The sequence below is a fragment of the Lycium barbarum genome, chromosome 1 (assembly GCF_019175385.1).
Source record: "Lycium barbarum isolate Lr01 chromosome 1, ASM1917538v2, whole genome shotgun sequence".
Taxonomy (NCBI): domain Eukaryota; kingdom Viridiplantae; phylum Streptophyta; class Magnoliopsida; order Solanales; family Solanaceae; genus Lycium; species Lycium barbarum.
Window position 1 is genome coordinate 37,090,670 of NC_083337.1, and position 72,089 is coordinate 37,162,758.

Consider the following 72,089-nt stretch of genomic DNA (forward strand, 5'->3'; position numbering starts at 1 on the left):
CAGTTGAATAAGGTGAGGTGACGATAAAGAATAAATATCCTCTTTCGAGAATTGATGATTTGTTTGATCAATTACAGGGTGCCAAGTGGTTTTCCAAAATAGAATTAAGGTCAGGTTATCATCAAGTGAGAGTTAAAGAAGAAGATATTCCCAAAATAGCTTTCAGAATGAGATATGGCCATTATGAATTTTGGGTGATGTCATTTGGGTTAATTAATGCCCTGGCAGTGTTCATGAATTTGATGAATAATACATCCAGGCCTCTCTTAGATCTGTTCGTGATAGTGTTTATCAATCATATTCTGGTATATTCTCGGACAGAATCAGAACATGCAGATCATTTACGTATTGTTCTTAGAATTCTTTGAACTCGAGAATTGTATGCAAAATTTTCAAAGTGCGAGTTTTGGCTGAATTATGTGACATTTTTGGGTCATGTTATTTCAGATGATGGTATTCGAGTTGATACTCAAAAAATTGAAGCTGTGAAGACTTGGCCAAGGTCAACAACGCCTACCGATGTCCGTAGTTTTCTGGGGTTAGCAGGTTATTATAGGAGATTTGTGGAAGGGTTTTCATCTATTTCAGCCCCATTGACGACGCTAACCCAGAAGTCAGCTAAATTTCAGTGGAATGATGCTTGTGAATGTAGTTTTCAAGAATTGAAAGATAGGTTAACTTTAGCCCAGTCTTGACACTCCCTGAAGGGCCAGATGGTTATGTTGTATATTGTGATGCTTCAGGCGTTGGATTAGGATGTGTATTGATGCAACACGGTAAAGTCATTGCTTATGCTTTGAGACAGCTGCGGAAACATGAAAAGAATTACCCAACTCATGATCTCAAATTGGCTGTAGTTATTCATGCATTAAATTTGTGGAAACATTACTTGTATGGTGTTCATGTTGATATCTATATAGATCACAAGAGTCTTCAATACATTTTCAAACAGAAGGAGTTAAATCTGCGGCAGAGGCGGTGATTAGAATTATTGAAAGATTATGATGTGAGTATTTTATACCACCCCGGGAAGGCAAATGTAGTAGCTGATGCGCTTAGCCGCAGATCAATGGGCAGCCTATGTGAAGTTCCCCCGGAGAAGAAGGAATTAATTCGTGAGTTCCACCAGCTAGCTAATCTTGGAGTTCCTCTTATTGAATCAAACAGTACAGGAATTGATATTAATAATCCCACTGTTTCATCCTTTGACAAAGAGGTGAAAGAGCGTCAATATGAAGATCCTCAGTTGAGCCACTATAGAGATACATTTCATGAAAAAGAGAAGTCTCCATTTGAAACTTCTATAGATGGGGTTCTTAGATACCGAGGCAGGCTATGTGTTCCAAATGTTGCAGAATTACGTCGTCAATGAATGGAGTGATGAGATTTGGTAAAAAAGGGAAGTTAAGTCCTCGATACATTGGACCTTACAAAATTGTCTACAAGGTGGGTCAAGTAGCTTATGAATTGGACTTACCCTCGGAGCTCGAATCAGGCTATCCAATTTTCCATGTCTCAATGCTCTGTAAGTGTATTGGAGATCCTACGACGATTGTCCCGATAGATGATGTTCAAGTGACAGAAAAGTTGGCTTATGAAGAAGTACCCGTTTCCATACTAGATAAGCAAGTACGGAGACTTAGAAATAAAGAAGTAGCCTCAGTTAAGGTCTTAGGGAGGAATAACAACCGAGAATAAATGACTTGGGAAGCGGAAGAGAGTATGAAATCCAAGTACCCGCACTTATTTCAACTTCCGGAAGAGATCCAACATGAAACAACAAGATTATGAGGTATGTATGTTTTCTTTTTATGCTTTTAGGTCATGTGTGGCCAAACTGTGTTGCTATTATGTTGTGGCCCTGTGAGACATTGTTATTATGGGTCGTTCTGACAGAATGGTAGTGCCATATTACAAGGGAAACTCTGGCAAAATTTTCGTAGAATTCCCGAGTGCTTAACATTCGAGGACGAATGTTCCAAAAGGGGGGAAGAATGTTACACCTTGGAAATATTTTCGTTCATGCACAGTGAATAGACTAACGAAGGGCACGACGTATATGATGTTTCGATAAGTAAGAAATAATATTTGACGATCCTAATTGAGATTTCAAAGACATTCGAAGTAAGAGAAGAATGTTTGCCAAGAAAGGCAAGGTATACGCTATGTATTGGGAAGGATGTACGAGTGACGAGTTAGTGACGACTTAATGATGTCTTAGAGAAGCGTTATAACGTTTCTTCGATTGATAATGAGGTGTTAAACAAGTGTTGAGAAGGTTCCATAAGGATTGGAGATCAAACGAGTCGACGAGAACGAATTCCGGAAAGTTGGGCAACATACGGACCGTATAAAACATACTGGCCATATGTTAGGCCATATGTTCTGCCCAGAATGGGGACCTTCACCGGACCAAACATACGGTCAGACATACGGTCCATATAAAAGATATGGACCGTACGTTAGTCCTAATGTTCATGTCGAGACAGATTTTAAAATTTGATATAAGGACCCAATCTCATTTAATTCATTTCATTCTTTCTCTCCACACTTCAGAACTCTCTAGAAAGCTCTCCACACTTCTTCCACAAGAACTCAAGAGAGATTTGTGATCAACTTCATCAAACCAAGGAAATCAAGTGTAAGAAACTCATTAGAGTTCATCCCAGTCAAGAAATTCCATTGGAAGTGAACTAGGGTTCTGGCTCAAGCGAAGTCTTTCCACTCAAACATTCCCACACTATCAAAGGTAAGTTTTATGATCATTCCATGTTGTTTAAGATATTGAGAGGTTGAGAGACTTAGATTATGAAAGGAGATAGAGAATGGGTTAAAAAGATGAGAATAATGAGATTTTGAGTAGTAGCTTGGGATGAGTCATGATTCGTGATATATTGTGATTATGATTATGTTATAAATAATATTAAGGACATGGGATGAGCACTATATTGTGAGTAAATGTAATAGTATATTATGACCATGATTATGGATGAATTGAAGTGAAATTGTGAAATATGGGTAATGTATATGAATGAATATTGTTGGTTATAATGTTGTGAATGTTATTATAGACGTTTGGGAGTTGATATATGATATGAGGAAAGTTGTATAAACAAAGGAAATACTGCCCAATTTTCTCTAGCTTTAATAAGCACGTTCATATAATCGATTAGCTAATGTTAATACGAACTCACTTAAAGGTAGAAACGTGAGCATTGAAGGTAAACGATCAAGCGATAGAATAGCTAAACGAAAAGGTAGGTAAGGCTAGTCCCTTCTTTCTAAGGCATGACTCCCATGTCATGATTTTCCCTTGCTCTCCATGACCCTCTTACATTCCAAAAGTTATGAGTCTATGTTCATGAAGAGCCATATGAGATAAAGATAAGAGATACGTTATGAGAATGATAATGATGATTGTGATAATGATGATGCTTATTGTATACACCCACCTTATATGCTAATTCCTTCAAGGTGAGGCAGAATGCTTATGAATGCTCTATAATGGAATCGGGGGTTCACAACCTTTTGTCACCCCGATAAAGTATAGTTTCTTTGAGTTCCTATGCATGCATTATGATAATATTATGAAAAGATTATGATAAGCCTATGAGATATACATGATGATGATATTAAACGCGCCTATATGGCTGGGCAGACACCGCTAAAGCGGGCAGCGTATACACCATGTATAGATGGCATGGGTCGACACCACTAGTGGGCGGCATGAGATGGTTACCCTGGAAGCGGGAGGCCTGGACGCGGGCTAATGATGATCACACTATATGGTCGGACAGCTTATATAGATATGCATACATGATATGATGATGTTTATGAAGTGAGTTAGCATGTTTTATTTCTATCAAATTTGACAGTCAGTTACAGGTTGTTCTTCATTTGATATCTCCTTATTTCATTGATGTATTATCATTGTTTATGCCTTACGTACTCAGTACAATGCTCGTACTGACGTCCTTTTCTTTGGACGCTGTGTTCATGCCCACAGGTAGACAGAGAGGTGATCCAGATTCATAGGAGCTATCAGCAGACTTGAGAGCTCTCCATTGTTCCGGAGGTGCCATTGCTTATGATTTTGTGTATATATATATTTTGGGAACGACGGGGTACTGTCCCGTCCATATGTCTAGTACTCCAGTAGAGGCTCGTAGATATGTATGTATGGGTAGTATGGTCTCACGATTTCCTCATTGTATATATATTATTTTGATAGCCGAAGGGCTTATGTATAGAAAGGTAAATATTTTTCAAAATGGAAATGGTTTTCCTATGATTTTGAGTATGAGAATAATGAATGAACGCAGGATGAGTATGATGGGTAATAGTATGAGTGGTGCTCGGTGGTTAGCCCCGGGTACCCGTCATGGCCCCTAGTTGGGTCGTGACACAAGCTTGCCAACAACACAAGCTACAACCTAATCTTAGCTACCCTCGGGTTTTACGGGGTTAATCCGTGCTTAAACATTGACACAAGATTAAAAGGTGTTAAAGGGAGTTTAGGGTTTTTAGGATCTGTTAGGATCAGAAAAATGAGGGGTTAAAACGAAACAGATCAATAGATAACAATTGGAACAACCTGTCCACCGCCTCACTATTGACGGACTGTCGCTGTACAATGATGGAACCGTCGAACTTCGACCGTCCATATTTCTCACCGTATTTCTCCAAATTGTATTCTGCTAGTTGCATTGGAAAGAAGACTCGCTGAATTCGGTTTACATAGGTTTTGGATTCTGTAACTCCTTGTATGCTAGGAGATATGCCCCTCACAAATTGACCCAAAAATTCTGTCCGGAATTTTGCCAAATTTTTCCAAAGTTTCAACAAACTTAATTTCTTCGATTCGCTTAACATCCAACCTTCCCAATACTTGCTAAACATGATACCACGCTCTCATGTACGAAGAATGAGCATTTATAATCCCTTATGACCTTGACGACAACCTCGCCTTTTAAATTTATGTCAATTAACTCACGACGAAACTTTACGTATAAAAATACGGGGTGTAATAGTTTCTTGGTTCACTAACAAAATCAAGCTAAGTTCTATCAAAATGTTTCCATGCTTCTCCATCCGATGGATGACACATAACACCAGGTGCGTCCTTCTATTGTCGTTGTGCCATCTCATGTGAGGAGCAGAACTCGGCGATGCAAACAACCTCTTTAACCTAGGTATAATAGGTAAATAATGCATTGCCTTAATTGGAACCATCTTCCCACTAGGTGTCCGCCTATAAAGCGCATGTCCACACAATTTACATTCAGTATCTTGCTTATAGAACAATGTACAACTGTTTGGACAACAATGAATTCTATCATATGATAATCCTAACTTGGAAACCAATCTGTTTGCTTGATAGGAACTCTTAGGCATGTCGAATTCCGAACTAACTAGTTCCCCCAAAAGCTTATTCATTGAGTCCATAGTAGCTTCAAAAACAGTCCAATCTGATTTGATATTAATTATTCTAACTGCAACAAATAACTTAGAATGCTGACTCATTACCCAAAGTGGATGACTAGCCTCTTCTAATTCTTGATAGAAGTGCATTGCTTCTTCATTAGTAGGTTGCTCAAAATTTTGCTCTGGTTCAAACAAAGAATGTACCTCAAAAGTATCATTAACTATATCATTAACTCTATCATATTGGACATGACTATATTCCTGTGACCTACGACTTTCCCCAACAGCCATATTATAAAACATACCATTGACCCCATCAGTCTCTCCATGATCAGTGCAAACATAATATCTCTCCTTAAACCCACGACTATATAAATGAAGCTTAACCATTTCCGGTTTCAAATACTTCTTAAACTTGCAATGCAAAAAAGGACACCTAATTACCCCTCATTTTGAAAAGGGTGAAATGACATTGCATGTGTGATAAACCCGTTAACACCTTCACAAATTCATCATGTACACCCACACGATCACTATTATTCATATTATACATCCACATACGATCCATCTACAAAAATATACCTACAAATTATTGAGGTTATAGAAATATATTATAACTTAAGAATTATAACTTAAAATATAACTTAAGAAAGCACAATCTCAATCAATTCTAACATTGAATTCTCAATAACAATTCTAACTTTAATTACTTATGGATTCTAACTTTAATATAACTTTGAAAAGTAATTCTAACATTGAACTCTCAATAACAATTCTAACTTTAATAACTTATGGATTCTAACTTTAATATAACTTTGAAAAGCATAATCCCAACCAATTCTAAAAGTTGAAAAGTAAACCTAGTCAAATAAAGTTACATTTTAGTTTTGAGCTTATAGAAATATTATAACTTAACAATTCTAACTTTGAAAAGTACAATCTCAACCAATTATAACTTTGAATGCTCAATAACAATTCTAACTTTAATAACTTATGGATCTAACAAAAAGCACAATCCCAACCAATTCTAAAAATCAAAAAATAAAACTAGTCAAATAAAGTATACAATTTTTGCACAAATTCAACATCAATAATATTACAAATGATGTTAACTAAGCTAACACAAATACATTGACAATGAACATAAAATATAGCACAATCTCAAGAAAAAAAAAAGAAAAAAAAAGTAAACTAATCAAATAAAGTTTACATCTTTTCATAAAGTCAACATCAATAACATTACAAATGATATTTAACAAAGCTAAAAAGACTAACATTAAGCCTAAATTCTACAAATAAAACTAACATTGAAAGAAATTTAAAAAACCTAATTTGAGTACTAACCTTAATTGTTTTGTTAAAAATGGTGGTGGGTCGTCGGGATGGGTGGTGGGGAATTTGGCGCTAGTGGTGAGGAAAGCGGCCTAGGAGGTGGGTTGTCGGGATGGGTGGAGGTTTTTTTTAGTTTTTGGGAAATGGGGGAAAGAGGGAAATGACTATTGCACCCATTTTGGGTCTAATTGAATTAGAAAAACCGACAGACAAAACCGACGCAGTAATACACAAAACCGACGGACTGCGTCAGTTTGTTAAAGCGACGCAGTCCGTCGGTTTTTGTGCCATTGATTTTTGGCAGTTTTTTAGTAGTGCTATTTGCAGAAGAATGAGAGGGCGTTGAATGATGTGAAGTTGCATGCTTGTATTCTAATTATTGCTACCAACCAACAGTCATATACATCCCATGTTGTAGTTGTTGAGTCTTGTGTGAGTTTTGGTCATGTGTTGTTTGCTTGAGGACAAGCAAAAGGTTAAGTTGGGGGTGTTGATAAGTCATGGATTTGAGGAATATTAGTATCCACTCATACTTTTTCGGAGTCTTTTGAGTATTTTTCCCTGTATTTGTTATGTTTTCTCTTGTTTTTAGGATATCGAGTATCTAAGGAGAAAAAAAGGAACAAAGTAGCAGAAAAAGGCCAGAAATCAACAGATGTGGAGGAAAATACGGCACCACAAAAGTCCGAATGTGGTCGTAAGTTGACCGCATGTGCTGAACAGAAAGAGTAACAAAATTAGTTGGAAAGTGAGACAAATGCGATGCTGCAAACTATCAAATGCGATCGTAAATTCACAGCTTGAGCAACCAGTGAGCTTGACATAATGGGCAGAATTGCAACGCATATGCGGCCGCATGCTTTAAGCTTGAGCAAAACAGTGAAGAGCTACAAATCGTCGTAAATGTAGCATGTCCTGGAGGATGGGGTCGCTCGCATGCGACACCACTACCAAGGCCAAATAAATCACGGGCGAGTTTATTCAAGATTTAGGGCTTCAGAATGCGACTGCATACTCCTGATGCGACTGCATTCTGGTCGGCAAAACTTGTCATTTAAGGCACTTTTGTCTTTTCCCTATAAACACCTTGTCCAGATTTTTGACCTCATCATTGGAGATTCCTTACTCTGAGAACCACTTTTAGTTTTTAGCATTGAAGAAGAAATATTTGGTGAAGTTTACAAGATATTCCTTTGTTTTCTTCTCCAATCAATTGTAAGCACATGAATGCTTTGATTGTTATTGTTCTTACTTTATTTTATATGAGTAGCTAATTTCTTTAGCTAGGGTTGTGGGGCCTAATGGATGTAGTTATGTGATTGAGTATTATAATCTTATTTTATTGGGTTGCCATGAATGTTTTGTAATAACTCTTCATACTGTATTGTCAATTAATGGTGGCCAACATTAATAGTGCATAAACCCTTGTCTTGCTTGGACAAGAAGACAAGGAAAAGGAAAAGAGTTTTAGCTAGGATTTGGGGCTTTAACCCCATCTATTAGTGTCACGACCCAATTTTACTAAGTTGTACGGGCACCTACCTTTCTCAACTTGGTAAGCAAACCCTTAACTCAACATTCACATTTATAGAAAATAGCAGAAGAAAGAAAAACAACGTAAGTCTCACAAATGTAATATAAATAAGTGTGGAAGTAAAAGAAATCCGCCCCAGTCGCTAGTCTGGTCATACAAGAGCATCTAAACTAATTACTACAAGTCTGAATAATAATACATAATAGTCTCAAAATCATGTCTCAGAATGGAAAGAAAGACATAATAATAGGAAGAGTATTTAGGTAACGAACGTCCTCATGCTTACCCTGAAGAGACTCCAATCAGCAATCCTCGAATATCAACCACGAGGGGTAGAAGTAGATCTATTCTGGTACTCTACATTCATAAAAGAATGTAGCAACTGCAGTTCAGTACAAACAACAAGTACTGGTAGGTATCATAGGTCGTCCTCAGTTAGCTAACATATATACAGAAAGTAAATGAAAGATAGGCATGCTCACAATTAAGTACCAGTAAAATCCAGTGTCATCAATACATATCAAGTGCTCAAGTATCAACAATTCATATCTGTATTCAAACCATCAGCTACCAACAAGGTTCCATAACCGATCAAGTCTATAGTGAAGTATCTAAACCCGAGTATTCGGAGTCTCATCATATCGGATCAAGCCTATTGTTAAAGCATCTAATCTCAAGTGTTCCAAGTACTCATCATAGCCGGTAAAATATTCAATCAAGTATCCACAACACAATAACAATCCAATCATAATGATGATAACAAGTGCAATGCAATGCAATGATATAGATGACGTGCATGCAATGGCCATATATAAATACCGTGTACACACATGCCTAGAGCGAAACATCACGTCTCGAAGGTCAGGAACCATGGGGGACCCAAAAAGTCTATGGACCATGTCGCTCCGTAACACACAGCCTAGAGATAACGTTTCCACCCTTCACCCCTACCGACCATTCCGTATCACACAGCGTAGAATGGTCGCGCAATCAATATAGTACCACCCAAGTGTTTCCAAGAAACAACATAGGCCACATCATCATCCCCGGTCAAATGTGGGCTATGTTGTTTTTGGAAAACTTGGGAGGTTTTATACTAATTACGCGACCATTCTATGTTGTGTGATACGCGATGGTCGGCAGGCGTGAAGGGTGGAAAGGTCATCTCTAGGCTGTGTGTTACGGAGCGACATATTACATGGACTTCTTGGGTCCCCCATGGGTTATGCTACCGAGATGTGATGTTCTATCATCGGAGTACATGTGTACACGCATTGCATTGCATTCACACTTCATACATTATTCCATTGCATTGCACTATAGCTTCTATAGTGATATTCTTGTGATGTATTTGTGATATACGAATTCGGATTCGATGTATTGAGGCTTGACACAGTGCGGCTTAGTTGCTATAATCATAGGCCATGATCTTGAATTACTTTTGTTGGCTTACGTTGGCTCAGTAGCATACTTTGGCTTCCTAAATTTAGGCGATTAATAAATATCAGAGTGACGAGTTGACTGGTGATACTTTAGTGAAATTTTCTATTGTATGTTAGATGAGATAGAAGCGAGTATAATGTAAATTAGGCAAGCGGGTCACTAGTGAAGAGTTGGAGAGAATAAGAATCTTTGTTGTTGCGATGAGCGGTAGGTAATGCGTACCGTTGACCTAGTTTTACCTACCATACTTATTTGTGAACTCTTTTACTGATATGTTCTTCTAACCATTGTCGGCTTGTGATGCTTACCAGTACTAGTGTTGTACTGATACTACTCTTGCTACATCCCTTTCGGGGTGTAGAGTTTTTCAGGAAATTGATTGTTGGTGCTTTCCGGAAGATGCACGGTGCCTATCTTGAAGGCCTCCATCCTTTGCATTCTGAGATGGAGGTTGAGTTTTAAGTTTATTATTGTATTCCATTCACCATTAGTCGCTCTTGTACTAGTCTAGACCAGGTCTTGGGGAAAACTGAGTCAGTTTATTTATTAATTTGTTGTAAATACTTCCGCTAATCTAATTGAATTTATTAGTTTGATTTCCGCTATTGGTTATAATATTCTTAAAGGATAATGAATCTCGTTCTTTACTTGAAAATGTTTGCTTTGGTTGAGGGTTCGCCTACCGAGGTGGGAATGGTAGGTGCCCGGGCGATCCTAAATTAGGTTGTGACATCACTAATCACCAATATCCAATATCCAATATCTCAACGTGGCAACGAGCCAATAGGTAAATAGAACAAGATAAGTCAATAATGCAACGGGCTGGCTAACCCCAATCACACAACAAGGCCCAACCTAAGGCAATATCTAACCCGGCTTCATACCCGAAGATCCAAATGTTTTCTCCAACACAAACTAACTATACATATGCTTCGCTAACCGAAGTCTAACTAGAAGGTAAGCCGTAACCTAACTGGAAGGACGAACATCAAACTCGAAGTGTCAATCGTGCGCCTTGCCCTTTCAATGCGCCTCAAAGTAATGAAAGTCTAGCCATATCCGAATATGGAATTAGAATCAAGAAGAAACATCATTCAATCCTTACTTCTATTCAAGACCCAAATCCCAACTTAGGGAATGGGTTTTATGAACTAGAAAGATGAAATTAGGAATCTATAGGTCTCAACATGAAATCAATGTTCTAAGTGATTAATTCCCATCAATTATAAGCTAGAAGAACTAACAAATCACTTAAATTCGAATTCTAGGCAAGACCCCCAAATTTGGGTATAAACCCTAGCTTTTCAATTCAAGAATTAACCTCTAATAATGGATGATACATGCTTAACAACATTTAATACATCAGATTCCATGATTATCTTAGCTAATTTCATCAACATGAGCAACTTAGAAAGTCTAAACCCTTTTTAAGAAACTTTCATGAAAACCCAATTAATCGCTCTTTGATTCTATAGATTTCTAGCATTAGATCATGATTAGGAATAGTAACTTGTGGAATCTAAGACTAAGAGAATTACCTTGATGAAGAATCTGCCCCAAAACCCTTTAATTCGCCTCCAAAGCTTAAGGTTATGAGAATAGAATAATGACATAAGGGTTGGGGTTTATTAAGTCATTAAATAAAGAAACTGCCCGTCAATCGCTTCTGCAATCATGGGACTGTTATAACGGTCTCGCTTCAGTGCTCACCCCAATGCCACAAGGGTTACCCAAAAATGCACTTAACCGCTTTTACGGCGTGGCCACCGCTATTGTGGTACACCAGAAGGCAGAAATAATTCAAGTTCAACAAACGCATTCTGAAATTCGCCTATCACCCGAGGTCCTATACACACAAACTAGATATGCAGATATACCTAAGAATATGCTACAAACTCACCCGTAAGGTCGGATTTCCCAATGGCGGTCTCGTTGACCAAGTCAACCCCCAAAAAACCAAAACCAACTTTCCAACACCAGTCCAAAAAACACACCCGATGTCACGACCCAACTAAGGGCCATGACGAGTACCCGATACTTGTACCAAGCACCCCTTACCTATCATTTTACTTTTTCCTCTTAGCAGGCTGTATGAACTGTGCCATATTTTTTTTTTTAACATTAATGAACATTAACATTAGCAGCGTCATTATGAACATAGACTAGTAAACTTCGTTATCACTTTATACAACAACCATGCCAAAACACCATATATTTAACTGTACCTGACTGACTGCACATATCTGCCTACGAGCCTCTAGACATAGTACACTTATACACAGAAAGGGCCGAGTACTATCGTGCCCGAGATTATATATACACAAAATAGTACCACTGAAATAAGGCTCCGGAACGACTGGAGCGCTGTAGAGTACTGCTGGCAGAGCTCCTAAGGATCAAGTCCACCTGTCTGCTGACCTGCACGGCATGGAACGCAGCGTCCACAAGAAGGGACGTCAGTACGAATAGTGTACCGAGTATGTAAGGCATAGAAAATAATACAAGCAATAGCATAGAGTACGATTAATAATATCATGGAGTCACAGGGCATATAACGAGGCGAGAAAGTAACCTGTGCATAGGAAGGCCCCTTTTCAGGCCGGCTGTCATGTAGGCTTGTCCTTTCGTCTTTGAAACGTTTCTTTTCATAAGCATAGGAATTAACATTTACATATTACTTATTCTCGTGTACAAAAAACAGTACATTTCAGTAACGGTACCTTTTGCTCACATTTACAGACGCCGAATACAATCGGCTCTCCCAAGCCCCCTCCCCAACGGTGTCCCAACACATTACATCATATATAGGTAGCATACATTATATATATATACAGACGCCGCGTACGGCTCTCCCATATCCCGCGTCCGGGCATCCCGCGTCCAGGATGGAATCCAGCTGAATCAGGTGGTGATATAACAGTGACCCCTCCCCTTTCCCCATACACATATACATATACATTTTCTTATCCTTTATACATATACACGTCTCATATACACTTACTTATCTTACTTATATATACATATCCATACACATATACCTGTTTTATATACATATATCATATAAGCACACAAGAGCCAAGGAAAATCATGTATCCATCGGAGTGACGTAAGGTCGGTGACCTCCGATTACATTACGGAATGCTAGTTATAGCTTTGTCTCACCTTGAAGGAACAAGTATTTTAAGGCGAGACTACCAACGGAGAATAGTATTACAGTAACCGTAGAATGAAATCGTGGGCATCATAGATGACCGTCATAGGCTTTGGAGTCAGAGAAAATAAAGATATAGCTAGGAAATATAAATACGATTCAAAAATTAGTGTATCACTTTCATGTTTACATAAGATACTTAGCTTAGTCATAGAGTCGTTTCGGTCGTACTTATCAAAGGTACATTCTCTTGTCTAGCATTGTAATTATCATTATCCTCATAGAAACATTCTCGTTAGAGTAGTCATAGTACTTATCATTCGGTAACGAGATTGGGATCAAAAGTCCCCTTTGGATTTACTTCAAGTAAGTCAACCACGACTATAGGAAAATCCGAGGGTAACGGGCCCACCTCGGGCCGGATGAGGTAGCGTATACGGTTTACGTATGTTACGTGTCATAGCGTTACTTGTGAGGGTCTTAGGGTAATCGGGTCCCATTTATACAAGTTCTAAGGGTGTAGGAGGTTTTTCCAACAATTGGCACACTTTCTAGTTCAATTCTATTGAACAAAAAGTGGAAAACTTTAGGTGCGGATTCCGGCGAACCGAGTTGTCCCCGAGGCTCGTACCAAACTTATTACAACTAAGACATGCCATAGAAAGAAGGGTGAAGCCTTACATACCTCTTTCCGCTCCTTTGGCTATCTGAATTCAACTCGCAAATCCGCCAAAATCTACAAATTGGTCAAGTTTACCAAACATGATTAGTGCCTTTAGAATTGAATTCTTAAAATGATACTTGGCTACCGAAATTTCGGCAGCACTTCCTCTGTAAATATACCATCCTCAACATTCAACTTAGTCAAATTCCAATCAATCACAATCCGGGAATTCAAACCCGGCCAAACTATCAACATGAATTCAACAATCACACTAGCGATCCATACATTCAATTCAAGATACATGATATCAATTTACTACTTTCTTCAAAACCTTCCAACTCCAATAAAACAATGCAATTTTCTAATATATATATATTCCAACGACCCCATACCAATATCATTGTCTTTCATACGCGTAAGAACATCACATTCAATATTCATGATTTCTAAAATAAGTCTCCAACTTCCACAACTCAACTAAGGTTCCTAGACATTCATTAGCAGCATAGGATTCACAATATAACAACAACCAAAACACTACATAAAATTAAATCATTCACTTCCATACTATACTACAACCTCACGGCCACACACACACAATACTCACGGCCACACACACACAATACTCACGGCCACACTTCATGCATGCACAACTACATTCTCTCCAAATTCTTTCAACTTCCATCTTCCACATATCATTCACAACCATAACAACCAAACACTAAACAAAATAATTGAAATATGATTCTTATTCATATATGAACATGCACGGCCACATACTAATTTCCCCTCCTTCATGAATTTCATCCATTATAGCATACTACAACACATATAAACCATATATAACACATAAAACAAGATTAGAATTTACCTTTCTTCTTCAACTTCTCACTTGCCTAACTCTTGGCAACTTGTATGATTTTGAACCTTTCTTGTTCCAACAACAACTCTAGCTTGTTTTTCACCCCCTACTTGGTAGGAAATGATTTTTAGAGAAATTTTATCAATTTTTCTTGTTGATTTCTCTCTTGGCCGAAAGGCCCTAGAACTTTCTCCTCCCTTCTCTTATTTTTGCTCTCTTGAAATTTCTAGAGAATTATGGAGCAAAGATGACCTAGTCATATTTTATATTTCATAAATTAAATCCCCCATGGGCTTGGCCCAAGTCCATGGCCGGTTGGGCCCACTTATTTCCTTAAAAATTTCCAAGCCCAACTATTTTTTTGTTCTACAATTCATGAAAAATTAATTTCCAAATTTGCCCTTCGTCTTCCTTCATATTTCCACGAGTCATATTGCGAATTCCCCTTTATGCCCTTGACCTTTCTTAATATTCCCACTTCAAATTTTTTATAAACAACTTATACACCAAACAAGATCAAAATTATAGTCTTGCTCTTAATCTCCCGCAATTACCTCAAATTATCCGAATGCGAAAAATGCGGGATATAACACCTGAGTACATTGGGAACCGAATCAAACACACCAATTAGTCACAAATGATCATCCGGACCTCTCGGAATCAATGGACTTTCGAAAAAGGTCCACTTACCTAAAAGTTAACCATGAGTCAAATGGTTTTCACTTAAAAGCTAATTTTTTTACCAAAAGTCACGTCAAGACTCACCCAAATGCCAAGCGAACCATGGCAACTGTCCCCGCGGGTTAAAATAGTACTAATAGGGCTCGGGGATGGGTCAACGGTGGCAAAATGATAAAAAATGTAATAACGACCGAATAGGTCGTTACATCATATACCAATTAAACATTCGCTCATCCTCGAACGACAAGGAAGAGAACGGGGAAAGATACTTGGGCCCCCAACAACTGGGGATATCTCGAACATATATTAGGCTCCTCCTAATAGGAAGGATTCTCATCGCGCAGAACTGAATCCCAAAGAATGATACATGAACTATCAGAATGGTACTTTTTCAACCTAGAAACATGGAAAACAGGATAAACACCTAACAAGCCTAGTGAAAAATAACTCATAAAACACAGGATCAATACAACAGATAGTCTCAAACAGGCCAATACACCTCGGGCTCACTTGTCCTCCTACCCACATCGCATGTCACCCTTGTTGGGTGTAACATTCAGAAAAACCCGATCGCTCACTTTACCAGTCACAACTCTCTAATACTTAGCTGAAGCTCCAATTCTCATATCTCCGTATTCGAATTTCCCTCGCAACTGATCCTCGAGTAACGAATTGGTTTGCCTGAATTCTCCGATTTGATAAAACCGTAACTCTGAACGCGATCAATGGGCCCACAAACACTTTCCCAAACCAGCACAATCCTATGAAACATGGCCACAAACCATAGCCCATTATGAATCAGGAAGATATTCTAATTTCGCTAACCTCTCTTTTGCACTTGCTAAAGCAGTTTTTCGAACAGCGATTTCTTAGAAACACATGATCACACACACCAAAAACCTGAAACCAGGACTTACTCTCGCCAGAAAGAATCCTTGATCAATCTGAGATCTCTACGCAATTCCATCGAAACTGATCTTACTGACAGCCAACTTGGCTAGTTCTTGTTACACCTCAGAAAAGTCCCCGTACGTGTACAATGAATAGACCAACGAAGGTTATGAGTGTGCGACGTTTTACTAAGTAGGGAATGACGATTCATGAATTTTTGGAAATAAGAAAGTGGTAGAATTTCAGTTCAGCCAGTGGTTGTAAAACAGAATACGGCCCGTAAAGTGATTTACGGACCGTATACTGCCATCGTCCTCCAACGTTCCAAAAATTTCAACTTTCTGTCCTAAATTTAAATGGTAAAATACGACCCAGTTTACGGACCGTAAACTGAAATATGGCCCGTAAACTGCAGCCATAAACCATCATGACCTCCAGCAAACCTTTCTGTTTTTTATATGCTTAAATACGACCAGGTTATACGGCCCGTAAACTAGTATACGGTCCGTAAACTGTGGTTTACGACCACTGTAAACCCCGATGACTGTTCATTAAAAATCAGATTTTGTGATTATTATAAGTGACTTTCTCATTCATTTTCATTCATATTTCATCTACAACCTTCAAGAACCCTCTAAAACTTATCCAAACATTTCATCCACAAAATTTAAGAGAATCAAAGGGAGATCAAGATCAACAACACCAAATCCGGTATAAAAAACTTCAACAAGAATAGTAATGAAGCTTACAAACTCTCTCTCTGAGGATTCGGCCTAACGTGCGCCACTCCATGGGAAAGAAAACCAAGCTTGCGAATCGGCCAGAAAACACGACTAGAAAGGATAATGGAAGGGGAGTGAACACATCTGATGATAGAAACACACCAATTAGCAACACTGGACCAGTCATGGCGAATTTGAAAACTCGTGCCCTAAGTGAAGTTGAACAATTGGGGCCAATTGCAGTAGTAGGAACTAATGAAGTGCCAATCGGAAGTATGACGAGCAAGCACCCCACTGAAGGAACGCTGATTGCAAAGGTGTGTACGGAGAAAAACAAAACAAACAAAGCGAAGGAACAAATTGGGGAATGGGAGAAGGCTACTGCAACACCACTTCACAGAGGTGGGCAATCCTGGGTAGATGAAGCAGACGATATGGAAATCCAATCAGCAGTGGGTAAGACAACTGAAACTAGGGCATCGATATGGGACAATTTTGATATCACTAAAGTAACTAATGTTGGGTTCAAACTAGAATACGTTAACCCGGAAACTATTGGTGACCAATTAATAGTGGAGATTGAGGAGGAGGATTATAAGTCTGAAATTGACTACTGGAAGTATGTTGTTATATGCTATGTGCTAGGTGCGCATCCACCATTCACAGTACTGAATGGATATATTCAAAGGATGTGGGGAAAGTATGGAATAAACAAAGTAGCTATGTTGCAGAATGGTATTGTGTTGGTTCGGCTTGATAGTGCAGATGGGAGAAATGAGGTAATCCAAGGGGGAATTTATCATTTCGATAATAAACCATTGATTGTGAAAGCGTGGAATCCTGATATGGTGTTTAATAGGGATGAATTGTATTCAGTGCCTATATGGATTAAGTTACCGGGGTTAGATTTCAAGTACTGGAGTGCAAAAGGACTGAGTAAATTGGGTAGCTTGATTGGGAAACCTTTAATGGTGGATAGGAACACGGAGAGAAAAGTGGGATTGAATTTTGCGAGACTATTAATAGAGGTACAAATTGATTCACCACTGCCAGATGTGATTCGGTTTAGAAATGAGAGGGGCAACATCATTGAACAACGCGTTACATATGGTTGGAGGCCGTCTCTATGTAAAATATGCAAAATATATGGTCATGTAGAGGATATCTGCCGCCAGAACAAGAAGAATGCACCAGTGCATAATGCAAAAATACAAGAGAGTATGCAAGAGAATGGGAAGAAACAACAAGGTGAGGGAAATGCACAGCAAGAGGATACTGCCAATAGTTCTGGTGTGGTAAAGCAGGTCCAAAACCAATTCACGCATAGTGGAAGGGGTGGAGGATGGAGAAGACAACATCAAGGAAATAAGTGGCAAGCTCAGAAGCAACAGGGGATACCAACTGCTAGCACAATAGCAATAGGACCTGGTACAAGTTCGAGCCAAAATGGAGGAACAGGGGAGATAAATGTCAATGTTAATAATGCTTTTCAAATTCTTGGCGAGAATCAGGGTGTGACTAGCACAGAAATTGCTAAAGAGGGGGTGGGAACTCAACTGTCTCCTACCGGGGATGGTTAAACTCATGAGCTGGAATGTTAGAGGCCTAAATGGCCTCAATAAGCAGAAGGAGGTTAAACTCCTCTGCAATGAATTGGACCTTGGATTAATGTGTTTTTTGGAAACTAGAATAAAGGTGAATAAAGTAGGAAATATTATAAACAGTATGTTTGGAGGATGGGAATATAGGACCAATCATGCTGCCCATTATAATGGAAGGCTAGTAATGGTATGGAGGCAGGACCGGTTTGAGGTGGAATTTCATAGTGAAACTGCCCAAACAATGACCTGTTTCGTTACAAATATTGTGTTACAGCTAAAGTTTGCGGTCACTTTTGTGTATGCTTATAATTTGAAGGAAGATAGAAAAGATCTATGGAATTATTTCTCCCAGTTGAACATGGGAGCATGCCCATGGATAGTTTTAGGAGACTTTAATGTTGTGTTAGGAGCTACAAATAGACTTGGGGGTAATCCAGTTACTTTGGCTGAAGTAGAAGATTTTCAGAAATGTTTGGATGTATGTGGACTCATGGAATTGCCGAATAGTGGCTATAAGTATACATGGAATGATAACCAAGCTGCTCGGGTGTTTTCTAAAATAGACTGGGCCTTTGTGAATGGGGAATGGTTAGATGCCATGCCAGAATGCGACGCTAAGATACTACCAGAAAGAGTTAGCGACCACTGCCCAATTGTGATTAAAATGAGGAGACAGGAAAAGAAGAAGGGGAAGGTGTTTAAATTTTGTAAGATATGGAAGACTCATCCAGAGTTTCAAGGAATTATTACTGAAGGGTGGAGAATACCTGTTATAGGATATAAAATGTTCCAAATTGTGAGGAAGTTGAAAATGTTGAAACATAGGCTGAAGACACTCCACAAGGTAAATTTTAGTAATATTGTACGAGAAGCACAGGAAGACAGAATTGCTATGACTAAAAGCCAAAGGGAACTACAGCAGGATCCTTTGGATGTTCATCTACAACAAGAAGATAAAAGGCTAAGGTTAAAATATGGGAAGTCCTCAAGACTAGCAGAGGAGTTCCTAATGCAAAGAAGTAAGGCGACATGGATAAAAATGGGAGACGACAATACTAAGTATTTCTTTTCCATCATTAAACAAAGGAAATTGGTACAAGCAATCTGCCAGATCAATGATGAACACAACCAGGTCCAGCAGCAACCACATCAAATAGCAGAAGTATTTGTGAAGTACTACACACAGCTGTTGGGACAGAAAGGGGAGAGAAGAGGCAAAGCTTATGAAGGATTTTTCTCCCAGGGACCAAGGCTGACGGTTGAGCAGCAGTGTTCCTTAATGCGAGAGTGTACTGTACAGGAAATCAAGGAAGCAATGTTTAGCATTAATGAGAACAAAAGCCCTGGACCGGATGGATATGGAAGTGGGTTCTATAAGGCAGCCTGGAATGTTATTGGAAATGATGTATGTGCTGCTGTGTTGGAATTCATGCGTACAGGTAAACTGCTGAAGCAAGTCAATGCAACTTTAATATCATTAATACCAAAGGTGGAGAAGCCAACACATGCTAGCCAATTTAGGCCCATCTCATGTTGTAATGTGCTTTACAAATGTATTTCTAAATTGTTATGTGCAAGATTAGCAATTGTACTACCTACGTTAATTGATGGTTCGCAGGCTGCATTCGTTAAGGATAGGGCAATGATACACAATGTGTTAGTATGTCATGACTTACTTAGGCACTACAACAGGAAGAATGTCTCTGCTAGATGCCTCATGAAAATAGATTTAAAAAAGGCCTATGACATGGTAAGTTGGAAGTTTGTCCAGGAAATGTTAGTTGGATATGGTTTTCCCCCTAAGTTCATACAACTGGTTATGGTGTGTATTACAACTACCACTTTTTCAATTAAAGTAAATGGTGATAACTGTGGCTATTTTGAAGGAAAGAGGGGATTGAGGCAAGGTGACCCTATCTCCCCGTTACTATTTGTACTTGTAATTGAGTATCTTACCAGAGTGCTCAAGCAGATGAGTCAACTACCTGACTTCAGATTTCATCCAATGTGTAAAGAAGTGGGATTAACACACTTGACTTTTGCCGACGACCTGATGATATTCTGTAAAGGTAATGAAGCGTCTGTCCAGCGAATTATGGAAACACTGAATCATTTTTCAAATGTAACAGGGCTGGTGGCTAATAGGGAGAAGTCCAATATTTATATGGCTGGTGTGGATGATAATACCAGGACCAAACTAGTCGAGACAACTGGATTTACAGTGGGCACTTTTCCTATGAGGTACCTTGGGCTGCCCCTTTCACCAAGGAAGTGGAATAAATTAGATTGTCATGCATTATGCTTGAAGATTACTGAAAAGATCAGGTCTGTATCTGTGCGGCACCTCTCCTATGCTGGGAAAATACAGGTGATTAATTCGATTTTGTTCTCTCTACACAATTTCTGGGGGGCAGTATTCATCTTACCTAAGAGTGTGTTGAAACTGGTGGATAGGCAATGTAGGGAATTTCTGTGGGGGAATAGTGAAGGAGAAAAGAAAGTAGCACTCGTGGCTTGGGAAAAAGTATGCACTCCCAAGAAGCAAGGTGGGCTGAATATTAAGAGCTGTAGGAAGTGGAATCTTGCATCTGTAGGCAAATTGGTTTGGCAACTAGTTACTAACAAGGAGAGCATATGGGTAAAGTGGATTCATGGAGTTTATATGAAACCTGGAGAGGAATTTTGGAACCATACTGCACCAAACGATGCTAGCTGGTACTGGAGACACTTGAACAAGATAAAAATGGGAATGCAACAGTGGTATAGTCATGGCAAGTATACGCTGACAGCTAATGGCAACTATTCAATCACTAAAAGTTACCTTACTATGATGGAAACGGGACCCCTACTTGAGGATCATGAACTGATATGGAGCAAGATGCTGCTGCCGAAGCACAGGTTCATACTATGGCTAGCGAATCAAGGGAAATTGTTTACCAAAGATAGGATGTTGGGTATGGGGATAGGTTGTGCTACAGCGGAGTGTGTGCTATGTGACCAAGAAGTAATTGAAGATGCCCAAAATATGTTCGTTGACTGTGAATGGTATCAAGAAGTAAGGAGGGGACTCACACAATGGATAGGAGTGCAATTTCCTCTGATGGAATCTAAACACGTATTGAGATATATTGCTAGACATCACTGGTGTAAAATGAAGAAGGAAACAGTAGCAGCTGTCCATGGTGCGTTGATATACTATACTTGGCAGTCTAGGAATTGGAGGATATTTAGGGAGCTTACTGTAGATGCAAGTTTTGTAGTGAAGGAGATACAACTTATATTGAAAGAAAGGATAAATATGGTTATAGGATCCAAGAGAGCTAGAAAATGTATAGGATTCCTGGAAGCTCTTTGTACTTAGAGTTGCTTGTACTGAGGCCTGATACTTTTGATCAGGTGCTCTGAAGTCTGTAATGGATGGATGGTTTGGGTGGTAATAATATTTTACAGTTTATTACCAAAAAAAAAAAAACACCAAATCCATGAAACAAAGTGTGTGAAACTCAAGTGAAGTTCATCCAAACCAAGAAATTCCAAGGAAGGGAAAATAGTTTTGAGGAAGGAGGAAGAACTCCACTCTAGGCTTGTTCCACCACCATCTAAGGTAATTTTTATAACTTTAGCATGTTGTTTAAGGTATTGGAAAGCTAAGATGCTTGAATTGTAGAAAGACATGGAAAATGGGTCTTAAATGGGAGAATAGTGTCATAATTGAATAGTAGTTGAATGGAACCATAAACGTTGATGTGCCATGATTATGAATATGTTGTAAATGATGTTTATACCAGGAAATAAGCATTATATATGAGAAAACGCGATAACGAACTACAACCATAAATGTGGAGAAAATAGAGAAAAATGGTGGATTTTGCTCAAAGTATATGAACGACGATTGTTGATATGATATTGTGAAGTGTTGTTGTAAATGTTTGGGAGTTGATATAGACTATGAGAAAAGTAGTATAAATAAAGGAAGTGCTGCCCAATTTTCTCTAGAAATAGTGACGCATTCCCGTAGTCGATTAACTAACGTCAATACGAATTCTTTCGTGAAGGTAGCGACGTGACATTAAAGGAGAGCAAGTGAACGATAGCTTAGGTAAACGACAAAGGTATGTGAGGCTAGTCCTTTCTTTCTATGGCATGAATCCCATGATATGATTCTTCTTTCTTTCCATGATTATCCTATATTCCGGAAAGCCAAAAGCTTAAGATCATGAATAGCTATATGAGTCAAGAGACATGATATGACATTCTTATAAAGTAAATGATGCCGTCCATTTTATACACTCACCTTACATACTAATCCCTTCAAGGTGAGGCAGAATGTTCATCAATGCCCATAATGGAATCGAGGGTTCCCGACCTTACGTCACCTCGATAAAATACACTTGTTCTAGAGTCCCTATGCACGCACAATTGTGAGCATATTTTGATGAGCATATTATTATAAGTATTTCATAATGAGCATGTCATAATCATATTACACCGGGCCTAGTTGGCCGGGCAGTCACCGCGAAAGCGGGCAGCTATACGATACACCATGGCCAGTTGGCATGGGCAGACACCACTAGTGGGCGGCATGAGATGGTACCCCGGACGCGGGAGGCCTGGACGCGGGCTAATGTTACTGATTATCACACCGCACCTATATGGTCGAGCAGTTTATATATATATGATATGCATACATGAGATGATGATAAGCTTAAAGGTAAGTCAGCATGCATTACTTTTCATGTAATTCCCAGTCAGGTACAATTGCTCCATACTTGATGCCTCCCTTGTTTCCTTGATGCATTATTATTGTTCATGCCTCTCATACTCAGTACAATATTCGTACTGACGTCCGTTTTCTTTGGACGTTGTGTTTATGCCCACAGGTAGACAGGGAGGTGAGCTCGATCCATATTCTTAGTAGCTGCCAGCTGATAGCGAGCACTCCATTGTCCGGAGGTGCTCATGATTATTCTCTTGGTATATGTATATTTTGGGCATGGTGGAGTCTTGTCCCACCTATATGTATAGTATGTCAGTAGAGGCTCGTAGATGCGCAGTGTGGGTAGATGGTCTCACGAGAGGCTTTTATGTATATGTATGTATTATTTTGATGGCCAAGAGGCTTATGTATATAAAAGTATTTTTATATTCTCAAATGAAAAGATGATCTTCTTATGTCCTAAGCATGAATTGATAAAAGAGCATTAACTGGGTAAGGTGAGTAGCAGAACGAGTGGTGCGCGGTGGCTAGCCCCGGGTACCCGTCGTGACAGTTCTAAGTCTTCTTAAACCTTCAAATCACAATACCGGAACCATCCCACTGAATATCTCACCGAGCGTAGTCCGTTGGAACCCAACTTATCACTATAAAGACCTCTCACACAACAGTTCCTCTTCAAATCTTTACTAAGCTCATCGTAAACCATTATTCTATCCAAGTAACTATTATAAAAAAATATCATCAAATCCACTAGAAAACCTTGACAAAGCTCAGTAAATCTGTCATACCTCAAATTTGAGCCAAAACGCATCGAATCCTTAAATATCTTCCTTGAAATATAAACATAGACCATTAAGCTTAGCTTAAAAATGTTGACCCTGAATGAATGCACAACTCTCAAATACCACCAACAGTCATTTGAAGTGACTCTAAATTTTCGAAACCAATCCCAGTCCTATCGCACATTTGTAGCGGCCAATTCTAATCTTTTATTCACGCATAAAAAATCTAGTCTGCCACCCTCGACTCCACAAGCTGAGTCCTATCCAAGTTGTCAACTTAGTACCGAAGAGCTATACCTTATGATTCCAATCTTCATGTTTCTCCACCTTAATCTGACACACAAATCCGATACAACCCCAAACTTTTTGACGCGAAACCTGAAGCCTCATATAATAATTACTTAACCATCGAACCTCTCATTGTATTACCTCGATATGCCCATAAATATTTTGAAAGTACCCAATCTTACAACTGCCGCTCTATATCTCACGTAATTCCTCCCAAGTCCTTAATATCCAAAGTGCTCACCCAAGCTATCCATTCAATATTACGTGCAACATAATACACCACGACGAATATGGTCGTATCTCGAAAATGTAACTCTAGCCTTCCCATAATAGGGATTTACACAATTCCTTTCCCTTACCACACTAACACATCCACTGAAGAGTGTTACGAAATTCTTTAACTATGAACCACAAAAGTCACTTCCTTAAGCCTTAACATGTTGGTTACTTGAAACTTCCTTCTCACTAGTTGCTGATCACGAACCCTCACGGAACTCTGTCATATCACATAGTCCATTCCTGTAAATTTCCTTCTTTAAGCATAATTAACAATCACACTCATCTAAAACATGCAGGACGACATCACCACTATCTATACTGACCCAAGTAATCTCGAAGATGTATTTCATTCTTATCGACCCTCGATAACAATACCTTTTATCGACTTGCCAATTTCCCAATTTCTAATCAAATCATGATCATCGATACCGTAATCGATCCTCGAATCCAATCAATTGAATATCGCATAATCATAAGTCTTGCAAGCCAGTCGAATCAATCCTGGAGATAGGATCATACGACACACTCTGCACATTAGAGTTTCCTTAACGCTTACAACTCTAAACTGAACACTTTCTAAATCTAGCATATCACTTAATCCTAAGTCCGACTTATCACATTGCCAATCTTACTAATATCCTCATGTATCCTACCGAATAGTCCTTGCCCAAATTATCTTATCTCGCACTTAACTCAGTTAACCCATCATTGATCTACCATTTCAAGCATCTTTGTTTACTAACCCCTTACTCAAAATCCATAACGTTGCTAGCCCTGGAAGAATCACCTCTTACTTCATTCATCGAATCTAACCACCTCTAACCACTCATATGACTATCCCTTTTATTCAATCACAAAAGCCTAGTAATAACACCACTAGTAGCGAGATCTAGTCAAATTTACACAATGAATACAAGGCCCCTAACCTTAGTCCAACATTAGGTGCAACACCTGATTAACCCTCATGAGTACTAAACTTTTAACTGGCCCAACACTGATAATTGTCCCATTCATCAACAACAGACCTCTATTAGCCACGACACAACCGAACATACCAACTCATTCATAAACTCTGAAGCCCACTCTACACTGTACCATCGTAACCAAGCTCTCACATTACTAGCTCTCTTTCAGAAAATCCCCTTCTGCCCTTAACCTTGAAGACACCAATCAACCTCATCGGTCACACCTTTTACTGAAGGTCATGATAAAATGTCACCTCAATCCAAACATGATCTAGTACCCATACTACCTCACCTCAAGTCTTACGAACCTCGATCTCCTGAACCAGATAGCAAGATGCCTCATTGTAGTCCTTCAATTCCCGAATTTCATTTCAAATCACTTTTATCACTATAAACCAACAAACACTCAAATCCACTCGATCCTCTAAACTAGTCATCTATCTAAGCCAAACGAACCACAAAACAATATCAATATTCCTCCTAAAATCTAAGTGAAACAACCAGTAACTCCTCAAGTCATTAACTCATCGTATTCGCCCATAACAAGAATAACCCTTAGCACCAGTCGCAACCTTATCCTGACAACCATGTCAGATATCAATTTTTTATTTCCCAATCTCACGACTCATATCAAAGATATTCTATGAAGTCTCACTTCGCTGTATGCTTTCCACAAAAGTCTTCCTTCATGTCCTTATTGTCAACTTCTTTTCTTCAGTACACGCGATCACGATACGTTTGCCCAAATTCGATGGTCATTACCGAACTTACACTTGTCCTCACATACTGACGTCTAATACTCTACCGTTGCTGAATTGTCGACCCGTTATTGGTACGCTAGTGTCACGCACACCATCATAATGACTTGAAGAAGCTGATGTTTTTCCCAAACCAATCGTATCATCGAGCAACATCCTATTGTTAAGCCACCAATGCACTTTGTCACTTTTGAGAAACCCAACGCTGAAACATGGAGACCCTGTGACCCTGTGATCTATCTTTCCCATTGCTCACGAGCTCCCACAATAAACAATTCTAATCGCGACTCCACACCACCGATTCATTAGGCAATAAATAGAGCATATAAAATAATTACTACAAGTCTGTATAATAATACATAATAGTCTCAAAATCATTTCTGAGAATGGAAAGCAAGACATAATAATAGGAAGAGTCTTCGGGCAGCGAATATCCTCATGCTTACCCTGAAGAGAGTCGAATCAACAATCCTCAAATATTAGCCATGAGAGGTAGAAGTAGATCTATCCTAGTACTCTGTATTCATAAAAGAATACAGAACTGTAAGTCAGTACAAATAACAAGTACTAGTAGGTATCATAGGTCATCCTCAATTAGCTAACATATATACAGAAAGTAAATGAAAGATAGGCATGCTCACAATCAAGTACAAGTATAATACAGTCTCATCAATATATATCAAGCCCTCAAGTATCAACAATTCACATCAGTATTCAAACCATCAGCTACCAATAAGGTTCCATAACCGATCAAGTCTATAGTGAAGTATATAAACCCGAGTGTTCCCAGTTTCATTAGATCGGATCAAGGCTATTGTTAAAGCATCTAATCTCAAGTGTTCCATGTACTCATCATAACCAATAAAATATTCAATCAAGTATCCATAACACAATAACAATCCAATCAGAACGATGATAACAAATGCAATGCAATGCAATATATGATATGGATGATGTGAATGCAATGGCCGTATATCAATACCGTATACACATCCCTCGATTGGAACATCACGTCTCGATGGTCATGACCCATGGGGGACCCGCGAAGTCCATGCACCATGTCGCTTCGTAACACATAGCCTAGAGACGACCTTTCTACCCTTCACGCCTGCCGACCATCCCGTATCACACAGCCTAGAATGGGCGCACAATCAATATAGTACCTCCCAAGTGTTTCCAAGAAACAACATAGGCCACATCGTCGCCCCCTATCAAATGTGCATATATATATATATATATATATATATATATATATATATATGCAAGATGAGTGTTCAATGTATGATTTAAGTATGAAGATGACAACGACAAGATCTCATATCAACCTGATATCAATTGGCAACGCGTCCCACATGGACACCTCATAATATCAATCTCGTCTCAATTTTACACCCTCCGGCAAAGACATCGAAGGCTACACTCTCTCACTTATCATCATCAGTACCATAACCATGCAATATCAATGTCTCATGGAAATGAGTATGAATACTATGCGACGTAATATTGACAACCAATTCAATCCCAAACAGTACCATACATGGGACACAAGTAATGTCAATAATAAGTCTACACAATAAGGCACAATGGAATCATAATTCTCATCTCGATATCAATCAAGTAAAGTACCGCAATATCATAGCCATGATATATCACTAATTACCAATATCCGATATCTCAATGTGGCAACGAGCTTGTCACGACCTAAACAGCCGTAAGTGACACCCACCCAAATCCCCTAGGGAGGCGAACCATCTACTTAACCAACCATCCAAACCATTATCAGTATCTCAAAAAGTTTAGCCATGCCATCATTAAATAAAATCTGCGGAAGTCTAAACTAGTACAACCCCAAAATCCGAACGTCATCGTACAAGGACTCGAACATAACTATCTAAGAAAGAACCACTATCTAAAAATAGCATAAATGTCTGAAACGAAATAGACATCAGAAATAGGGAAGATCTTCAGGCGGCCTGGCATGGATAATAGCTCACCCTCGAATCTATCGGAAACTGACCTCAAGCTAAATATGAGGTCTCGTATAAGTCTCTGGATCACAATCGGCACTCAAAAGAATGCAGCAAGGTAGTATCAGTACAAACACTATGTACCGGTAGATATCATAGGCCGACAAAGATTAGTATCATGCATACAATCACAATATCAATAAAAGACAGATAGGCACAACAACACATAACCACACCCGAAATCATCAACAAGAATCATCCAACACAAAAATATCTGCCAACACAGGGATAGATCAATCCACACAAATAGAAATCAATAAGAGTAACTCAAACTACGTAATCACAAAACACAATCGTAAAGCACAAATTGTCTCAACTCTGTCACATATCCATACACACATACTTAATGGTAGTGTCTGGTCCATTAGCCATTACCTGCAGGGGACCCATGGTGTCCATGTACCCTCGCTCCGAAATCTTACCTCGAATCACGAGCCTTTAACTTAGGCCACATCCTCACCCCTAGTCAAATGTGCCTTTTCAAATTTATATATCTTTCTCATCACAATATATTTCCGTTCCACAATCAATAAGGAATGTGAACAATTAAGAATCAATATCAAGGAACACAAGTCACCATATCACAAGTCATATCAAGACTCAAAAATCAATTCATCAATAATCATGAATAAAGGATTACTCCAAGTAAGCAAAAAGAGTATATATGAACTCCTTTTTTATCATTTCATATCAATTCATCATATAATTAATCAATCTATATAAAACTGTAGGAATTATCAACCACACTCTATGTCTGAAGCCCTAATCATGCTTCGCTTATCAATTTCGTATCACATACAATCAACTAATCAAAGTCTAACTCAAGTAGACCGTAACCTACCTCAAACAGAACTGAAACAATGTAATCACTCAGTGATAGTTTTTTCCTTTCGTAAAGCTTCCAAACGTTCGAAGTCTAGAAATATAGAGCTCTATGAGTATTCAAGTCATCTACTTAAACAATACAACACCTTGGGGAAAAGAACCCAATTACATTCTACCCTTTTTAGTGGGTGAACTATCACTAAGCGTGAATTCCTCATAACATCAACCCTAAACCATCGCACTTCTCTAATCAATTCAACCCCTTTTTTTTTCTAGTAGTGTTTATGCTGAAGTTATTATCTTTATGACACCATAAGTGTCAATCAACAAGATCCACCATTAATAGACAAGTTCTCATCCTAGAAAGCGATAATATATACTCTTAGATGATTAAACAACAGTAAAATCAACAACTCATTCATTAATCAAGGGTTTTCTTAAGTTCTAGGGTTTTAGCCCTTTCATTCACCATTAATGGATCTTTAACTAATCATGGAATCTATCTTGATGATGGAAGTAACAAAGTCAAGGGTTGAGACTTACCTTTCAAGCGCCCTTTCGCCCTAGCCTTAAATTTTTGCCACAACAGTTCTTGGAAACTGTTTTGGTGTTATGTGGGAATGGGTTCGGAATAAAGAATATAAAACACGGATTCTGCCCCCGTCGACCGCTGCAGTGGTCTCGCTATAGCAGGAAAGCTCCCTCTATGGCGGACCTCATTAAAGTCCCATCTCCCGCGGCAGCGACCCACAACTCGCTACGACGGACTCGCTGCAGCAGTCCTACACCCGCTGCAGCGGTCCATTTTTACCAGTAGCTTGGGTTTTTGCGCCAGTTTTCACCCAAAAATCTCAAACACCAATCCAAGGCCATACAGACGCAAACAAAACATGTACAAATACACAAAAACACGCTATGGACTCACCTACAACTTCAAAATTCCCAACGGAGGTCTAGTTTTTCTAAGTCACCCCCCCATAACGACCTAGCGGGTCGTTACATCAGATACCATTTAAACAACCACTCGTCCCCGAACAAACAAAAGAAGGAACAAAGGGAAGGTACCTGACTCAGTGAAAACCTGAGGATAATTCTTTCGCATATCGGATTCTGTTTCCTAAGTAGCTTCCTCAATGGGACGGTTCTGCCACTGAACCTTCAGTGACGCTATTTCTTTTGACCTCAACTTACGAACCTCTCTATCGAAAATAGCAATAGGCTCTTCTTCATATGACAGATGCTCATCCAACAAGACAGAATCCCAACGAATGATAAACAAACCATCACCATGATATCTCTTCAACATAGAGACATGGAACACTGGATGGACACCTAACAAACCTGGAGGCAAAGCCAACTCATAGGCTACATCCCGCACACGCACGACAAGAAAATTTCTTATTAGCCAAGGGAAAACTGGTCCCTAAAAGTAGAATTATGGTCCCTAAAAGTGAATAGGGACCAGAAATTCTTGTCGCCAGCTCGTCCTTATAGGCTCCGCTGCTAAAGGCCATTAGCGACGGGATGGAGTAGCTGGTCCCTATATGGTTTTTGCGACTGCCATATTACTGGTCCTTAAAACACTTTTATGGACCTTATTTCTGGTGCCTTAGTGAGGATGTTTAGACTTGCAGGCTGGTCCATAATTTACTTTAGGGACTAGATTTTTGTTGGTGAATTGATGTCAATAGCACAAGGATAATGGGTTTAGTGACTAGATTTTATGCTCCTAAAACTTATTTAAGGACTACTTGTCTCGTCTCCAAATAAACATTTTACTGGTCCCAAAATCAAACAATTTTCAACTAGAAATATCTAGTAACAAAATGAGATAATATAGAATATATATATATATAAAAAATTACAAAAATGGTCAACATTTGACACCATACATCAATGATGTAAGCTAGTCATCACAGTATCTTGTACATAACCCTGAGCATAAAACCTATATAGTTAATATCCATAGCAAAATGATAGTCAATCTGTACGTCCTTAAAGATCTGCTTCTCGTAAACTTCAATTTCTATAATCTGTAAAAGTATTTAAAATTTCATTTAGAAAAGACTACAAAAATCAATTGGAAAATTGGTTAAATAACAAACCATTACATTAAGTAAATGACAATGTAAAGTTTGGTAAAACTTGAGAAAGCAAATTTGATAAGCTGGTGTAAACAGCTAGCTCATGTAAAGGCTAATTACTGAAGTTGCTTAGATGTTTTTAAAAATTGATATACGTTGAATAATGAAGCAGCAGTTAACTTATGGTGATGTTGCACAAATGTTACCCCAAAGAAGAGTTTTAGTGTCATTTCCTGAAGCTTTACTTGCAGGTTCTTCACCTCATACAGTTTTCAACTTCTTGCTAACAGTATCCTCTATAATGTGTTTAAGTTCTTCTTGTTATCTCAAGTGGATCTATACTGTTTTGTTGCAGCAGCAACCAACTTTTGAGACTGATATGCAGAGGCTCTTCAATTTCAGATTTAACAGGTTAAAGAAGATTCATTTATAAAGATTGAAGAGCAGAAGGTTCTAATGCCAGTTCAATTGATTATGGCAACCTTGTGATTGCCATTTCTATCAAATAAAAGCCTAAAATTTAGATTTTTAGTCCTGCTACTAGGAGCTTTTGTGCACAGTTGCTAGCTAAAATAAGATTCCAGCTACAAGACAATTTCAGCAGCAAATCTCCATTTAAAAATAAAACTTTAGCAAGCACACAAGCTCCATAATCAGCTACCAAAATGCTAGACAAGCACCACAATCAGCAAGTACACAAGTACCATAATCAGCACTTCACATCCTTTTTTCCTTATTATAATCAACACTTCGACATTTCATTTCTTAACCTATTAATCGATATTCCAATTGAAGTTAACACGTAGTTGCATACGGAGGGCATAAAAGATCCATTTGCTCAAGACAGGGAGTATGCTCATGCTTCAAAAATTGACCAAACAAGCAAATAAATTTTAAAGCGAAATTACAATTTTGGGTACGTTGCCACTTACTTGGAAATTGCGATGTTGAGCTAATAACAACTCTTTTAATTGCTTCAGTTCTTTCATCTCATTTTCAAAGTTAGACAAGCGATCTTTCAAAGATTGATTTTCTTCTTGAGTTGAACGTAGCTCAGACAACAACTCAGCCTTTGAAGAAGTCCAACCTTTCAAATCTTTCGCCTTTACTCCACCTCCAAAGCCAATTACATGGCTACGAGTTTGAGGTCCAAAGCATTTTTCTACCACCTCTATGCTAGGAAGAGACGGTTCGGACTGCGCCAATTCTTGAATTTAAGCCTATAAAGTATATAGAATGACTTCTGTTAAAACCTATGATAGCCAAAAGTAAAGTACATGTTCAATTAACTAAACACACATGTTTCACGATTGATTCTGAATCGACAAGTGAGTTATTCTTCTTGCGAGTCTCAAAGAAAATAGTTCCCAAATCTGGTGGGTTTCCATCTTTTCCACCCTTTACATAAAAGTAAACATGTCAAATGATGGCTCATCAATATTACAAAAAATTATGATTAATGATAACACCTTTTGATAAATAATCTCTCTAATGGCCTTGCTATCATTATGATGAAGCATCTTCAACTTAGCTCTATTTGATAAATAATCTCTCTTAGCCCTTCACGTACTTTTCGTGTAATTTTCCTCTCCATTTGTTCCATAATTCTTTCATCCATCCCAAAATATGATCGCGATGAATATTCATGTCATCACTCTCAAATTTATCCTACAACAAATAAAACATAGGTTGACATCCAATATGCTATTAAATTAGAGTTGGTGTTTTCCTTCTTTCTTTAAAAGTACGAAGTATGTGGAAACTGTGAGTTCTTACTAGTTCCACATAAAATCTAGTAACGAAATTTCACATCACTTCAAAACCATATCTGCTTATAATCCTGCAGTAACTGACATATTCAACTTTAACCAAATGTTGTCCAAATGCCTTCTAAGAACCATCAGAATGATACTACTGAAATAATAGAACATCATAAGGAGCTAAACCTCTGTGCAGAAATAGTCTATCCTAGTATTAGAGATCTGTGTCTAGAAAACAACTCCATCCTGTTAGAGTCATCCCAAAAAAAAAATGCACGAACTTGCAGAACCAAGCATCAGCAAAATTGCACCTTATTATATAATTAAAACTGCACCAATTCATGGACCAAAATAGCATCATAACTCCAGCAGAATATGCCCAAAATAGCAGTGATTTGGGTACCTAAACATGGACCAAAGCTTAATAGTATTTCAGACTCGACAAAAATGAACATCTATTAAAAACAAACACTGCATTCTCACCTAAACTGCAGCAGCAACATCCTTTACATGTACCAAAACTGACCTATAAATGCAATATATATAAATGTCCATCTTTCAAAAAGTTACACTGTATCCCAAATGAAACCATACCATTAAGATATAATAGAGTATAATATCAAGTGAGGAACTGTACCAGAAAACTACAATGGTATGGATCACTTGAGTACTCTGTTACTTCTACACGAAAATATTAATCCAAGACAAAAGTGCACTGGTTATGAAAATTTAGAGGACAATTTGTGCACCAGGTTATGGAATGTTAGAGGAAAATTTAGTTGTACAAATTAATAACACGATAACTTTGAGAAATCATACCTGCTTCAAATGTTTGGGTGTACTGCATAACTTCATCAGTAGATGGAGAACATGGACTATCAACTTGCATTCCTTGAACAGACATGGTAGAATCTATTTTCCTAATGTTTGAAAGTGGTGGCATGCTTTGACTAGCACAAATACCACTCCGGAGGTTAGATCCCACCTCCACAAATACAATGCCATATTCATCTTCTTTAATTCCTTTAGTTTTTTATCATACACATTAAACCAATTACATTGAAACAAATGACTCTTCTACCCATGAATTGTAGTTGAAGAACATCAGTTAAAACTCTTACAAGAAATGTCCTAAGATGCACATTTCTTTTTATTAAACTTATCCATATTATTAAAACATTCTACGATATCACAAGAATGAAATAAGCTACTGACTGATATGCATAATGTATAACTCACAATTGCTCAAGAAAATGAGAAATTAAAACACACAAATCAGTTTAAAGCTAAGTCACTGATTTCTATCTTAGTTTTCTTATATAAAAATATGATACACTAGCTATTCCCACAATTTAAAAAAAAAAAAAACTGTAATGACTAAGGAGAACTAAAACAACCTACCGGAATGCACAACACGGAAATAATAATTTTCTTCAGCATATACAAAAAAAACAAATAGTAGGCTTTATTTATGCAGTGACAGAGCAAGAATTGCACTTCATCAAAACTAAAATTTTCAATCAAAACTGAGTCTATAGTATAATGCTCAAAGCAGAAGTAATGTATTGGCCAAACACAACAGACTTACACAAAGACACACATTTTATAACTTCACTAAAATGGAAGACTAAAATATACCCACACAAGAAAGCTACAAATTAAAAGTAAGAGTTGGGCTAAAAATAGAAGAAAACAACACAAACCAGCTTAGACATATAACTTAATAGAAGTAAAACTATGCACTCATAGAAGCAACCCACAAAGTCATTTCTCAAATGATTCATGTTATAGTGTAAAACTTGGGAAGAAACCCAAACTAAAAGAAGGCAAACACATATTTTAATCTGCAAGCATTCAACACTCCTCTTTCTCCCTGTTAAAGATCAAATAATGGGTAATTTTTTATATACACACAGGAAAAACGCAAACATCGACAACAAATCACATAGACGAAATCCTACAATAAACACTCAAGTTTCTCCTCCTTAACCCCCGAGCCCTAGATTTAAACCCAATACTCTCATTTTTAGACCTTACATAACAACAATCAGTACTTAATTGCAGAAGACCAATAGAAACATAAATTTTCTGGTTTCCATCGCAAAAAAAAAAATGATGAAGATGAAGGGCATGAATCAGATAAAAGAAGAGAAAGAAATTAAACTTACTCTTGATTACTAAGCCTGATTATTCCAATGGTAGACAACAGGGGTTGAGAGAGATGAGTTTTAGCATTCTGATTGATGAAAGTTGCCGCTCAGGGATTTTAGAGCGAGAGGGAACTTTTTGGAGCTATTTCACTTTTAATAGGTTTGCACCTATAGATCCCTATGAAATATTTGTTTTTGGGACCAGGTTTTAAGTTTTTTGGAGACCATTTATTTATTTAGAAAATAAAAAAGTGTTTTACAGACAAGAAACAAAATCTCATCCCTGAAAGTATACATTCAGAGACCAGAGTTTTAACCCATCGCTAAATCTTGGTCACTAATAAGCAGTTTTCTTGTACTGACGATTGAGAATCTCAAACAGACCAATGAATCTGGGACTAAGCTTACTTTTCTTCCCAAATCTCATCACACCTTTCATGGGTGAGACCTTCAATAATACCCGTTCCCCAACCATGAACTTAAGATCTCGGACCTTTAGATTCGCGTACTCCTTCTGCCTACTCTGAGCAGCTAAGAACTTTTCCTGAATCACCTTGACTTTATCTAATGATTCTCTCAAAAGATCTGTACCCAATGGCCATACCTCAAAAGCATCAAACCATCAAATAGGAGACCTACATCTCCCCTCATAAAGAGCCTCAAACGGGGCCATATCAATGCTCGAGTGATAACTATTATTATAAGAAAACTCAGCCAATAGTAAGAACTGATCCCAACAGACACCGAAGTCAATCACACAAGCTCGAAGCATATCCTCTAGGACCTGAATAGTCCTGTCATGACACAACCGGCGGGCCGCGACGGGCACCCGGTGCTAGCCCACCCGGGCACCTCTTATCGCACATTCACATTTACATCTAGGTGAGCCACATAGCTAGATCATGCTTTCTATCCATCATTCATACTATTTCCATTGGGCAACAATACATTTATATACCACCATCAACATTTATGCCCACGACAATATACATAAGCCGACGAGGCTACAAAATGATATCCAAAAAAATTTGGGCCGACAAGGCCAATTACATCTAACCATATACACATGTCTACGAGCCTCTAAGGAGAGTATGTCATATCATATAGGCGGGACAGGACCCCGCCATGCCCATAAGTATGTACATAAAAGAATAAATACCAAAAGTTGTAGCTCCGAATGAAATGGAGCTCCACTATGTAGTCCCTGAGTAATAAAGCTATGGATCAAGCCTGTCTCCCTGGCCACCTGCGGGCATGACGCATCGTCTACAAACAAAAGGACGTTAGTACGAAGAATGTACTGAGTATGTAAAGCATGATCAATATCATTATGAAAGCATAATAGACGACATAAGAAATAGCATAAAATGGGAGGTAGCAGAACCATCGTCATAAACACTTACTTGATTTTCATAGGGACGTTCCATTTCTAATGCATAACTGTGCACATATATCCATATTTGTATCCGTATTCGTATCCATTTTCATATTCATAGCATATTCGTATTCATATTCATATTCATATCGTCTACATATCCATATCATATACATAGTATACCCGATCATGAAGGTTCGGTGTTTCACATACCCAGCCATGGCAAGGCTCGGTGAGTATACATACCTGGCCCTACCAAGGCTCAGGGTTATCCATACCCAACTACAGTGGTGCGTGCGCAATATATATATATATATATATATTCTACCTGGCCATATAAGCTCGGGGTTTCATAATAGTCATAGATAGACACATATACATAAAAGCTCATAAGCATTTTTAGCATCATTACTATCGTCGTTCATTACATCTATCCCTAGAGGATTACTCATCATATAAGGAATTTAGTACAATCCTAACTTATCGAGAATCATGAACTTAGTAGCTTTTAAAGATAGAATCATTTGGAGGACATCATAGGCTTATGAAAGAATAGATATATGGCCAAAGAACCATGCCTTATTGAAAGAAGGGTTAGCCTTACATACCTTTCTGTTCAACTATTCTATCGCTTGAACGTTCTCCTTCAATGCTCACGTTTCTACCTTCATTAGAGTTATACTAACATCAGAAAATCCATAGCTGAGCATACATGACTAAAGCTAGAGAAAATTGGGCAGCATCTCCTTTGTTTATACAACTTCCTCCATATCATATATCAACTCCCAAACATATATAATAACATTCACAACATCATAACAATAGTCTTTGTTCACCTATATTATCTGTATTCCTCCATTCACTTCCAATCATCCATATCCATGGTCATAGCACACTATTACGTTCACTCATATACAATGTCTATCCCATGTCAATGTCTATCCCATGTTCTTAACATCATTTATAACATAACCATAATCGCAACATATCAAGAATCATGACTCAATCCAAGCTATTACTCAAAAGTAACGCTATTCCCACATTCATGACTCATTTATATTTCCTTCTACAATCCAAGTCTTTCAACCTCTCAATACCTTAAACAACATGGAAATACCAAAAAACTTACCTTAGATGGTGTAGGAATGGACCTTGAGTGGAAACACTTCACTTTGAGCAAAACCCTAGTTCCACTTTTACTTGGATTCTTTGTCTTGGATGAACTTTAATGAGTTTCTTACACTTGATTCTCTTGGTTTGATGAAGTTGATCACTAATATCTCTTGAATTATTGTGGGAGAAGTGTGGAGAAATGTTCTAGAGAGTTCTGGAGAGAAGGGGAGTGAAGGGGAAATGAAATGAAATAAACTTGGACCCCTTATTAATAATACTCCATCTGTCCCGACCAATTTCTACGGACCAACATACGGTCCGTATAAATTATACTGACCGTATGTCTGGCCGTAGATTTGGTCCAGTGAGGCTGGCCACCTAGGCTGATTATATGGCCAAACATACAGCTAGTATAATTTATACGGCCAGTATGTTGGGCCGTATAATGCCCAGTTTTTCCAAACTCATTCTCGTCGACTCGTTTGATCTTTAATCTTTATGGAACCTTCTTAACACTTGTTTATCACCTCATTAACAATCTAAGGGATGTTATAAATCTTATCCAAAACATCATTAAGTCATCATTAACTTGTTACTCATAAATCATTCCCGATACATATCGTATGCCTTGCCTTCTCTTGGCAAACTTTCTTCTCTTACCTCGAATGTCTTTGAAATCTCAATTAGGGTCATCAAATGTCATTCCTTACTTATTGAAATATTGTATACTTCGTGTCCTCCGCTAGTCTATTCATTGTGCATCAACGGAAAAATTTTCGAGGTGTAACATTCTTCCCCCCTTAAGAACATTCGTCCTCGAATGTTAAGTTCTCAGCGATTCTATAAAACTTTTGCCAGAGTTTCCCCTATAATATGGCACTACCATCATGTCACAACAGCCCATAATAACAATGCCTCACAGGGCCACAACACAATAGCAATAGAATTTGGCCAAACACGACCCAAATGCATGAAAAGGAAAACATACATACCTCATGATCTTGATAACTCATCCTGGATCTCTTCCGGGGGCTGAAATAAGTGCGGGTACTTGGATTTCATAATTTCTTCCGCTTCCCATGTCATCGCTTCTCGGTTATTGTTTATCCACAAAACCTTAACTGAGGTCACTTCTTTGTTTCTAAGCCTCCGTACTTGCCTATCTAATATGGCAATGGGTACCTCTTCATAAGTTAACTTTTCTGTCACTTAAACATCATTTACTGGCACGATCCTAGTAGGATCTCCAACACATTTACGAAGCATCGAAACATGGAAAACTGGGTGAACTGACTCCAAATCAGGAGGTAGATCTAACCTGTAAGCCACTTTGCCTACCTTGCGCACAATCTCATAAGGCCCAATGTACCGGGGACTAAGCTTCCCCTTTTTGCCAAATCTCATTACACCCTTCATTGGTGACACTTTTAAGAATACCCAGTCTTTCACTTGGAACTCTAAGTCCCTTTGACGATTATCCGCATAGGACTTTTGACGACTTTGGGCTACTAATAACCGATCTTGTATTAGCTTAACTTTCTCTATGGCTTGCTGGACCAAGTCCAGCCTTATCAATTTAGTCTCTCCTGCTTCAAACCACCCAATTGGGGATCTACACTTTCGCCCATATAAAGCCTCATACGGTGCCATTTGGATGCTAGAATGATAACTATTATTATAAGCAAATTCAATAAGTGGTAAGTGATCATCCCAATTACCTCCAAAGTCCATCATACATACCCATAGCATATCCTCGAGAGTCTAAATGGTACGTTCAGCTTGTCCGTCAGTCTGTGGATGAAATGTCGTGCTAAGGCTCACATGAGTCCCCAAACCCTCTTGGAAGGACTTCCAAAAATTAGCTGTAAACTGAGTTCCTCTATCTGAGATAATAGTTACTGGAACACCATGGAGTCGCACTATTTCTCTAACATAAAGCTTTGCATAATCTTCTGCTACATATGTAGTTCTGATTGGTAAGAAATGAGCTGACTTCATGAGCCTATCCACAATCACTCATATAGAGTCATACTTACATCGAGAATAGGGTAAGCCTGTAATGAAGTCCATATTAATTACTTCTCACTTCCAAGTTGGAATTTCTATAGCCTGCAACAATCCGCCCGACTTTTGGGTGCTCGATTTTTACTTGTTGACAGTTGGGACATTGAGCTACAAATTCTGCTATATCCTTCTTTATCCCATTCCACCAATATACAGATTTAAGATCATGATACATTTTCGTTGCTCCGGGGTGGACAGAGTAATGGGAGCAATGGGCTTCTCTCAATATTTGGTGGTGTAATCCTGCCACATCAGGAACACATAATCTGCCTCGGCATCGGAGAACTCCGTCTCCTGCAATTTCAAATGATGACTTCTCCTTCTGAGGGAGTGTATCTCTGTAATGCATTAGCATGGGATCTTCGTATTGTCGCTCTTTCAATTCCACTACTAGCGACGAGACTGCTGAATTCTGAATGGTAGCTCCCGTGTTACTTGAGTCCAATACTCGAACTCCTAGGCTAGCTAACTGCTGGAGCTCACGAGCCATTTCTCTTTTCTCTGGCCGTACATCACACAAACTTCCCATAGATCTACGGCTAAGAGCATCAGCCATAACATTTGCCTTTCCGGGGTGATATAGGATATCAATATCATAATCTTTTAGCAATTCCAACCATCGCCGTTGCCGCAAATTCAACTCTTTTTGCTTGAAGATATACTGAAGGCTCTTATGATCTGTATATATATCCACATGGACACCATACAAGTAATGTCTCCACATCTTTAATGCATAAATCACTGCAGCCAATTCAAGGTCATGGGTTGGATAATTTTTCTCATGTTTTCGTAATTGCCTTGAAGCATACACAATCACCTTAACATGTTGCATCAACACACAGCCTATCCCAATGCCTGAAGCATCGCAATAAACAACATAACCTTCTAATCCCTCTGGAAGTGTCAGGACTGGGGCAGAAGTCAATCTATCTTTTAGCTCTTGGAAACCACGTTCACAAGCATCTGTTCATTGAAACTTTGCTGATTTCTGGGTCAGCTTTGTGAGTGGTGTAGAAATGGAAGAAAAGCCTTCGACAAATCTCCTGCAATAACCTGCTAAACCCAGAAAGCTACGAACCTCCGTAGGAGTCGTGGGCCTTGGCCAAGTCTTCACGGCTTTAATCTTTTGGCTATCTACCCGAATACCATTGGCTGAAACAATGTGCCCCAAAAATGTCACTGAGTTCAACCAAAACTCACACTTAGAAAATTTTGCAAACAACTCTCGAGTTTGAAGAACTCTAAGGACAATATGCAAATGATCTGCATGCTCTACCTCGGATCTAGAGTACACCAAGATATCATCAATGAATACAATCACAATTAAATCTAGGAAGGGCCTAAACATATCGTTCATCAAATCCATAAATACTGCCGGTGCATAGTTAGCCCAAACGACATCACCCGGAACTCAAAATGGCCATGTCTTGTTCTGAAAGCTGTCTTAGGGATATCTTTCTCCCTAACTCTCACTTGATGATACCTGGACTTCAAATCTATCTTTGAAAACCATTTGGCACCTTGTAATTGGTCAAATAAGTCATCAATCCTCGGAAGAGGATATTTATTCTTAATCGTCACCTTATTCAGTTGCCGATAGTCAATGCACATTCGTAAGGAGCCATCTTTATTTCAGACAAACAACACGGGTGCTCCCCACGGGGATGAACTAGGCCTAATAAAGCATTTCTCAAGCAAGTCTTTCAATTGATCCTTGAACTCTTTCAACTCTGCGGGAGCCATTCTATAAGGTGGAATAGATATAGGCTCGGTGTCCGGCAACACATTAAAAGCAAAATCAATCTCTCTTTTTGGAGGAAGGCCTAGAAGCTCTTCCGGGAATACATCCGGAAACTCATTCACTACTGGCACCCCTTGTCTTGCATTTACACTTACATCTAGGTGAGCCAGATAATTAAACATACATTTCTATTCATCAGTCATACTAGTCCCATAGGGCAACAATGCCTTTATATCATCATTGGCATCTATACCACGTCAATGTACATGAGCCGACAAGGCTAACAAAATAATATACAAAATATAGGCCGACAAGGCCAAACAAATCTAACCACGTACACATGTCTACGAGCCTCTAAGGAGAGTATGTCATATCACATAAGCAGGACAAGACCCCGCTATGCCCATAATTTTGTACACAAAAGAATAAGTAACCAAAAGCTATAGCTCCGAATGAAATGGAGCTCCGCTATGTAGTCCCTGAGAATGTAGCTATGGATCAAGTCTGTCTCCCTGTGCACCTGCGGGCATGACGCAGCATCCACAAACAACAGGACGTCAGTACGAAGAATGTACTAAGTATGTAAGGCATGATTAATATTAATGTAGAAGCATAATAAGCAACATGAAAAATAGCACAGGATGGGAGATGGTAATATCATTGTCATAAGCGAACTTGTTTTCCCTAGTTTGATTAGGGAAGTCATTTTCCCCATTTTTAAGGAACTTGTTTTCCTAAAGAAAATGTTTTTCAAAAATTTTGACCAAACGAACATGAGAAATTGGAAAACATTTTTCCCTCATACGAACACACCCTAAATGTTATCAAAGCACTTCTGTCTGTTGCTTCCCTTCTGAGTAAAGGAGAGGAAGGGAGGAGCAGTGGCATTTCAATATAGTTTGAGTTGTCTACTTTCCTGATTTAATTGCTTCTTCAATTTAATGTCAAAGTTCAAGGCAAAAACAGACGTCAAGTTTGGAGATCTAAACTTGGCTCTTTAATTATTTCTTTCAAAGCGCGAAACCTGAAGTTATAGTAGTCCAGGTTTCTAACAATGCCAAAAGATTACTTCCTTTCTTCCTTACGGAAAAGATTATTTTCCTTCATCTCATTGCTTTTACTGATTCAATCCGAAGTTTGTGTTATGAATTTAATTCCTTTGTATGCTTGGATAGCAGATCTGACTAGGTTGAAACTGCAACATCCTTTACAACAATAGTATAGGTATTGCCAAGCTATCTTCATGATGTTAATCAACCCGTCAGCAAGGGGGGATGTCAATTCTCTCTTCAAAGTGCAATTTAGGACCATGGGGTGTTCTAATCTTTTCAAGGTTCTTATACATATTATTGATTTTTCTTGGGTGTTGGGCAACATTTATCCTGTGTAACGCTGTAAGCTGTTACGCTATGTCATCGGCTGTGGTGCTAGTTCTCTCTGACTAATCATTTTCTTTTCCTTGTGTTATTGCCTTCCTCTCAGAGAGAAAAAAAAAAAAAAAGATCCTAAAAAACATGTATAAACAGGTGCCACGTTTTGCAGGCCATTCTGTCTAGTACATTTGTGAAGAATGATTTTATCACTGGTCAGAGGTATAGCTGCTACCATGCGAGTATTACATGTGTATCTTATATGCTGTACATTCCCAACCTATCAATTCTTTAGCGTTTTTCTTTGGTGGCTTCAACTTTGGAGCATCATGTTACTAATTCAGCCTACTCGATTTAGTTACTTAACAATTATGCTATGGTATCAGCGGCCTTCTTTACCAGAGCTAATTTTGATACTGGAGACCTGAAAACTTATGATTCTACTTTTGGATAATTGTCATCTTTCTAGGCAAACTGGTAGCGTAGAGGAAAATAAGATAACACATGCGTTACATTTTCGTTTACTCTGATAATGGTGTCACCATTGAGCATCCTCTGTGTTGTTGTCATCAGGTCATGTTTTTGTGGGCTTACGGATGCAATCGCACTATCCATCTTTATGACTGGTGCATTCGTTGGATTCTTGAGGTAATTTGCCATTTATTGATTCTTTATAACAAAGAAAAAAGGTCGAAAATCTTTCTTAGAACACGCTTCCTTTTTTACTGAAAGCCAATATTGAAAGCTTCCTAACCTCTTTGTACATTTGCGTGAACAGGATGGCAAAAGATCTGGACTTCGATTCTTTCTTTAAGAATGGTTACTGCTAGCAAACTTTGTACGTCGCCAATAACTTTCTACAACCGTTTACAATAGGAGGCAGGGGAGACACACGGGGGAAAGAAAGCGAGGTTTCTTGGTGGACTGATATACTTTGCACTGAAAGACTGCATTTCTTCGTATTCTGTGTACAGGAAAATCAGGCGTTAAATAAGAAACCCAATAAGGCATTATAGTATGTGTTCTCTGTTTATTATGTACAATTCCAACTTTGTTTAGTTTGAGGTAAAATGGGAAATGTACACTGCAATTCCACAAACTCCATCCTTGATTGTTTCAGCAAAGTCGGATTATTATTAGACAAAGAATACCTGACTTTTTGTTTCAATTAATACTTTGGCTTCAGCTGTAAAAGGGAAGTTTGATCATATTAGATGCTACTCAGTTTTGTATCAGGTCTTCCTCCAGCCATTCCACCAGTTACCTAGTTGATGCTATGTTTGGTTTTGATTAATTTACCTAATTAATTTGCAAACAAAACAATTTTCAGTTTCACAACTTGTCATTAAATTATTATTTTTAATCAAATATCTCATAATCACCTGCCAAAATAATTAGAAAGCAATTTACACAATCCAATTATCCAACCAAATAGAACTCCAATGTTTGGCAATAGCACGAGTAAAATTACTTTCAGAGTTAATATCATGGACCATTTAGTGAAGCTAATAAAATAATTTTACAAGATATTACCTAAACGGTCAAAATAGTTCACATGTACTAATATGAACACTAAATACTGCTTTTGAAAAAGGAAAAAAAAAACGATATCTAGGCCGTTTTGGATATGTGGTGACATTCAACAATTACAGTTTCTTAGGAAAGCTATTCTATTCAATTTTTTTCTTCTTTTCGCTTCAGAAAGATACTTTTAAAAATATATAAATAGTATCCATAATATATCATTTCAAAAGCTATTCCTAATCGAGTTAAAATTTCAAGTTTCTTTTCAAAACGTCTCTTTAAAAGTCACTGTAGTCCCCAAACGGTTAAATCAATCATTTGACTTACTTTCTAAAAAAGAAGGCACTATCCCAAAATAATTCTAGCCACAAACCATATAATCTCCTACCATTGGAAAAATATTACCTTCACTAGATGTTTACATCAAATTAATAAATGCATGTCATATATTTGCACATTAATTTTTATTAGTTATGGTTAATTACTATACATTTGTATCTCATTGTATCATCTAACCACGGTTGGTATAATTTGATCAGAGGCAAGTCTCGGATAAGTATATCTGTTACATTCTCATAACGACCTTAAGTTAATATACAATATTGTTTGGGTTCACACTCAAATACTTATCAATATTTAGTGAATTTCTTAATACATACACCGTGGACAAAAGCTATTGAATTCACGTGTGCCCATAAACTATACTCTAGATCCCCTCCGAATTTGATGTAAATATCGAATGCGATTTGCCACTTTGATCACCACCATCCACCTCGCTACTCTTTCCTTTTCCTATTTGTTGTTGAGTACCTAAGCCCAAAGGTTTGAACTTTTGTTTTGGCTAAAAATGTGAAAATCAGAAAGCAAGACACATAGACGTGGAGCCACTCACACAACAATGATCTTGTAATGTTACATAGTTAGTGACAGAGTGGGGTTGGCAAAGAAAAAGGCCACAACTATAAGTAGAATGCGAAGTTGGAGAATGACAACATCATTTTATGGGCTTCATACAATTATATACATATAGAAGCATCTATTTGGATTACTATTAAAAAAGGACCCTGTCTACACCTCAGCCTTCTTATTTTTTTTTCCAGAAAATAAAACCTACAATAAGGTCTTTTGGCCACGCTATTTTGGTCACAATGGCTCAAATAGGATAAATTCATATGACTATTTAGGTCAAATTTAATAATTTATGCTTACTTAATGTCATTTCTATCTTTTCTTCTCAAAGTTTATCTTAATTTAAAATTGTACAATAGAGGTTATGGTAATTTTTACATAAGTGTGGCCAAATTTGAGTGTCAAATTGATGTGACAAGTTAGCAACTCTCTAAAACCTAACTCCAACTTTTGTCGATTATGAAAGATTTGCTGCTTATGTTTTTTTTTGGTTTTTTTTTCATACTCCGTGGAAAAGAACAAAATTTCGGTGTTTGTCGTTATTTAGTGTACTGTAGCAACAATGCTAATTTAGCTACAAATTGAAACATGACATTTACTGGAAAAAAGAAAGTCACTTTTCCAAGTTCTTTTTGAGAAGGAGCTTTATACCACATTGGTGGTGAAAAAAAAAAGAGTTGTGTGCTTCTATATGAAAACACTTTTTCTAACTCTCAAAGAGTTGAGAAGAGGAACTCCCCTCGCGCCATCATCGTCACTCGGCTCAGCTTTGGATTTGATTGATAATCTTTTTAGACCAAATTTATTTTATTTATTTTTCCATTTCAAAGGCATGGCATTTCCGAACAGACACCGTACCTGTTCTGAACAGGTATTTCGCAGGCTATAAATACAGAGGCAATACCTCATTTTTCTGGATACTGAAGGTTTCAAAAATACTCAACATTCTGCATACTCTTACAATACAAAATCTGAGTCAGTGTCTTGCGTGATTCGTTGCCGTCTTTGAGTTCGCGTGAAGTCGTAGGCATTTGAGGTACCGCTACTCCTTTGACAGGTTTATCCGTTTTATCCTGGGAGGATCGGGTACTTGACGGGATTAAATTCCTTAAGGAGACACAGTGAATTTGGATAGTGTTTTTGTCATTTTGTTTTCTTGATTTATTGTCTTTTTGTTTGGACATTGTTTACTAACAATGTTTATTGTTTTGAGCACAGTTTGGATAACAATCTTAAGGATTTTTTGTATATATACATATTTTGTTCATTTCTACTCCTAAGTTACTACTCGATTTAAAAAATATAAAAACTTATTGAGTTAATAAATTCGGTTTAAAGAATATCAAAATTTTGCCGAAGTTAGTAAATTGTTTTGCTTTGAACAAATAATATCTTCGTTGGTTCTCATCGTTTTTAACATATAAAAGTATTTTTTTTCCAAAAATAAAAGCACTCTTTTTTTAGATAAAAAAAAACCTACTTTTTCAGGAATAAAAAGTTACTTGTTTGGAGACTAAAAATCTTCGGATTTTCTACTCCAGTTTGAGATTAAAGTCTTCATAACTTTCTACGCATTTGATTGCTCTATTAGAAGATATAGAAACTTCATCGAGTATATATAAGTTTGTGCATTCGGTTTGAAGATATAAAAACTTCACCGATTTATTAAACCTGTTTGTGTTCTTCAAACAAAAATGGGAGACCAAACTGAAAATGTGAATGCTACTAGTACTGGCACAACAACCCCTGTCATTGGCTCTACGAGCAATGTTGCTAGTTCTGGCCGTTCTGCTCTGGTACCGCAACTAGCGGAGAAACCTGGAATTAATTTTAAACGATGGCAACAGAGGATGTTTTTCTACTTGATCACCCCGAGTTTGCAAAGGTTCATAAAGGAAGATGCTCGAGTTCTTGAAGAAGGAGTACCGAACAACGAGCGCTTCGTGGTTATCGAGGCTTGGAAGCATTCAGACTTTTTGTGCAAGAACTACATCCTTAGTGGTTTAGAGGATGATTTGTACAATGTCTACAGTACTGCAAAGACTTCAATATGTTCTTGAGAAGAAGTATAAAACTGAAGACGCGTGTTTGAAAATGTTTGTAGTTGCAAAATTTTTGGACTATAAAATGATGGACAATAAATATGTCGGAACCCAAGTCCAAGAGCTTCAAGTCCTTATCCATGATCTCCTTGCTGAAGGTATAATTCGTGTTAATAATTTTATTGCAAGTATTAATTATGCCATTACTTACAAGTTTAATATTGTAGGTATGAATATTAATGAGGCGTTTCAAGTGGCTGCTATGGTTGAGAAATTGCCTCTTTCGTGGAGAGATTTCAAAAGCTACCTGCAACACAAACGCAAAGAAATGTCGTTAGAAGATCTTGTGATTCATCTAAAGTTCGAGGAAGACAACAAATCTGCTGAGAGGAAGCTTCGCAGTAATTCAACAATTTCAGGAGCAAATATTGTTAAGACTGCTCAACTAAGTCTAACAAAAGGAAGCGTCTGGCCCGCCGAACAATTCTAAGAAGAAAAAGTTCAAAGGAGACTGCTACAATTGTGGCAAGACTGGACATAAATCTGCAGATTGTCATGCCCCCAAGAACCAAAAGAAGAAAAATCAAGAAAATATGGTTGAGAAGAATGAAGAGGAGGAGGAATTGTGTGCAATGTTCTATGAATGCAGTTTGGTTGGAAATCCAATAGATTGGTGGATTGACTCTGGTGCCACACGTCATGTCTGCTCCAACAAAGAGATGCTTATCTCATATGCTTCCGCAGGGCCCGAAGAGACGATCTTTATGGGAAATTCCGCAACAGCTAAGGTTGAAGGCATTGGGACTATTACTCTCAAAATGACTTCGGGCAAGACATTCACTTTGAAGAATTTTCTTTATATTCCAGAAATAAGGAAGAACTTAGTCTCTACCGGACTTCTAGTGAAGAACGATTTTAAGTGTGTTTATGCATCCGACAAAGTTGTCATAAGTAAGAACGATATGTACGTGAGGAAAGGTTACCTTACTGAGGGCCTTTTCAAACTTGATGTAATTGCTATCAATAATAATAAAGTTGAAGTTTCGTCTTACTTACTTGAGTCAGATTCTTTATGGCATGAACGTTTAGGACATGTTAATTATACAACTTTGCAAAAAATGATCAATTTGGAAGTATTGCCTAAGTTTGAATGCAACAAATCAAAATGTCAAATTTGTGTTGAGTCTAAATATTTCAGGCATCCTTACAACTCTGTTGAAAGAAATACTAATCTGTTAGACTTTATTCATAAGAACATTTGTGATATGAAGTCACTATCATCTCGCGGTGGAAAGAAGTATTTCATAACTTTGAGATGATTATACGAGATATTGTTATGTTTACTTGCTTAATAGTAAATATGAAGTAATAGATGCATTCAAGCAATACAAAAATAAGGTTGAAACACAACTCGACAAGAAGATCAAAATGATATGAAGTGATAGGGGCGGTGAGTATGAATCTCACCTTTAAGAAGTGTGTTTGGAATATGTCATCATTGATCAAACAAATGCTCCATACAAGCCACAATGGAATGGGATTGCGGAAAGAAAGAATCGAACTTTAAAGGATATGATGAATGCTTTATTAATAAGTTCCGTAGAACTTGTGGGGGGGAAGCTTTACTTACAGCTAACCGAATACTCAATCGAGTACCCCATTGAAAAACAAAATCCATATGAAATATGGAAATGTTGCAGGCTATGCGTCCACCAAATAATGTATGAGGGACTTGGTTGTGTACCAGCTCCCTTATGCGGTGCAGTAAGTAAAGGCAAAGTTTTTTATATAGAAAACTCCTTGCTTAAGGCATTAAAAATCACGACCTACCCCAGTAGGATTTCAACTCCACTACACGAGCAACTTCAGATTACAACCTATCGTAAGCTAGGAACTAACTCCCATAATCCCTCAACCCTTACAATGGTGGAAACCTAGGAACTAACTCATGTAGTCCCTCAACCTTTGCAATACACCGATTGAAAATACCTCCACTTGAATAACTCTAGCCAAGGAAACTAAGGTTGAATACCTCTAGCCAAACCCAACTAATACACTTAAGCTAACTTTAGCCAAGGGTACCACTTAATAGATTAAAAGGTAAACTGCCTAACAACTACTAAGAATTTGAAATACCTACAACAACTTGCTTTTTGGGAAGAGTAGGTTTATAATTTTAGCACAACAGAACAAAGACTTACAACAACATAAAGAACTTAGGCTAAATCTCTATCTAGATCTGGTTCTTCAGTTTTGCAAGTGACTTGTTCTTGTGATCACTTGAAATCTTGTGAGGGCAGCTTTTGCCCAATTTAGATTAGGTTTTTCGAGTGATACATAATATGTTGAAACATATTGTATATATAGTGGGAAGCATGTGGGATGGATAGAGACCACTTATTTAATATTTGACCTAAAGCATGGGCCAGCTCAACTGTTGTACTTGTGTGCAGTGTTTAGCTCGGCTTTACAGCTGTCTCAACTTACCGTGCAAGATGCATAGAGAGCAGATCACAAACCAGGTCTCTATCTGGTTCTGAATCAGTTTGACAATTATCAAAACATGAATGCACTTAAGCTCATCAATTTCCCCCTTTTTGATGATGACAAACTCATAGACAATGTTCCCCCTGAGAACCAGATCCCACTTGTTCCCCCTGCGATGCAGACCATCATTTTCAATGTACCTGCAACACGTTAGCAACAAAATACACTGGAAACTAGTTCACCCACTAAAGGGTCCTTTCAATCACAACAGATGTCAATCTTCCAGTTTTCTTCCCCCTCGATTTTAGCCCATTCATTTCATCATTATATAATATCTCTCACTATCTTCCCCCTTTTGGCATCATCAAAAAAATATAAGGCACAACCAATAGGATACCAGTTACACTAACACGAGTCACTGGAGTAGTATACAAAAAAAAAAAGGGCAAGTGAGAGAAAGCTAGCTAAAGGAGCAGTAACATAGTAATCACAAGATAGATAGTAGTTTAAACAGTACAATCATATATTAAATGAACTACTATTGTACCAACAGGAGGAGATAGGGAAACAAACCATCACAGAACTAGTCAACAAAGAAAATGAAGGACAGAAACTGGGAAAAGTTTGCTTAGAAATGGGTTACTGGGAATGATTTAGATCGAGAAGAATCCCATCAATTCTATAACTAATTTCACCCTAATCTTGAAGCATTTGGTGCCAGAGTTCTTCCACTCTTGCTTTTAGCTGAACCTTCAGAAGAGCATTCTCAACCTTTAGCTGTTCAATTTCTGAATTTGCTGCCTTTAGGGCTTCGGTCAGGACAAAGATTCTGGAACCCATTCCTTCAGCGACACATTCGCAATTTTCTAGATTAGCCATAGAGAATACATTCTATGTTGTTCCTAAGGTTTCTTTTCCAGTTCTTACGTTGAAATGCCCAGTTCCTTTGTTATGAAGAATCCATAGGGAAGACCGGGTTCATTTTCCCTAATGCTCACTGCTTTGATCATGTGTCCTATCATGATGGCTGGTAGATTGATTAGTTTAAAGGCTGATAGAGCTTCCATGAATACCAAATGTGCTGGAGTGACGATAACACTTCCTCCAGTTCTTGGTATGAGCACTTTGTCCACAAATTCAAAAACCAGTTGATATACAGGATCGATCTCTCTTTTAAAGAGTTTTGTGGAGAAAACTGATGATCCATTCTTAACAATTACATTTTTGAAGAAGGTAGAAGCTCTTCCAGTCACATGCCTTACCCCTAAAGTTGGTACTCCCAGAATTTCTGCTAGCATTGATTCATTCAAAACAAAATCTGTCACATTCACTATTAGGGCCAATGTGATATTATCAAAGTGACATAGGCTTGCATATAGTTCAGCCACTTCAGTTTTGTATACGCAATGAGGTGGTGGAGTAAAAAGATGAGTCCAATTTTAAAATTCCAACATTTCCAATAGGTCTTTCATGCCGGTTTCCTCCCCCAGGCTTGTATCGATCATCATTACAAAAAGAACTTTTTGTTTTCATTGGTTTTTTTTGCCTTTTCTTTCTCATTAGGTGCATTCATCGTCTTTTTGGAGGAACCCGGTTCCTTGCTCGTGCTGGCCTTCTTCCTATTTTGAGCAGCAGATGGAATATCCCGTTCACTTTTCGCTTTTTTTCTTTTGTTTTTCCTTCTTCGTTTTCTTATATCAGCGTTCTCCCAAAGATTTGTTTGTGCACAGAGTGTAGCAGTATATCTCCATCAGAGTCAACTTTTGTACCTGTGATTTCTTTTGAGGAACCTGATACTTCAACACAGTCTCCTGAGATGCCAGTGCTACCACTTTCCACAGTTATCCCTTCATCTCTTTCACTCGATCCTTTTAACGAAGAGTTTGATATTGATAGGTATGAATTTTCATCACTATCAATGGAGTATTAGTGTTGACTTGAGTAAAACAACTCGGATAGAGATGTGGATTTCCCCCAAGTTCTACGATTACCGACTCCAAGAGAAACATAGTTGCTGGTATTTTGGTCTGAGGATGTTGGATTTTATAAGGATGATGACACAGGAACCATTTTGCTTTGGTTAGAGAGCGGTCTGTCACACTAGGCTGTATTTAACAGTGAGAAAGAGGTGTGAAACGGTGTGAACAAGAGAAGGCGTTGTGTAAGAGAGAGATTGACGGTTTGAGAAAAACGAGAGAGCCTATAGTTGTTGTTAAGGTGTCAGAAATGATTTTTCAGAGCAGATATAAGAGAGGGGGGACTGGTTCATAATTGAAGCGTTGATCCAAGGGATTCATTGTTTGAATTTTGAAGTGGGAGATGCTTGATCGACTTGGTACTACACGCAGTTAAAAAAATATGAAAGTGCTGAGAGAACTACTAACCTGAGTCACAGAGAGATCAGGTCTCTGGACAATTTGACAGTGCTAAGCAGTAATTCTGAAAACTTGTTCATGCGCTATACTGCACTTCCCATGTGTGCATACCCCCTTTTCTGTCACATCTACCTTTTGACCTAACATTTTCACATTCTATTTTGTCATCTTCCTTCTTGCTTCCCTTGAAGTGATTGAATTTTGAACTGCATGGTCTGATATTGAGATGTGTCCTTCCCTTTAGATGACAAAGACACACATCTGCGTGAAGGCTTTGAGAATAGACTTCTCAAGTTAACTCAGGAGATTAATTAACTATTTCCTTTCGTCTCTCTCTCCTCAGCCTACACATGGTGTCAGTGTTTGGATTTGGGAACCCAAACCATTTTGGGTCCCTTATAATTATAGAAGGGATAGATCAGTTTTTTTTTTGCCCAAACAGGCAGCACATTCCCTTTCTCCTTCTGAGGTCCTTTCTTTTGAGAACCAGTTCCTTTTGTACCCAAACTTACTCTCCTTTCAATAAATTCTCTGTTCCTCTGAACCAATTCTATTCTTGCTTTGCAAGACTCCTTGTAGTGACCTGCTCGTCCACAATGGGTGCACAAACAATTTTCAGTAGTGGAGACATACTTGCTGTGGGGATTGTAGGGGGCCCTCTTTTTCACAAAACTAATTCCTTTTTTATCACTTACCTTACTCTTGTACATGGAAGTGATCACATCAGAAGACCAGGTCCACTTGAGAGCTCTATCAAGATCAAACTTGATTCTATTCAAGTCTTCCTTTAACTGCTTGCTTCTCTCAATCTCAGTAGTGAGATTCAGTTATGCCTTTTTGAGCTCATTTTCGAGTTCCAAGTGAGCTTTACTGGCTTTGCCCTTTCTTTTAAAATGCGCCTTTGTATCCCTTTTCAATTCCCGTTCCAACATAATATTCAGCTGATTGGTCTCATCAACTTGTTCCCTCATCTCTCCAATTGACACCAACATATTGTCTCTTTCGAGTTCAGAATCACTGATTCCATGAACGAGCGCACCTTTCTCAACGATAAGGGCATGATATGCATCAATTAGCATGCCTGACAGTGACGTGAGTTTATTCCGAGAGTAAGCTTTTAAGTTCTTCTTTACCTCAAGAAAATTTACCTCTGCATCTTCATTACTCTCATCACTATCATCTGAGTCTGATTTTTCCATGAGTGCAAAGATTGAATCATACTTAGAGGATTAATTTTCTATGACCACCATTGATATGTCCCTTTTGTCATCTTCTTTTTCAGACTCACTGGAAGAGTCCCTCAACGCAACAAGTGCTTGTTTTACTATAACATCTGCAACTTCCTTTCTTCTGAGCTTTCTATCAGGAAACTGGTTCCTCCTTGCATTTCTGTCATAGTTGTCCTGCTTGTTTAGAGGGCACTCTTTAGCAAAGTGACCCGGTCTTCCACACCTATGGCAATAATATTCATTTCTTTTGAGATTTTTGCTGAAGCTTCCCATCTTCTGGATTCCACCATTTCTCCGAATCAATTTATAGAATCTCCGTGTGAGATATGCCAACTCTGATTCGTCGTCACTTGAGTCTTCCCTGACCCCTTTGAGAACTAGGCTCCTTTCCCTTTAAATTTCATTCTTTTCTTCCTTCTTCATAGACATCTCCATCTCATATGTCTTAAGGTTTCCGATGAGCACATCGACATTCAACATGTTGAGATATTTGGCTTCGGAGATGGCATTTACCTTGCTATCCCCGGAATTAGGTAACACACCAAGCAACTTTCTTACCAGTTTGGTGGTTGTGATGACTTCTCTTAAAGAATGAAGCTCATTTATAATAGAGGTGAATCTAGTATGCATATCATGAATAGATTCTCACTCTTTCATCCTCTGTGGTGAGTATGTCGATCTTGGAGTTCTTCACCTGTGTTGTTCCTTCATGGGCAGTTTGAAGAGCTTCCCAGATCTCTTTAGCAGTTGAGCATGCTGAGAATTGATTGTATTCATCAGCTCCTATTCCACACATAAGGATCTTCTTGGCTTTACAATTTTTTTCCACTGCCTTCCTGTCAGCATCATTGTATTCTTTCCTTGTTTTGGCAGTGGTTTTTACACCATCTTCACTTGTGTGTACTGGAATGTAGGGGCCATCACAGATGATATCCCACAGCTCTGAGTCTTCAGCCATGATGAAGTCGTGTATTTTAGTCTTCCACCACCCATATTATTTCGTTAAATCTGGGTGGCCTGGTGACAGATTGTCCTTCTTCCATATTGGGTGGAGCAACCATTTTACAGATTCTTTCTAGGTGTTAACCTTTTCGAAAGCACCTACTCTAATACCAATTATTGCAGGCTATGCGTCCACCAAATAATGTATGAGGGACCTGGTTATGTACCAGTTCCCTTATGCAATGCAGTAAGTAAAGAATGAGCTGTTTTTATCATGACAAACTCCTTGCTCAAGTGATTAAAAACCACGACCTACCCCAGTAGGATTTCAACTCCACTACACGAGCAACTTCAGATTATAACCTATCGTAAGCTAGGAACTAACTCCCATAATCCCTCAACCCTTACAATGGTGGCAACCTAGGAACTAACTCTCGTAGTCCCTCAACCTTTGCAATACACCGATTACAAATACCTCCACTTGACTAACTCTAGCCAAGGAAACTAAGGTTGACTACCTCTAGCCAAACCCAACTAATACACCTAAGCTCACTTTAGCCAAGGGCACCACTTAATAGATTGAAAGGTAAACTGCCTAACAACTACTAAGAATTTGAAATACCTACAACAGCTTCCTTTTTGGGAAGAGTGGATTTACAATTTTAGCACAACAAAACAAAGACTTACAACAACATAAAGAACTTAGGCTAAATCTGTATCTGGATAAGGTTCTTCAGTTTTGCAAGTGACTTGTTCTTGTGATCACTTGAAATCTTGTGATGGCAGTTTTTTCCTAATTTAGATTAGGTTTTTCGAGTGATACACAATATGTTGCAATATGTTGTACATATAGTGGGAAGCATGTGGGATGGATACAGACCACTCATTCAATATTCGACCTACAACATGGGCCAGCTCAACTGTTGTAGTTGTGTGCAGTGAGTAGCTCAGCTTCACAGCTGTCTCTGCTTACCGTGCAAGATGCACAGAGAGCAGATCACAGACCAGGTCTCTATTTGGTTCTGAATCCATTTGACAATCATCAAAACACGAATGCATTTAAGCTTATCAGGAAAGGAAGAAAACTCAACTTGAAATACTTCAAAGTGTGGGGGTGTTTGGCAAAGTTGCAGGTTCTTAAACCCAAAAGGGTAAAAATAGGACCCAAAACTCTTGATTGTGTTTTAATTGGATATGCCACCAATAGTAAAACATATTGATTTTTGGTGTACAAATCAGAAAATCCCGACATTCATACCAATACGATAATAGAATCAGATAATGCCGAATTTTTTAAAACTATTTATCCATATAAAGGTAAATATGATTCATCTGGCGAAGGATCTAGACGACTTCGGGAAGAATCAAAGGAAAATACACCAAGTAACGAAAATTCAAGGCGTAGCAAACGTCGAAGGACGTCTACATCCTTTGGATCAGATTTTTTGACATATTTGTCGGAAAATGAGCCTCAAATTTTTAAAGAAGCTATGACTTCTTCGGAATCTCAGTATTGGAAAGAGGCTGTAAATAGTGAAAATGAATCCATATTAAACAATCATACATGGGAGTTGGTTGATCTTTCACCCGGGAACAAACTTTTAGATTCCAAATGGATATTCAAAAGGAAAATGAAAGATGATGGTACTATTGACAAATATAAGGCAAGACTTGTTGTCAAAGGATTCAGACAATGAGAAGATCTTGATTATTTTGACACATACTCATCGGTTACAAGAATAACATCTATTTGGGTGTTAATAGCTTTAGCTGTTGTGTATGGCCTTGAAATCCATCAAATGGACGTTACGACAGCTTTCTTAAATGGAGATTTATATGAAGAAATCTACATGGAACAACCCTAAGGGTTTGAAGTTCCCGGGAAGAAAAGAAAGTATGTCGACTTGTTGAGTCTTTGTAGGGACTAAAACAAGCACCCAAACAATGGCATACAAAATTTGACCAAACGATGTTGGGCAATTGATTCAAGATTAATGAGTGTGATAAATGTGTTTACACTAAGAACACTCCGAATCATATAGTCATTGTTTGTTTGTATGTTGATGATATCATGAGTAAAGACATTGATGACATAAATGTCACTAAGTGTATGCTGGCTAGCAAATTTGATATGAAATAATTAAGAGTTGCCAGTTTTAATTTTAGGAATTAAGATCTATAAGGCTCCTCCAGGTCTAGCACTGTCTACATTGAAAGATTACTTGAGAAGTTCAAGTATTTAGATTTCAAAACTGCAAAAACTCCAATTGACGTAAACCCTGCTCTTGCAAAGAACAACGGTGAAAATGAGTGTTAATTGGACTATACTAGGGTATTGGGAAGTTTAATGTACATCATGAACTGTACGCGACCAAATATAGCTTGTCTTATAAGTAAACTAAGTCGGTACACGAATAATCCCAATCAAACGCATTGGACGACAATGAAACGAGTTCTTAGATATTTAAAACATATCCAAAACTTTGCCTTGCATTACAATAAATATCCCATAGTTATTGAAGGATACAATGATGCAAATTGGATCACCCGATCAACAGGATCCAAATCCACAAGTGGATATGTATTCCCGATTGGAGGAGCGGTTTCATGGAAGTCATCCAAACAGACATGTATTGCTCGCCCTACAATGGAGTCTGAGTTCATAGCTCTAGAAAAAGCCGGTGAAGAAGCTGAATGACTCTGGAATTTCTTAGAAGATATTCCTTTCTGGTCCAAACCTGTGGCACCTATATGCATACATTGTGATAGCCAAGTAGCAATACGAAGGGAAGGGAGTGTTATGTATAACGGTAAATCTCATCACATACGACGGAGACATGATACCGTTTGATAACTACTCTCTAGTGGAGTTATCACAATTGACTATGTAAAGTCAAGAGATAACGTGTCGGATCCACTTACAAAAGGCTTAACTAGAGATGTGGTTGAAAGATCATCAAGGGAAATGGGTTTAAGGCCTAGGACAAGTCATCATGGTGGTAACTCTACCTAGTAGACTGGAGATCCCACGAGCTAGATTCAAAGATATCAAACAAAGTTATGAATGACGGTTCAACATTGTCAAATAACTCAACCTATTCTCATGATGAAGATAATGTTCAGAAACAAGGATAAAGCATTAAGGCTTTTTAACGAGTTAATAAAGCTTAAGATTTTTAATGGTTTATAAGTTTGACAGGTATGGCCAGATGGTGTATCTACGGGATGACACGTTTAGGAATCACCTATGTGAGTGTGAAGTGTAAACCGCTTCAATGAGTATGTTATGTAAAGGCCCATGCTCTACGCACTCATGAAACCAGGCGGTGTTCATGACTGAAACGAACACAACAGTGAGAACCAAAATGGTTAAAGGGTTATTTGTGTGACATGTGGTTGTCTAGGTATACACCAAAGCTCAACGGTTCAAAGATATCAAATTTACCGATTGACATAGTATATCCAACACATGTTCACTACGGAAAGTTCAAAGGGAAACCTACTTATTCAGATGCAATTAATCCTTGCTTACAAATCACACAGTTTTTCATGCATGCATGTTTTTCATCATATAGTCATTCCCCATTCATGTGGGGATTGTTGAAGCTAGCTAATGAATGAAGCTAGCAAAGTGAGTGTGAATGAGAAATGGTGGGGAAAAATGGAGGGAAAATGAAATTTAAAGCAAAGTTCTTTTTGGAAAGGAGTTTTGTACCACATTGGTGGTGGAAAGAAAGAGTTGTGTGCTTATATATGAAAGCATTTTTTCTAGCTCTTGAGTTTAGAAGAGGGACCCCCCTCGCGCTGTCGTCGTCACTCGGGTCGGCTTCGGCTTCGGATTTGATCAAATGATTTGATTGATAATCTTTTTAGATCAAATTTATTTTATTTATTTTTCCATTTCTGATATTTTTCCGCGCTAAAATTTAAAACAAATTCGCAGAATATTTGCCAACAAATATTTCTTATTTTCGGAAAAAGCATGGCCTTTCCGAACAGACATCATACCTATTTGAATAGGTGTTTCGCAGGCTACAGATACAGAGGCAATGCCTCATTTTTCTGGATGCTGAAATTTTTGAAAATACTCTGCATAATATCTGCATACTTTTACAAAACAAAAACTTAGTCAATGTCTTGTGTGATTCGTTGCCATCTTTGAGTTCACGTGAAGTCATAGGCGTTTGAGGTACCGCTACTCCTTTGTCAGGCTTATCCGTTTTAGCCTGGGAGGAAATAATCCATAACCTCTAGTACTTGAGGGGATTAAATTCCTTAAGAACACACAATGAATTCGGATAGTATTTTTGCCATTTTATTTTCTCCATATATTGTTTCTTTGTTTGAACATTATTTACTCACAACGTTTATTATTTTGAACACAGTTTGAATAACATCTTCTACTATATAGTAGAAAGAATAATGAGAAGGAGACAAGTCAAGGACTATTCAAGTTACATTGTAAGTAAATAAGTAACAAGTTCCATGTATTTCAAACTCTACAATCATCTTTTGTTTTTATTTTAGTGAAAGAGACAGGTCCTTTTTCGTTTCGTAGTGCTATGAAAAAGTATATGTTACAAATCAACATTTGACTTGGAATTAAATATAGCAAAATATGATGGTTGTTTTCTTCTTATCTAAGAAGCTATTTTCAACTCATGTCTTGTCATAATGTTCATCTATTCACCTTCAGCCCCAGGTTTTGTATAAAGCAAAATGAGATGAAGAAAAAAGGCACAGTTTGATGTTAGAATAAATTTGGTGTGTTTAATACGACGGAAGTCAATTTTTAGAAGAAAAAAAAACCATGAGAAAGTCATATTATGTTAATTGATTATCATAAAAAAAAAAAAAAACGTTCCAACTAATATTTAGACATTATTATTAATCTTGAGTACTCAAACTTTTATCAAAGCACTCTATGATTTGCTAATATTATCAAAACATTTTCCGTGAAAAATGAAATTCATTAAAACTCAAAAAACTCCCAATTTTAGGTGTAAGATTCGATTCTCATCAACCCTATTTTCTTTTTCCTGAACCCACCTATCAAAGGAAAATTTGCTAATAGCTAATTTCATGAACTCATTATCGGAAAAAAAATAAAAAAAATCATGAACTCATAGCATTATCAAATCTGGCATACTTTATGGTTTTTAGACAATGGTCACTTACCTAAGACAAGTAAAATAAACATTTGTGATGGATAGCTAATAATTATTATTAATGTTTTGTCTCCGTGTTCGTATCTAACCTAACTTTGAAACATTCTATTTAAAATAGAACTTAATTTTAGAAAGATTTTTTTAGGGGGTTCCGACCCCTAGAAAATGTAGGTCCATCAAACCTTAGTGACATACATTAAGTAATACTAATTTAGAACATTTCAGAAATTGAAGCTTCTAAAGAAATGAAAAATGAACTGGCAAAACTTATTTTAGCCCTTGTGCCTAACTGATCAAACCTAATTTAGAAACATTTTCCATAAAAAATGAAAAAGATATGATTCTGTAGTTACGTTATTATAACTACTACTCCTATATTCTTTTATATTCCTCATATAAAATTGGTACGATTTCCATATTTAGGTGCCCTTTGGCCACCAAAACTGTACAATCTTGAGTTCTTAATACCTAATTAAGAACCAATAAATTTCCCTAAGTTCTTTTGGTCCATGTTTACCACCACAACAACTTCACACTCCAATCTTATTAGTTATCCAGAGAACCAACTTCCAAAGATAAGGTTTTAATTAACCTATATCATTTCTTGCTAGCTCTGCTTGAGGGGTCCAAAATTAAACTTTTTTTAAAAAAAAAAACTCTTTTGGAAATTTGTTTAGTGGTGGGAGGATTAATTGGAACGAGAAAGCCTAATCATGTCCTTAAGAGATAACTAAGTGGTCAAGAAATTACAATTCAAACGGTAATATCAGTATGAATCTCAATGGCTTAATATACCGTAAATGTTGTCCTGTTGAACATTAATGATACAAGAACGGCTATGCGGAAACGAGAAATTAAGCTGATAAATAAAAGGAAAATAAAAGATAGATAAATTGACACAAAAATAGGCACAATTAGGCAACTAAGATTCTTTAATAACCAAGATCTTTTAATTACACTCTAAGTAGCACCAACCTCTTAAGATGACCTCAAGGGAATTGAATTCCCAAGCAATCAATGCTCTCACAAACAATAATCAACAAGAGCCTACTAAAGGCCTCTCACAAGTTTATCTCTAGAGATAACCCTAAAACACTCAAAATATTTACCAATTCGTCAAAAGCTCCAAATGAAATAAAAGACTAGCTACTTATACTAAAACATTAAGGAAGACAACTACACTATTACATAACTACCCTTAATGAGACAATGACCTTGTTTGACTAGTCTTCCTTTGGAGATGAAAGTCTCGAATTAATGAAGTAGCCTATTTTGCAATCATAGCCATCCTTCAATCATTTGGCCACTTCAATGCTCATCCATCTCCAATCCGTCCTCTCATGCTATCTTTCACACTTGGAATCCCCGAGACGGTCCTCGAAATGTCGTTGAGGCAACTCGGCTTGCATCAATTAATTCCCTACTCTTTGTTTGAGATGTGTATCCAGAAGAAGTTTATTTCATTTATGGTTCTTATTCGATTAAATAAAGAACAGTAAGGCATGGTTCGTCGACTAGTTGTGTGACATTAAAAAATCTTATTCGAGTTAAACGAAAAATGTGTTGGTAGTAACTATGTGGAGGTTTAAGTTTAAGGTTGTATGGAATACAACTTTTCTAAAAGTTGACAAAATATATGGAGGTTTAAGGTTATATGGAACACAACTTTTCTAAACAAACTAGTTTATATTTAATATACTAAATTAACTTTCTTGAGTGGACCTTTGCCATGTCATGTTACATAATTCCCAAACACATGGTGCCACTTGGTTAATTGAAGATCACTGGCTTGAGATCTCTGAACAGGAGAGTATAAGGAAATTAGATACCAGAGCTCGTGTTAGCACGAGCCCAACATATATTTATAATTTTATTCAATATATATTTATAATTTTATTCAATTATAAAAAGAATTGATATATTCTACAACATCTTGAAAGTCACGTATGTAAAGATAGAAATTTTGGGAGCACAAGTTCAATAATTTGTGTCATGATGTTATTTTTTTGTTTCAGTTTATATGACTTTATGTAAGAAAAAGGCTAATAGACATTTTTTAAACTACGCGTTAATCCAATTTGAATCGGAATTTCAAAACTTATTGAATTTTTAACTACTTCTAAATACGGAAATGTCATTTGAACTACCATTCGCCTAGGCTAAAACGTGAAACTTTTTATACATATGGTGATTATGTATATTGTGTCATATAACATGGGCATAGATGCGGTATAAGATTTCTATCCCTTTTTTTTTACTTAACCTATCATAAGTATGTACTAATAAATTATTTTGGTTATTATGGTGCTTCGTATATAATTAGAAACTTAAGACATTGGAAAATGCCTTTTGAGAATGTAATACGCATCTTAGTTTCTTTTTAGAATATTAAACAGTACTGCAATAAACATCCGAGTAATTTAATTTATCAGTTGTAACAATATTCAATTAATTTGATTATAGAATTACAGTTAGTGAGGTAAGATATCGCCCATGGAACTACAAAATGTAATCAGTTGTAATAGTAACTTTTAAAAAATGAAGCTTGATAATAATATATTCAAAACTATTTTTGAAAAATTAATTACCATTATTAACTTAATGGGGGATACTATGAGAATTACATGGATATTGCTTATTTTTTAATATGGGGTCCATGCTTTTTTTTTTTTTTTTTTGGTTTTTTTGATATTGCTTGGTTTTTTAAAATATGCGGTCCACGTTTTTTTTTTTTTTATATTACTTGGTTTTTTAAAATATGGGGTACACTTTTTTTTTTTTTACATGAGTTGGAGGTGGACGACGAAACCACCTCCAACCCATGCTTATATACAGTACTAGACGGCGTATGCCCGTACTGTGCACGAGCCCAACACTTTGGATTATAGTGTATGTATGCGTATGTAGTTGTGCTTGTATAGTGATAATATATATATATTTTATATTGCTAATAAACATACATAAGTGTGCACTGTTTTTATGCATATATATATATACTATGTTCAAAACACGATTAATATAACATTGTAGTTTGTGCTCCGTATCCAAAACTTTATTATATTAGTGTTTTCTACGAATACAAAGTTTGCAAAAATTTATTAATACTTTTTAAAAGAGAAGACTTGTTTAAAAGAAAACTATTTTCCTTTCTTTGAGACAAAACAATAGCAATATATAAGCATAAGTTGATACTTTGAATTTTAATTCGATTAATTTAAAGGTGTGAAATATTCTATTGCTAATGTATGTAGATTGGACCAAAACAATACTTATTATTTTTTTTAGAAAATTTTGATTTGGATAATTCTAATTCAAATTATTAAATTAATTTTACATGTTTAAAACGAAACAAAGTAGAAATTTGATTTCTCTTTGAGATAAAACAATAGCAATATTTAAGCATCAGTTGATACTTTGAATTTTAATTCGATTAATTTAAAGGTGTAGAATATTCTATTGTTAATGTATGTAGATTGGACCTAAACAATACTTATTATTTTTTTATGAAATTATTAAATTAATTTTACATGTTTAAAACGAAACAAAGTAGAGATTTGATTTTCTATTTAAATCAAGAACTACTATTTTTTAATTTTTGATAAATATTCTTGGTTTAGCTCATTTTACTTGTCATGTTGTCTTTTGCACGATTTTTTAAGGAAACGTCAATTAGAATTATAATTTGACTAATTTACCTTATTAATAATTTGATCTCCATTTAATAAACATAACAAATAAATGACATGGCAGAATAACAAATACAACAGTTAAATATCTAGATTATATCTCAGGCTAATATAAGAAAAGAAAGGAAATTATATGGTTTGGCTACTTAACCTTTTGAAGAAAAGCAATAATATGGAGTCCATGTTTTTTGTTGTACAATAACTTCATTTGCTCTCACTAATGGGTTGATACGCATGTGGTAATGAATCCACCATTATTGGCTTAATGGGGATACTTTGGGAATTACATGAATATTATTTGATTTTTAATATGGGGTGCACGTTTTTTTTTTTTTTTTGACATTGCTTTTTTTTTTAATATGTGGTTCACTTTTTTTTTTTTTTTTGATATTGCTTGTTTTTTTGTAATATGGGGTCCACTACTTTTTTTTAACATGAGTTTGGAGATGGTGGGGTCCACTTTTTTTTTAAATATTGCTTGGTGTTTTTAGTATGGGGCCCACCTTTTTGTTTTTTTAAAGAGTGACTGACGACGAAGCGAGTGACTGACGGCGAAGCATGGGTTTTACCCATGCTTGTATATAGTAGTAATAAAAAACAATACCCTCTATAAGGAAAAAGATAACCTCCCAAGGAATATAATCCTTCAATCTTGAGTTCATTTTTATTCTTTTTCTTGTCTCTGTTTTTATTTTTTTGGGTTCACTTCTTGAGCATATACATATAGACCTTATTTGTTGCACTCAATGGAGGTATGAATTTGAATGGTTTAGACCTTAAGTCATTGAGTGCATTTGTTTAAATTAAAATTTAAGCGTTTATTTGGTGTGTACAGGTCTTAATTATTAAAATCTTGAACAAAGTCTTAATATCATTAATAAGAGATATTGTTTTGTGGATAATTTTCACCACAATCACTGGCCACCTCCACTAACTACTTTTGCCATCATAACCTCCACCCCTATTGTCAAACCACCACTATTGTCGCCAACCACCAATCACCTTTGCTATCACAACCAAAATTGTTGCCAATCACTACTGTCAGTCGCTACCACCTTCATCATTATAATTATAACCATTGTCTAATGGCGGAGCAAGAATTTTCACTAAGGAGGGTCAAAATATAAAGAAGTAAATTCACGAAGAAGTAGAGGAATATTAATATGTAATATATATACATAAAAAAATAAATTATCAGCCACTACCAACTAACGCCAACCAACTCTGCCATCACAACCATCACCACCACTACCAACTGTCACCATCGCGTTAGTCACTACAACATCAACCATCACAATTATCACCGCCACTATTACTAGCCAGTAACACTAACTAGGTGTTTAAAAATAAAATAAATTATGCACATTCATATGTAGAAAAACAAACAGTCTTAATCATTCAGTGTTCAGATCTAGAAATTACATCTTAAGCATTTAGATTCAAACGGCTTAGTCTTAATGAAAACAAATGAGGCCTTAGTTCCTGCGGAAAAAACTGGTATGAAGCTATTTTTGGATTTGAAGATTTAGTTTTCAAAATTTCCCAAATATCAGATATATTCTATGGCCAAATAGATAATTGATTTTCTTTAAAAAAAAAAAATCCAAAATCGATGGCCAAACAGGAACTAAATGTTCTTCTCAAAGGGTGTCAAATTCCTCAAAAAAAAAAAAAAAAAAAAACAGATACTATGAACTGAAAGTAATTATATTAAAAATGGTTGTATGAATATGTAAATTAAACAATAAGTTTGAGTACAACTCTTAGGACTCGTTTGGTACGAGGGATAAGTGATAAATGATCCCAGAATTAAATTTGAGATGAGTTTATCTCACGTTTGGTTCACGGCATAACTAATCCCGGGATTAGTTATCCCAGGAGTTTAGTGTTTTTTTTATCCTGTGAGAGGATGGAATAACTAATTCCAGAATAAATAATCCCGCGATAACTTGTTTACAACCAAACGACCCCTAAACTACTTGTCTATCCTACTACGCACTATTCTCCAAGATAGATGGTGTATGCCCGTACTGCGCACGGGCCCAACATTTTAAATTATAGTGTATTTATACATATGTAGTTGTGTTAGGGTAGTGATAATATATATATATATATATATATATATATATATATATATATATATATATATATATATATATATGTACTATGCTCAAAACACGATTAATATAATATTTTAGTTTGTGTTCCGTAGTCTAAAACTTTATTATATTAGTGTTTGCTATGAATACAAAGTCGGCAAAAATTTATTAATATTTTTTAAAAGAGAAGACTTGTTTAAAAAGAAACTATTTTTCTCTCTTTGAGATAAAATAATAGCAATGTTTAAGCATCAGTTGATACTTTAAATTTTAATTCAATTAATTTAAAGGTGTAAAATACTTATTATTTTTTATCAAATTTTGATTTGGATAATTCTAATTCAAATTATTAAATTAATTTTACATGTTTAAAACGAAATAAAGTAGAAATTTGATTTTCTATTTAACCGAAGAAATACTATTTTTTTTATTTTTGGTAAATATTCTCGGTTTAGCTCATTTTACTTGTCATGTTGTCTTTTGCATGATTTTTTAAGGAAACGTCAATTAAAATAAATTTTATCTTATTTTAAAATATAAATATTTTAAGTATATTTATTTTAGTAAACATAACAAATAAATGACATGGCGGAATAACAAATACAACAGTTCAATATCTAGATTAGATCTCAGGCTAATATAAAAAAAATGTATGATTTGGCTACTTAACCTTTTGAAGAAAAATAATAATATGAGGTCCATATTTTTTGTTGTACAATAATTTCATTTGCTCCCACTAATGGGTTGATACGCATGTAGCAATGAATCCATCATTATTGACTTAATGGGATACTTTGAAAATTACACGAATACATTTTGATTTTTTAATATGGGATGCACTTTTTTTTTTTACATTATTACTTTACACTTTTCTTATGTGCGCGCTCGCACACACACAGATATATATATATATATATATATATATATATATATATATATATATATATATACTTTTTAAAAGAGAAGACTTGTTTAAAAGGAAACTATTTTCCTCTCTTTGAGATAAAACAATAGCAATATTTAAGCATCAGTTGATACTTTCACTTTTAATTCGATTAATTTAAATGTGTAAAATACTTATTATTTTTTATCAAATTTTGATTTGGATAATACTAATTTAAATTGTTAAATTAATTTTATATGTTTGAAACTAAACAATGTAAAATTTTGATAAACACAATTAATATAACATTGTAGTTTGTGCTCCGTATCCAAAACTTTATTATATTAGTTTTTGCTATGAATACAAAGTCTGCAAAAATTTATTAATACTTTTTAAAAGAGAAGACTTTTTTAAAATAAAATTATTTTCCTCTCTTTGAGATAAAACAATAGCAATATTTAAGCATCAGTTGATACTTTCAGTTTTAATTCGATTAATTTAAAGGTGTAAAATACTTATTATTTTTTTTCAAATTTTGATTTGGATGATTCTGATTCAAATTATTAAATTAATTTTACATGTTTAAAACGAAACAAAGTAGAAATTTGATTTTCTATTTAAACGAAGAACTACTATTTTTTAATTTTTGGTAAATATTCTCCATTTAGCTCATTTTACTTGTCATGCTATATTTTGCATGGTTTTTTAAGGAAACGTCAATTAGAAGTATAATTTGATTAATTTACCTTATTCATTATTTGATCTCCATTTGATATTATTTTTTCTTTTACGACATTAATCTCTTTTCACATTTATTATAGTAAGAATAAAAATGAAAAAGCAATTAAATTCTATCTTATTTTAAAATATAAATATTTTAAGTATATTTATTTATTAAACATAACAAATAAATGACATGGTGAATAGCAAATACAACAATTCAATATCTAGATTAGATTTTAGGTTAATATAAAAAAAAAATGTATGGTTTGGCTACTTAACCTTTTCAAGAAAAGCAATAATATGGGATCCATATTTTTTACTGTACAATAATTTTATTTGCTTCCACTAATGGATTGATACGCATGTGACAATAAATCCATCATTATTGACTTAATGAGATACTTTGGAAATTATATGAATATTGTTTGATTTTTTACTATGGGACGCACTTTTTCTTTAAATTATTTATTTTTTTAATATGGGGTCCACTTTTTTTTTTAAAAAAATTACTTGGTGTTTAGTATGGGCCCACCCTTTTTAAAAAATAAATAAATTGGGTGGACGGACGACGATCCACCCGGGCTTCTATATAGTTAGACGAGATTAATATAACATTGTAGTTTGTGCTCCGTATCTAAAATTTTATTATATTAATGTTTGCTACGAATACAAAATCGGCAAATTTATTAATATTTTTTAAAAGAGAAGACTTGTTTAAAAGGAAACTATTTTCCTCTTTTTGAGATAAAACAATAGCAATATTTAAGCATTAGTTGATACTTTCAATTTTAATTCGATTAATTTAAAGGTGTAAAATACTTATTATTGTTTATCAAATTTTGATTTGGATAATTCTAATTCAAATTATTAAATTAATTTTACATGTTTAAAACGAAACAAAGTAGAAATTGATTTTCTATTTAAACGAAGAAATACTATTTTTTAATTTTTGATAAATATTCTTGATTTAGCTCATTTTACTTGTCATGTTGTCTTTTGTATGGTTTTTAAGAAAACGTCGATTAAAATTATAATTTGACTAATTTACCTTATTCATTATTTGATCTCCATTTGATATTTTTTTTTACGACATTAATCTCTTTTCACATTTATTAGAGTAAGAATAAAAATAAAAAAAGTAATTAAATTCTATCTTATTTTAAAATACAAATATTTTAAGTATATTTATTTTAGTAAATATAACAAATAAATGACATGGCGGAATAGCAAATACAACAGTTTAATATCTAGATTAGATCTCAGGCTAATATAAAAAAAAAATTGTATGGTTTGACTACTTAATTTTTGAAGAAAAGCAATTTCATTTGCTCCCACTAATGGATTGATACGCACGTGACAATGAGTCCATTATTATTGACTTAATGAGATACTTTGGAAATTACATGAATATTATTTGATTTTTTAATATGGAGTGCACTTTTTTTTGGGACATTATTAATTTGCACTATTTTTATGCATATATATATATATATATATATATATGCTATGCTCAAAACACAATTAATCTAACATTGTAGTTTGTACTCCGTATCTAAAACTTTATTATATTAGTGTTTATTACGAATACAAAGTCTGTACTTTTTTTTTGACATTATTTTTTTTTTTAATATGCTTGATTGTGTTTTTTTTTATATTGCTTGATTTTATTAATATGAGGTCCACTTTTTTTCCCGTGAGTTTGAAGATGGTGGGTTCTATTTTTTTTACTTTTTTTTTAATATTGGTTGGAGTTTTTTTTATTTTTTAATATTGGTTGATGTTTAATATGGGGATCACATTTTTTTTTTTTATGCCTAACGGACGAGAAAGTATGGGTTGAGACCCATGCTTCTATACAGTAGTAAAGTTTTTAAAAATAACAATAAAGTATTTTGAACAGTAGGTGGTTCGGTGGAGTATTATCCAAAGGATCAAACCCAGAAAATACTCATACAATAATGGGGTCCATCCTTCTAAAGGACATCAGTATATATAAAGTATATATTAATCAGCTTTTGGGACATCCCTGACACCCAAAAATTTTCCCAGTTGAAGAGAGCCTAAAGCTTATCAATGACTTCACAAATTATATTAAAACCCACATGCAAATAAAAGGTTTCACGGCATCTAAAGAAACATCAGTATTTATTGCCAAGAAGCTCCACTATCATCATTATCTCTTACAATATAAGGATTCATTATTCTCAAAGCAATAAAAAAAAATCACTAAAAGGCATCCAATCCCTAGAAGGATTAGTAGAATTCCAAATCAATAAAGCATTTTTCTCCTTCTTCATGTCCACATCCTCCACAAACCCCAAATCCAACTTTTGGGATTTGAAATCCTCCACGTACTCAGGATTCCCATGCCTTGTAAATATGAAAGCACTACTATCCAAGACAATTAGTATATATTTACATCATGTTGTTGGAAACACAAAGAATGATAAGGTTTATTTAAAGGATAATAATAGAATAAATGTATCAGATCAAGGGATATGGATTCCAATTCCAGTTGCTTTGAACTTCATTTTACATCACATGGTTATTCTTATCTACCTTTACTTTTACATACCATTTTCTAGCTCTAGCATTGTTCCAAGACTCCACCACAACATAAGATGTAACAGAATGATAGCTTCACTTACCTTTCATCTGTGTTTCTTTTCCTTATTACTCCCTCTGTTCACTTTTACTTGTCCACTGCGTTTACTTGTCCACTTTTACATATCAAAAAAATAATAATTTATTTTTCCTATTTTACTCTTGGCATTAATTACCATTCCAAATGATTTTCCAAATTCATTAAGAAGTCAGACACCAATAATATGAATATTATGATAAAATATGCAATTTATTTATTATTTTTTTAAAAATGTGTAAAATTCACAATAAACAAGTAAAAGTGAACGGTGGGAGTAAAAAAAGGCGGTACCAAAACTCAGAAAAATTAACAAATTTGAAAATTAAATAACTTCATTCAATGCTGAATTGTCGCAAAGGCTGACAATCCCTTTTCAGTACAATGACATATCAGTCTAATGAAATAAAGGTAACAACTTTTTGACTAAGAGACTGAACAGTAATATTGAATAAAAATCGCCTGCACTGTGTCTCATTTATCAATAACCCATTCTTCTACTACCTGCTTTAAATAATTAATTAAAATAATAAAGAAAAAATTATTTTCTTCAGAATTTTGGACCTCTTTGCTGACTTCTTCTCGGCTTACAGTCCTGCTCAGAAGCCAGCATGAAGAAACCATAAGAACCTAAACAGGTTATATTACCAAAACCTTTATGTTATGGAAACGCCAAGGCCCGGTAAAATGAAAAAGAGAATGTCTTTACTGAGCCATTAGCTTATCAAGCTTCATTTGCTCCATCCATGCACTCAATTGATCGAATTGTTGGGAATTCGAAGTAGAATCTTCACTAGGCTCCGCACTAGAACCTGTGAGACCTAAGACACCAGATGCGGCTTTGTCTTTCAAGTCCTGAGGTGATTCTTTGACAAGAGATTGAACCCACGAGAGATCAGGCTCTTCCCCATTGTTAGCAAGCTCAAATGAAGACGATCTCTTTAGCCTACCAAAGTCCTCGGTATTGACAGCCCAATCTGCATTTCCAGTAGAGGAACCCCATTTCGACCAAGTATCTGTTGGAGAGCCAACAACAGCAGAAGCAGTGGAGCCAAGATCACGAGAGCTAAGACTCCTAAATTGCTGCTGCTTCTCACGTAGCATTGACACACGGGAACTCATAGGTGATATTGGTTCCATTCCTCCGGGTGACATTGTTTGAACCCCAAAAGAAGCCTGCAATATAGGATTATCTACATTTTTTGGTGAATAATTTGTATTAATGGGAGATAACATGCTCTGCTGCTGCTGCTGGAATTGATTGAGAAGTGGAGACTTGTGAGTAGGGGAGAAAACTGCTTGAGCTAATGCCTGATCAGAATATCTAGGAGATGAGCTTTCTGCAGAAAACAAATCCTCAAGATTTGAAGGAGTTAGGTTCTTCGGATGAGCTAAACGGTTCAAAGAATTAGACTGTGATAGGCAGGAGAATTCATTTAGAAACTGCTGGTGTTGCACGTCAAAGTCTCTTGCATTGAGCGATGACCTCAAGCGGCTGGACTGGAGATTGCTGCCGGGAAGATGCAATGCTGGAATGTTTGGTTGAGGCCAACCACCCATACCATTAGAGGGAGACATTGGAGGAGTAAATTGTGATGGGCACACGACACGTACTGATGACGAAGGAGAACCTGGAATAAGGCCCATTGCTGCTGCATAATCCATGGCGGTATTCGAGGAGCGAGGTGAGGGAACAGCGGAACCAGTAGAGACATACAAGGGCCTGAGTTCTTCCTGTGCGTGGGCAAAGAAGCAAACTCTTCTATTGCACTTTGCACCATCTTTGCAAAGTCGGGTTCGATATTGACTAGGATGCAGCCAACACTCAAAAACTCCATGAGCATATTCACACATGTCCCCTCGTTGGCAAGCTCCCTTGCGGAACTCAGGGCAAGGTACACAGCTGTAGTGATATTTCCTTGGATCCCTTCTTCGAGCATTTTCACCAGGATGGACAAATGGACATTCGGTCCAATCATGAGAGTATGCACGGGAGCAAGGTCTGATCTTAAACGAGAACATTCTGAATTCATCTGTAGAGTAGATGCTGTTTTTTATGTCAGGCAAAGAGGGGTCAATCGGGTACTCTTTCTTCTCAGACACAGGGAGGTCATTGGACTTTGCACTCCTCGGAGAAGAAGTCGAGTCTGAAGCAGAAGAAGGTGATCTATTTCCAGGAGAAGGCGAAAGTGGTGGAGAATTTGAGTTCGAAGTGGCTGTTGACACCCTCAGGCCCATTGCATCACTTTTAAGAAGGGTCTCCAGGGATGATTTCGTGGACTCTAACTTCGGTAATACAACAATGACATCCCGAGGGCGATTTCTGTTTGCGTCTTCAGAGTTTGGATCAGCACCAGCTTCTAAAAGCAGTTTCACAGCATCAACGGCATTGAGAGATCCACCAGATGCAGCACAGTGAAGAGCAGTGCTTTTATCTCGGCCACATGACTGATTCACATCAACTTCAGGTAAAGACAGAATCAGTTTCAGGACATCGATACTCCCATATGTAGCAGCAACCATCAAAGGAGTTCTGTGCTCCAACACCATTTGCCTTGACCCCTTTTGATGTCCATACCACAGTCCAACCTCATGAATACTCGATACATCATGCTCCATCCATCTTTTACATGCCACTATGTCATTGTTGGCCACTATTTCAAGCAAGCTAGCAAAAGTATCTTCAGTTTCAACACTCAGATGATTCAGGTTCATATTGATGATCCAACTAATACAAAAGCCGATGCTACAGTTGGAAAAAATCTGGTTTTTAACAGC

The 72,089-nt window shown here is 36.7% G+C and overlaps 1 protein-coding gene and 2 long non-coding RNA genes across 18 annotated transcripts in view; 1 reads left to right on the forward strand and 2 right to left on the reverse strand.

Annotated features, from left to right (window-relative positions):
* Window positions 1-8,367: 8,367 nt before the first annotated feature.
* LOC132634791 (uncharacterized) lies at window positions 8,368-35,491 on the reverse strand. 16 transcript variants are annotated; one of them, XR_009580354.1, is made up of 4 exons: window positions 33,428-35,279; window positions 33,274-33,316; window positions 31,963-33,193; window positions 30,774-30,979 (listed from the first exon to the last, which is right to left on the reverse strand). It is a non-coding gene; the product is annotated as an uncharacterized LOC132634791 (long non-coding RNA). The 16 variants fall into 16 exon arrangements; XR_009580356.1 differs by having other exon boundaries at window positions 31,963-32,944; window positions 33,102-33,193; window positions 33,274-35,274; XR_009580355.1 differs by having other exon boundaries at window positions 31,963-32,698; window positions 32,807-32,870; window positions 32,977-35,253.
* A 6,422-nt stretch (window positions 35,492-41,913) lies between these two features.
* LOC132636071 (uncharacterized) lies at window positions 41,914-43,811 on the forward strand. Its single transcript, XR_009581009.1, has 3 exons — window positions 41,914-42,825; window positions 43,177-43,251; window positions 43,382-43,811. It is a non-coding gene; the product is annotated as an uncharacterized LOC132636071 (long non-coding RNA).
* Window positions 43,812-69,620: 25,809 nt separating this feature from the next.
* Window positions 69,621-72,089, reverse strand: part of LOC132634833 (zinc finger CCCH domain-containing protein 30-like) — a 4,076-nt gene continuing 1,607 nt past the window's right edge. The window contains exon 2 of the mRNA XM_060350941.1: window positions 69,621-72,089. This exon is cut by the window's right edge and continues 35 nt beyond it. Coding sequence (XP_060206924.1) covers window positions 70,017-72,026 — 2,010 coding nt within the window. The 5' untranslated portion in view covers window positions 72,027-72,089 and the 3' untranslated portion in view covers window positions 69,621-70,016.